We start from the raw sequence: 72089 nt of genomic DNA on the forward strand, positions 1-72089 counted from the left end.
TTTTGGAATACTGGCCAGCCGGTTCCGCCTTTTTGTAACGTCTATCCACATGGCGGAATATAAAATAAATCACATAGTGCTTGCCTGCTGTGTTCCGCACAATTTCTTAAAAAGACATTCAGCTAACTATGTGGTCTCAGTTGGCCAAGATGCAGACTTGCTTGAAAATGAGAACCTCATGGGCCTTGAAGCTGCTCGTCCTGGCTTGCCCCCCCAAAGCGCCCGTGAGGTCCGAACCCAATACATGGAGTACTTTGTGGGTAGGGGGGCCATTGATATGCCAGACAATGTCTGAGCGGCATTTTTGTAATACATTTTTCTTTGAAACTACAATAATCTTTGTTTTCATTTACTGCTTGGCTTGGTTTTAGGTGTCTCCTAGGTAAATTTTTGATTTTTGTTGTTGTGCCTTTTTCTACAACAGTACAAACCCAAGTTCTGAGCGAGATGAGGGGACAGTCTCTTCTTCAGTTAATCTTATTATGTTGTGGGTCTGCTACACACACACACCTTGCTTTTGTTAACTAATGTATGTAGTGCATTACTGACCAAAATCTTGCTCATTTTCAGCACCATGGCAGAAGTTACGTGGGGTCATGAAAATGGCATGATTGTGAAAATGAACACATCACTGTGGGTGTCATTTACTAAAGGCACATCCACTATGCACTACAAGTGCACTGCAAAAGTGCACCTGAAACTGCACTTGGAGTGCAAAGTGGAGTTGCCTTTAGTAAATAACACCCATTGTCACCGAAAACAACAATTTTACTCCAAATACTGCTTTTGCGCATTGAAAAAGGAAGCCACACATAGTTGATAATTTAACTTTTTAATCAAAGCACATTCACATGTGCGTTTAGAAAAGGGTTTTACAACAAACCAACATATTGGGTGTATCAAAAACATTATTTAAGGTAATTTTTGGGTAACTTGGTGTTTTTGTGTAAACAGGCATGTATCAAAGCGTAACATACAGAACACAAGAACTTACAAAGTTCAACTTTGAAAAGTGAAGAAAATATCAGACATGAGTATGTACAAACTGGGCTGATTCATCACATGGGGTGTCACCCCTGGAAAAGCCAAATTTGGAAGATGCACACAGTGTGTCAACATGTGCTATCTCCCATCATGGTGGATCAATGTAGATGTTTTGGGGCTTCAACTCAGCCACTTTCCACAAAACACGTACATTGATCCCCCATGATGGGAGATAGCGCATGTTGACATACTCTGTGCATCTTCCAAATTTGGCTTTTTGTAAAATACAAAAGTTGTTGTTTCAAAACAAAAAAGAAAACCCTAGCTAGTTTGGGGTGTTTCACACTCTCCCCAAAACATCAATGATGTTCTTCATTTTATTTTGAACATCATTGATGTTTTGCTGTATATTTTTTAAATCCCGATTGCACTCCATTATCTCCCCAATCAGGATCTGGGCACTTTCACTGGTAAAATGTGATTCTTCTTCCACATCACCTACAAAAAAAGCAAAAAAACACACCATGTATTATAAATATGCCGACACACATTGATGAGCTTACCGGAAGCTGTGGTGTCAAGGAAATAGGCGCAACCTCACGAGGTACGTTCGTGTTAACGCACGTCAGCGCACACGGAGGCGCAATGTAGTTCCAAGACGAACGCCCGATGCTACGTCTGATCAAGCGTGTGTACACGGTGATGATACGAACGCATAACGTACTCAACGTAGTCGTACGAACGCCTTGACGCGCTCACGACGTGACCTAGGCACCTTGCCTATTTAAACGTTCACCTGACAGTGCTGCAGCGCTGGATTATCGTCAGCTCTCCTGTGTACCTGTGTCCGTGATTCCTGCTGTCTGATCTCCTGTGTACGGATCCGGCTTGTTCGACCTGCTCCTGTTGTTCTCCTGGCTCTTACCTCTGGCTTGTACCTGACGTTCCTTGTCTGCTCCCTGCACCCGATCCCAGCTTGGCTTAGATTCCTGCTCTCCAGACTTCAGCTCAGGACCCGTTGCTCTGATCCTAGGACTGATCTTCTGTGCTTGAACCTCGGCTTGGCCTTGACTCTGCAGCCTCGCTCCTGATTGTGACAGTATAATCCAGCCATGCCGGAGGCCGACAGAGGTGACTCCCCAATGGAGGCCATTCTACAAGAAGTCATGGCCCTTACTCCAGCTATTCAGGAACTCCAAGAAAGATACCTCTAGCTGAAGGAACATCTGCAGCACTCTCCTGAGCCACCCATCTCCTCCGGTCAAGTTTCTGCTCCCGTAATTTCGACCTCTCCGGAACCACGAGTTCCAGCTCCAGAGCGCTTTTATGGGGACCGAAGAAAATTCAGATCCTTCAAGAACTCGTGTTATCTATACTTCTCCCTGCAACCTCAGACTTTTTCTTCTGAAGCGACCAAAGTGGGTTTCACCATTTCACTATTAAGGGACGATCCCCAGACGTGGGCCCATGGCCTGCTGGAGCAATGCAGCCCTTCTGTGAATACTTTGGATCAGTTATTCAAAGCTATGGCACGCCTATATGATGACCCCTTTCGGACAACAACAGCTGAAGCAACCTTGTACGCCCTGCGCCAGGGTGAGCGGCCTGCAGAGGACTATACAGTGGAATTCCGCACATGGTGTACTGATTCCGGCTGGAATGAAGCAGCACTAAGATATCAATATCGGGTGGGGTTGTCTGAAGCCCTCAAGGACGAGCTAGCCAGATTAGAGGTTCCCTCTACTCTTGAGGATCTTATCCAACTCACTATCCAGCTTGACAGGCGTCTACGGGAACGCCAGTCTGAACGCGTTCGGATTCCTTGTTCTATCCAGGCTCCACCTTCAGTTTGCCCAGCGGCAACTTCTGTTCCAGATGGCATGTTCCGTCCCACCTTAACCTCTGAAGAGAGACTTCGTCGCCGACAGGCACACCTTTGTTTCTATTGTGGGGAATCAGGACATTTCATAAACAACTGCCCCACAAGACCAAGTAAACCAATCCTCTGTACTCCATTTCACCTTCAGGTAACGAAGTCGGCTTCAGCCCATATCACCCTTCCTGTCACGTTGATGGTGGCAGGCAAAAGAGTTCTTCTACAGGCAATACTTGACTCCGGGGCCTGTAGCTGTTTTCTGGATTTAACCCTGGCTAAGAGTCTGGCTCTTCCACTCAATCTCAAGAAACAGAGATTGACTGTCCATCTGGCCGATGGCTCCTTACCTAGCTCTGGCCATGTCACCAGGGAAACAATACCCATCCTGACAATCACCGATTCAGGTCATCGGGAATTCCTTAAATTCGATGTTCTGAGTTCTCCGATGTTCCCCGTTATCCTAGGAATTCCATGGCAGCAGGCACACAACCCCCGGATTGATTGGCTCAAGAAGGAGATATCCTTCACATCTGCCTATTGCCAGCAACATTGTCTGGATTCCGAATCGAGAGACTTGTCCAGTTGTCTGACTGTACAACCCGTACCCAGTCCAGTTCCTCACATACCAGCAGTTTACCAGGAATTCAAGGATGTGTTCGACAAGAAGAAAGCCGATACCCTACCTCCACACCGCCCCTATGATTGCCCCATCGAGTTATTACCAGGGGCTCCCATTCCCTTTGGCCGGATATTTCCCCTTTCTGAGACTGAATATGAGGCCCTGAGACAATATATTGATGAGAACCTGGCCAAGGGATTCATTCGTCCCTCTTCATCCCCTGCCGGTGCAGGCATCTTTTTCGTGGAAAAAAAGGACAAGACTTTAAGACCATGTGTGGACTACAGGGAATTAAATAACATCACCCTTAAAAACCGTTACCCACTTCCGCTCATCCCCAAACTCTTCCAAAGATTCCACACCTCACGTATCTTCACCAAACTTGATCTACGTGGCGTTTACAACCTTGTCCGTATCCGGGAGGGGGACGAGTGGAAGACGGCATTCAGAACGAGATTCGGGCATTTCGAGTATCTAGTCATGCCATTCGGACTATGTAATGCCCCGGCAACCTTTCAGCATTTCATTAATGACATCTTCCGGGAGCATTTAGACCACTTTGTTGTCGCCTATCTTGACGACATTCTTATTTTTTCAACCTCTCTGGAACTTCACAGAGTGCATGTTAAGAAAGTACTATGTATCCTTAGAACACATGGATTATATGTTAAGGCCGAGAAGTGTGATTTCGAAAAGGAATCCATTCAATTCTTGGGACTCATCATCACCACAGGTGGAATTGCCATGGACCCCCAAAAGGTGAAGTCTATCCTGGACTGGCCCGCCCCTTCTGACAAAAAAGGTGTTCAGAGATTCATTGGGTTTGCAAACTTTTACCGAAGATTCATAAGGAACTTCTCCACCATTGTAGCACCCATTACTCAGACCACTCATCAACACACCTAATTTCATTGGTCCCCAACAGCGCAGTCTGCCTTTAACCAGCTCAAGACCCTCTTTACCACCGCGCCAATCCTGCAGCATCCAGATCCCGCCTTGCCCTACGTGCTGGAAGTTGACGCCTCAGAGGTGGCCACAGGGGCGATTCTATCCCAACGTCAAGGTTCCAAGGCATTACTGCATCCCGTAGCCTTTTTCTCACGAAAAATGAGTTCCCCAGAGAGGAACTACGATGTGGGGGATCGGGAACTTCTAGCGATTAAAACCGCTCTCGAAGAATGGAGGTATCTCTTGGAAGGTGCCGCTCACCCTATCCTAATTTTTACAGATCATAAAAACTTAGAGTACCTCCGCACGGCCAAACGTCTGAGACCCCGACAGGCCCGATGGGCTTTATTATTTTCAAGGTTTAATTTCCACATAACCTATCGCCCAGGATCTAAGAATAGCAAAGCAGATGCTTTGTCCCGTATGTTCCCTGATACCCCGGAAGGAGTTCCACCCAGTACAATTTTGTCCCCTCAAAATTTCTTACTGATTCAACTTGATCTAAGATCTTGAATCGAGCAGGCCTCTAGCCAGTGTACAGAAACTGAAGTTTCTTCCCTGAGAAGCCAAGGAGGGCTTCTATGGCATCGGGATAAGATTTGTGTTCCCCAGCAAGCCAGGTTACTTGTATTAAAAATTTTCCATGACCATCAACTAGCAGGCCACTCTGGAGTCCGGAAGACGATTGACCTGGTGCAGCGGTCCTTATGGTGGCCTACCTTAAGAGCAGACTGTAAAGAATACGTTGACTCCTGTACTACCTGCCAACGTAACAAGGGATCTAACGCCAGACCCTGGGGCCTGTTAAGGCCACTACCAGTCCCGGAAAAACCGTGGAAAGAAATTTCCATGGATTTTATTGTAGAATTACCTCTCTCAGAAGGGTTTTTTTTTGTTTAAATGTATATTTATTCAAATTTTTTTTCTGTAAACAGTACAAAAATGACATAAATATACGGTACAGTAGTCAGTAACATTGGGTGGACATAATATGGGCACCATATTGTAGGTTACAAACGGGTTAAGTGATAGGATACACCATGAAGCTGTATACAATGGTGATAACATAACTGAAAAAGAAGGATAGAACAAACTAAGACATTGTAAACCAGACGTATGGGTGTTCTTGGTCTGATACGGTATAATACAGTAAACAGAATATCAAAATATCAAATCCCCCTAAGGTCACTTAAGGAGGGGCCGGCAGAGGGGGTAGTCAAAGATTCTGGGTTGAATATGGAGGCATCCCATGGGTCCCATGTCTTGGAAAATTTGGGCAAGGAATCATGAGCTATTGCCGTCAAATGTTCCATCCTACGCATGTGAGCAATGGACGAGACTACATGTGCTTGTGTGGGGGGTATGGGAGATAGCCAATGAGCTGGAATTACTCTCTTGGCAGCCAGGAGTATGAAAGCCATTAGTTTCCTGGCATATTTAGGGAGATCTAGGATCGGAAGGCCTAACAGGTAGTGTGTCGGAGTCAGTGGGATATCTCTCTTCAATATTGATTGGAGAATGGATTGGACCATAGACCAAAAAGATGTGATACGTGGACAATCCCAAAAGATATGAAGTTGTGTGCCAATATCCTGTAGGCACCTCCAGCATAAACGAGACAGTGAGGGATCATATTTATGTAAAACTTCGGGGGTCCTATACCAAAACATTAGTACTTTATAAGCAGTTTCTTTCTGCTCAACACATCTCGAGACTTTGGAAATGGAAGTCCAGATCTCCTGCCATTGAGAGAGAGAAACCGCAACGGGTAGGATTTTGGCCCATTTCCGCATATAAAGGTGAGAGTCTAGAGTGGGGGGTAGTGAGTCATGTAGAATCCTGTAAATAGCGGATATGAGACCCTTCTGGTGTGAACCCTGGGTGCATAACATTTCAAAGGCGTTAGGTTTCTCTAGGCTCATGGCAGGAGATACGGAGCAAAAGTAGTGCTTAAATTGAAGGTAGGTGAAAATGGACCGTTGTGGAATGTCAAATTTATCCTGTAAGTCCGGAAAAGATAAAAGTTTGCGGGACACTGGGTGAACTAAGTGGCGGAGTTGGAAAATACCTGCTTGAGTCCACGGGGTCATAGCCATTGTGGACAAACTGTCAGGTATATCTGGGTTGTGAGTAACATTTAAAAGGGGTGGACAGGGGGAGGAAAGAGAGAACTTCTTGTGGCATTTTTTCCAAATATCCAAAGTAAATAGCATAGGAGCAAGGCAAATACGTCTGAGTTGAGATATAGAGGAGGAAAGGTCAGACCAGAGCATAGAACAAGGATGGACCGGGTCAGTGATACTCATTTCTATCTCCGCCCAACGACTCTTCGCAAAATAGGAGGACCAGGAGACCGTCGTAGATAGGTGGGTCGCGTAATAATATCGTATAATATCGGGAGCTCCCAGACCCCCATGTGAGCGCGGTGCAAAGACAACCGTATGGGCAATTCTATGTGCTTTGTCACCCCATATGAATTTAGTTAAGGCCCTTTGGATACTGCGGAGGTGGGACATGGGAAGGGCCACAGGTAAAGTTTCGAAGAGATACAAAAATTTAGGGAGTATTGCCATTTTAAGGACATTTATCCTACCTAAAAGGGACAAGGGACATTCCATCCATTTACGGAGTAGACTGTGCGTTTCTGAAATTAAAGAGAGAAAGTTAGCCTGGTATAGTGTGCGATAGGATGCTGTTAGATGAATGCCCAAGTATTTGAGCGAGTCAGAACGCCACTGGTAGGGAAAGGTGTTGCTCAAAGCGGCGAGAAGTAGGGGAGGGATATGAATGGGAAGCGCTTCAGTTTTAGCTGTATTAACTTTATATCCTGATATATTACCGAACGTTTCTAGGAGGGCATGGAGGTTGGGGAGTGAGGTGTGAGGTTTAGTTAAAGTAAGCAATATGTCGTCGGCAAACAAGGACAGCTTGTATTCCTAGAGACTCCCCTGATATCTGAGTCTTCCCGAATGCGGGCTGCCAGGGGTTCAAGGCATAATATAAATAACAAGGGGGAAAGGGGGCAACCCTGTCTAGTTCCATTGCTATGTGTAAACGTTGGGGATTTGAAGGATGCCAATTGAACTTGTGAGGTGGGATGGGAATAAAGGGTATGAAGAGCCGATACAAAGGAGCCTGAAAAACCGTAGCGTGCAAGTGTGGCAAACATGTAGGGCCAGCCAAGCCTATCAAAAGCCTTTTGGGCATCTAGGCTGAGAATAAGAGCAGAGCGAGAGGTTTTATCAAGCATGTCAATTAGATCAATGGTGCGTCTGGTGTTATCGCCCGCTCGTCTACCTAGAACAAAACCCACTTGATCGTTGTGAACAAGGGCAGGGATTATGGAAGAAAGTCTATTGGCTAAAATTTTTGTAAAGATTTTATAGTCTGAGTTCAGTAGGGCGATGGGCCTGTAATTATCTGGCAGGGATGGGGATTTGCCCGGTTTCGGAAGGACCGTGATATGGGCGTGTAGGAATTGCGAATGTGGAGTGACCCCTTTTTGTAAGGAGGAGTAAAGCTTTAATAAGTGAGGGCCAAGGATGGGAAGGAAAGTTTTATAATATTGATATGGTAGACCGTCAGGTCCAGGGGACTTATGTAAGGGCAGTTCTTTCACTACTGCTGCTAACTCTTCTGTCGAGATATCTGCATTAAGGGCAACTAGCTGTGACATTGTGAAATTTTAGGCAACTTTAAAGGGGAGCAGAAAGAATCAAAAGCCTCTTGAGTGAAGAGGTGTTTAGGGTCAGAAGCTAAACAGTTGTACAATTTGTCATAAAACGAGCCAAAAACTTTGGACATCGTCAAAGGACAATGGGTCGGGGAGCCGTCAGCCTGAAGGAGGAGGTCAGGATAGGATTGAAAGGGACGTGGTTTAAGCTTATTTACTAGCATCCTGTGGGGTTTGTTAGCAAACTCATAAAATTTCTGCTTTGCCCAAATTAGGGCCTTAGAACATTTTTGCATATCTAGCGACCTCAAACGCTCACAAAGGGTCGTGACTGTGCGCAGACGGGTTACCGTAGGGGAAGCCAGGAGCAGATCTTCAGCCTTACGGAGCTGTAAGAGGGTTTCTTGCCTCAGGGCCGCCGAGTCCCGCTTTAAGCGGGCGCCGGCAGAAATACATGCACCTCTAAAAAACGCCTTGTGGGCTTCCCATAGGGTAGACACCTCTGCCACTGAACCCTCATTCAGTTGAAAAAATTCTGATAAAGTTTGGGACAGTTGAGCTTCGACAATGGGGTTGCGGAGGAGAAAGTCATTGAGTCTCCAATGACAGGTTCTCGGCATGGAGCAGGCAAGGGCCAGGTCAAGCTGAACCGAGGCGTGATCTGACCACGTTATGGGGTTCAGTTCTGAGGCCACCGCCGATGTCAGTAGAGGTGTTGATATAAAAAGGTGGTCAAGTCTGGAGTACATCTTATGTGGGGGGGAGAAAAATGAAAATTGTCTGCTAGTGGGGTGTTTGATTCTCCATATGTCCAACAGGTTATGGGTTCTAATTAGTTTACGAAATGTGGTGGACTGACGTTCCACTCTAGATGAGGTAGTGTCTGTCTCTCCTTGGAGACATGACCATGTTGAAATCCCCCCCCCATGATCATGAAAGGTTGAGCATAGTTACCTAAGCTGTCCAGTAAGTCAGAAAGAAATTGGATTTGGCCCGAGTTAGGAGCATATACATTAATCACAGTAAGAGAGCGTGAGAGATATTCGCAGTCCAGGAGAATATATCTACCATGGGGATCTATAAATGAAGATTTCACCCTAATCGGGCAAGATTTCCTAATCAGGATTGCAACCCTTGCTTTGCCAGAGGGGTCAGAAGCCAGAAAAGAATTTGGAAAGTGTTTAGCAGCAAATTTGAGAGAACCCCCAGGGCGAAAATGAGTCTCCTGGACCAGGACTATGTCCGCAGCCGAAGATTTGAACTCTTTCAGAGCCAGCCAGCGCTTATGAATAGAGTTATATAAGATAATAATATATATTACATTATAAGTAAGAACCCTTAAAGCCATCTTTATGGATTGGCATTAATGCAATGTAGGCAGAACAAACATGTATTAACCAAAAATACCCGTAAAAATTAACTAGGCAGTATAAACCATGGTGTATCCTGTGGAATAAAAGCAGATGTACGCATACAACATCGACTGTAAGGAAAAAAGCAACACAATACCTTGAACAATGTAGGTCAAAAAGAACCAATAGGCCAAAAAAAAGGCCCATAACAAGAAAAAAAAAGAAAGAAAAAAACAGAGAAAAAGAGCCTGGGGGGTAAAAACCACCCAGGAGTCCACGGCCAAGGCCGCGGAACAATCGAAGGCACACAAGGGGTTCCATCTCATCGGGAGTGGCTCCCCTCGCCACCTTCCGACAGCGTCTAGAAATAGCAAAAAACAATGTAACTTAGCTTGACTCCAGTCCAAAGGAGCAAAGAAAGACCCATAATTACGGGTATGACCAACCCCATAACAGGGGAAACATGGTGACTTAGGGGCCGAAATCAATCCCAACCAGGGTTGGGGAAGGGGTCCATCTCAAGTAGGATGTCTGGCGAATGGCGAGCGTTGAGGAGTAGAAAAGTTCTTCTGCGACCTCTGCCGAGCGGGGGTCCAGAGTCGTCCTGGAATGGAAGTGGGTTTGGGTGTCACGGGAAGAGGAGTGGGGTCTTCATCTGGAATCGGTGGTAAACCAAGGCTACGGAGAAAAGCTTCACTTTCCTGTAAGTCTCTCATGGAGTATTGAATTCCGTCTTTTGAGGCAGACAGGCGAAAGGGGAAACCCCATCGGTATGGGAGTTGATGATTCTGTAGATGCGTAGTCACCGGGCGGAAGCTTCTGCGTTTGGCAAGGGTGATCGGAGATAAGTCACTGAAAATCTGTATCTTCGCCCCTTTAAACTCTAGGCGGGATTTGTTGCGGGTAGCCACTATTAAAGCCTCCTTACTGTCATAGTAATGAAAACGTACTATGATGTCCCTGGGGTTGGCACCCGCTGGGGGCTTGGGAGCCAGGGATCTGTGCGCCCTATCCAGTCTCCAGTCAATGTCCGGAATCCGAGGGGCCACCACATTGAACAAGCTGAGGAGATATGGTCTAATTTCTCCCTCGCTAACGTTCTCTGGCACGCCTCTGATACGTAAATTTTGACGGCGTTCCCTATTCTCCAAGTCTTCTTGCTGGGATTGAAGCTGGGAGATTGATTGTTTCAGGCCGACATTGTCTTCTTCCAATACGTGAACATATTGGATCAGATCATCAAACTTCGTTTCCAAGACATCGGTGCGTTCACCAATTTGAGCTATCTCTCCCCGTAGTTCGTGTGCAAGTTTTCCCATTTCTTTAGAGACGTTGCTAGTCAGGTCTTGCAGTAGGGCCTTAAGTTTGTCATCAAGAACTTCTACCGTGACAGGGGCGGCCATTGTTTCTGGTGAGGCGTCTGAGGAAAGCTGAGAAGCGTTGCGCGGCACCCCTTGAGAAGGCGTTTGTGTGGACAGGATGGCCGTCGAGGTTGGGGAAGGGGATGTAGGTCTGCTCAGAAAACGGTCAAGTGATTGTGAGGGTCGCAGGTCTGGAGATTGAGACTGGGTGGGATGTTTTGGCCCGTACTTCACCATGAGGCGTTTGGACTAGAAGTCAGACAGTTGTGCTGTCCCCCGTTGTAGAGATGCTGATTATGCGTTGTAGGGGGAGTAGGAAGGCGGCTTAGGGCGACATTTAATGGTTACATGGTGGTCATCCTATGGGACCAAACATGTGGCCCCCACTGCAGAGAATGAAGCACATGAGCTACAAGGACCACACGGGTATAAAGGGTATCGCGGGGACCCGAAATGAGAAAGAGAATTCCAAGGGGGGATATTGTGCTGGTGAGGTGGAAGGATCTGGGGAGAATGGAGGAGCTGTGCTCACTGAGAGTGACTTGAGAGTCCCAATATGGCCGCCAGGTAGGCCAGAGCCTCAGTGTTCAGCTAAGGGCAGTGGTAGGGGGAGATGCAGAAGTCTGATGCCCTGCTTGCGTGTGTACAGTGCAGAGCTAAGCCAGCAGGGGTAAGCACGTTAGTGGACTCCCAGGACTTCTCCTCACCTTAGGCCCGGGTGTACCAAGATGGCCGCCGGAGTTCCTCGGGAGCCTGAAGGATCGCTGCTGCTTCTGGAAACCTCCAGGAATGTCGCTGTGGGTGTTTCGCCGTCCTCGCGGTCACCCTCCGGTGCGTGCGGCGGTTTTACGGTGGGCAGGTGCGTCTACCTGCTCGGTGGAGTCCAGAGCCTGCAGGGCCCGTCAGAGGAAGTAGGCCGCAAGATGGCGGCGGGACACACACTGTGGCGCCGGCCGCGCACTAGGCCGCAGACAGTTATACTGTTGTGCCTATTTTACAAAAAAAGGGAGGGGGTATGTGGTATCCTCATCCTTATTATATTGACTACAAAAAGTTATTCAACGATAAAAAAGAAACCTCAGTGACTCATTGCTGAAACGGACCCGATGCCACCCACTGCTATGGGGGCCTATCAGGGCCGCCGGAGAGGCGCGTGCCCTGAGGTTTCCTCGGTGACCATCGCTGATGTGCGTCGCCACGTTGTTGGCGCACGCGCAGTAGGAGCGGCGGACCCGGCGACGTCATAGCCCGGCGCCTGCGCCGGATCTCTGACGCCGCCGGGTTGGAGGTTAAAAGAGCGCCATCATGGCGCTCTTCTACCGCGGACAAAACGGAGGACACAGAGCCTCTGACCGGAGGCTGCCCATTGGGGGGAGGCACTGTCAGGGAAATAGGCGCAACCTCACGAGGTACGTTCGTGTTAACGCGCGTCAGCGCACACGGAGGCGCAATATAGTTGCAAGACGGACGCCCGACGCTACGTCTGATCAAGCGTGCGTATGCGGTGATGATACGAACGCATAACGTACTCAACGTAGCCGTACGAACACCTTGATGCGCTCACGACGTGACCTAGGCACCTTGCCTATTTAAACGTTCGCCTGACAGTGCTGCAGCGCTGGATTATCGTCAGCTCTCCTGTGTACCTGTGTCCGTGATTCCTGCTGTCTGATCTCCTGTGTACCGACCCGGCTTGTTCGACCTGCTCCTGTTGTTCTCCTGGCTCTTACCTCTGGCTTGTACCCAACGTTCCTTGTCTGCTCCCTGCACCCGATCCCAGCTTGGCTTAGATTCCTGCTCTCCGGTCTTCAGCTCAGGACCCGTTGCTCTGATCCTAGGACTGATCTTCTGTGCTTGAACCTCGGCTTGGCCTTGACTCTGCTACTGGACTTCTGTTATCCCTCTCTTGGACTTCCTAGCACGGTTGCCCCCAGAGACTTGTTTACTCAGCCCCCGTCTTATGCTGCTGCTACCTGGCAACCTGTGCTACTGTGGGCACTGCATCCCTGTGTCATCTTCAGGGTTTTGCTGCACTCAGCCGCAAGGGGAGCCCTCTCAGCATCTCGGCCTCGCTCCTGATTGTGACATGTGGTCTCCAACACTTACCTGTTGTGGTGACAATTTGTCCAACTTCAACGATCTCTCCTTCTTCCTCCTCCTCCTGCTCCTCTACTTCCCGAGTCTTCTCTCCCCTATGAGAATGTTAAAAAGGAATACTTAGCACACAGAGGGCAGAAATAGGAATATGAAACATTGCTTGGAAGTGTGGTACAATTGTGTTTTTTGGCTTTTTTTGTGTTTTTTGTGTTCAAAGGTGAGAACATTATTGTGGACACTTTGTTAAACTGGAATACTTACCCGCAGAACGATGTTTCTTACGAACGATTGAACCCATGAACTTGAAAATGGCCATTTTAAACTGTACAACATGAAATCAAAGCACATGGAGCAGTATGCAAGCAAGAATAATCATATGAACACACGACAACTACTTACTTTTTTGAAGAACACGCTTGATCCTTCTGTACTGATCATGCTTCCTCAGTTTCAGGTCTGACCAGCGTATTCTCAGTTGATCCTTGGATGGTCGTACCCCAAAATTCCTCTGAAGACTCTTCACAACTTTAGTCATGATACTGGCCTTTCTGATATTTGGGTTTGGGTAAGGTCCATACTTCCCATCATAGTCGGTCCTCTTCAATATGTCCATCATCTCCAACATCTCTCCAAAAGACATATTTGAGGCCTTAAATCTTCTCTTCCAGGATCGGGACATTTCAGGCTCCGGGCTTTCCTCGCCCTCCTCCTCGTTAGTGGAACTCTGATTGTGCACCTGCGTTCTCTCTGCCATGTGCTCTCCCCACTGCGCCGAAAGAGAAGCGGCGGGGAATAGTCTAGAAAGAAAGTCAGGGGCGGGCGTAGTTTCACGCATGCGCACTGTATATAAAACGTACGTACGATCTGTGAACAGAGGGAGAAGCTGACGCGACGATCGTGCAAACGAAGGTAACATTTTGAACTTGGTACATCACTAGCCTATAATGCTTCTAGATTGAGGCCTGCATTAGTGGAATTTAGCTTGACATTAGAGTTTGTCTTGTGTTGTGTCTTGCAGAAATTATGGACGGTTTCAATGATCATAGTTTCCTCCCTCTGTTCATCGATAAATACAGGGAGCTGCCCTGCCTGTGGCAAACGACGCACTCTCATTACAGTAACAGACTAAAGAGGCAGGCAGCGATGGAGAAACTGGTTGAGTTTGTGAAGCCGGTGGTCCCCAGGGCAGACATCCACTATTTAAAAGTGAAAATCGGTGGCCTGAGGAGTACATATCTGAAGGAGAGGATGAAGGTGCTGAAGTCCATGCAATCTGGAGTTGCAGCAGATGACATTTATGTCCCCAGGCTGTGGTATTATGACAGGATGCATTTTCTGTCAGACCAGGCTGAGGTCAGAGAATCCCTCTCTGCTCTTTCTTCCACGCGTCCTATGCTACATTTCACACACACTGAGTCTTCCGACGCCCAACCTGGGCCTTCCACTCAGGAAGAACTGGGGGAGCCCAGCTTGAGCCAGGTATAGTATTGTTGTACATATTTTGGGAGTAAAAATAAATGATGTTAACTTGATTTGTGCTCACTAATTGCTGATTTTAGAAAGTGTTTCACATATCAATAGACAGTAGTGGCCAAAACCTTTGGGACAAGAAAGAAAAATGCTGGGCTCAGAATGAAAGTCTTTTCTATTGGTTAACAGTTTGCAATAGTCTTGATGTGAAAATTTTGAAAATTGTGTGTGTTTGATGAACCAAAAACTAAAACTATGTCCCTTTTTCATACACAGAAAGACATCAGCCAGGAGGAGGGTGTGGAATGCAGCAGCCAGGAGGTGACTGTGGAAAGTGGCAGCCAGGAGGAGGCGGGGGTAAGCAGCAGCCAGGCGGTGGGCAGGCGGAGGAGCCTGACAGAATGCCAGGTCCCTCCCCTCCACCTTCCACGCAAAAGGACGACAAAAGGGGGGGAATGTGGAGGAGTCGGCTCTGAGGCTGATCGGGGAGGCTTCTGCGGCCCTCCAAGCCACCCCCACCTATCAAGAGGTCTTTGCCGCCTTGGCTGCGCGCAAACTTGAGCAAATGGAGGAGGGGCAAAAGCTCTTGTGTGAGGAGATAATTATACACACCCTCAACAAGGGGCTGTTGGGCCAAATCACACAAGCAACACACTTGTGTGCTTTGGCCCATGCCCCTCCTCCTCCTCCTCCTTCTGCCACACCTCCAGCACCACAGCCACAGCCTGGAAGGAAGTGTGGAAGGAAGACCAGAGTGTGATTACCTGGGTTCAGTCTGGTCTGACAGAAGATGCAGCCTTTTGTAGTACCACAGCCTGGGAACATAGATGTCATCTGCTGCTGTTCCGGGTTTCTTGGACTTCAGGACCAGACTTCTCTCCCTCAGACATGTACTCCTCAGGTCACCAATTTTTGCATTTAAATAGTTGATGTGTGCCCTGGGGGCCAAAGGCTTCGCTAATCTCCCCAGTTTCTCCATCGCTGCCTCCCTCTTTATTTATTACTTATTACTGACACCTAAGTAAAGGTTTTTTTTGTTTGAAGAAATACTTTATGTGTTTTACTTCCAAAAGGCCAGTTTATTTGTGAGCAGGCAGGTACATTTCAAAAATACAAAGTGAAATGAATAACAAGGGACACCAACACTAAACAACCTCCTGTAGATTAAAAAAGAAAAACAAAATACAAAAAAGATAATAATGGTGTGGTAAGTTGACACACAAAACACACCCCAAAAAATGCAAAGATGAGCAAACTGTCAAAAAAGGAGATGATGAAAAAAACCAACCACAAAATTCCTCCCCCCAAAAAAACAAACACTAAAAAACAAAATGTGTAGATGTGACGATTTAAAATATTGTATTGCTGAAATGAGTAAAGAAGACTGAAGAAATATGTTCGGGAGAAGTGTGTGTGAATATGAGCATCACAAGAAGTTCATTCTTGCAGCATTGTAAAGAACAAGAGAATGCGCTTCATGAAAGAATTTTTAACATTGCAGCGTGACGAATGTGCTATATCGATTACGAGTAGTAGTTTTACCTGAGCCAGCGCTTCCGTGTCCAAATTTGATTGTGAGCATGCATGGCACCTTGTCCGTCTGAGTATTTTGTCGGAAAATTTTACCGGCAAGTTGGAAAAGTTGGTCCGTCGGATATTCCGACGGAAACAGTCCGATGCAGACCACACACAGTCGGAATATCCGACAAAACGGTCTGATAGGAAACATTCCGTCGGAATCTCCGACCGTGTGTACAAGGGCTTAGACATTAGTAGCACCCTCTGATCTACCAGGAAAAGGTCTATTCTTGTGTAGACTTGATGTGGCGAAAAGAAGAAAGTGAAAACCCTTTCAGTCGCATGAAGACAGCACCATGCATCATATAAATTATTGTTGTGGATTGATGGTTCTATTCCAATAGTATTCCGTTTGGAGGTCGAGGTCGAGTCACATGTCGGGTCTGGAGTGGCGTTAAAGTCTCCACATATTATTAACATACCTTTTTGGATCTTTTGGATCTTTTTCATAATTTTGTTAAAGTAGCGGACTTGGTGTACATTGGGGGAGTATACAGTGGCGATTGTGTAGGTGGTAGAGTTCACATCGCAGACAAGAATTAGAAATCTGCCCTTTGGATCGTTTACTTCCTGGTGTAACTTGAATGCCGCCGTATCTCTAATAGCGATAAGAACCCCATGTGTCTTGGATTCTACGTTGGCTGTAAAGACAAAGGGGTAGCTTCCATGTGAACATTTAGGGGGGGGCAGAAGAGCTAAAGTGTGTCTCCTGTGCACAAACAATGTCGCTGTTATGAAGTAAGGCTTCCCTCCACAAGGACTTCCGCTTCGCGGGGTGGTTAAGCCCTCTGGTGTTAATAGTGAGGATATTCAGTGTCATATGGTTAACCACTACAATACAGGGCACTTTCGCCCCCTTCCTTCCCAGCCCAATTTTCAGCTTTCATCGCTCTCGCACTTTCAATGACAATTGCGCGGTCATGCTACACTGTACCCAAATGAAATTTTTATAATTTTGTTCGCACAAATAGAGCTTTATTTTGGTGGTATTTATCCACGACTCTGTTTTTTATTTTTTGCGATATAAGCTCAAAAAAAGCGGAAATTTGGAAAAAAAACAATATTTTCTTTTTTCTATATTAAAAGAAATCCAATAAAATCTAATTTTGTCATAAATTTAAACCAAAATGTATTCTGCTACATGTTTTTGGTAAAAAAAATTCCGTTAAGTATATAATAATTGGTTTGTGTGATCACGGACATATGTACGCAAATGATCATGTACAGATGTGTGCAGGTGATCACGGACATATGTGTGCGGATAATCATTGGAACATGTGATTTTAGTGGGACATATGTGGGGGACATGTGTTTTTTTATTTGGGGACATGTCTTTTTATAATTTGGGGACATGTGTGTTTTGGGGACATGTGTGGTGACATGTGTATTGTGGTGACATGTGTGTTTACACTGTGTGGTGATGTGTGTTTACACTAGACTGGTGATCAGTAGGGATGAGCCGAACACCCCCCTGTTCGGTTCGCACCAGAACCTGCGAACAGACCTAAACTTCGTGTGAACTTTAGAACCCTATTAAAGTCTATGGGACTCGAACGTTCACAATCTAAAGTGCTCATTTTAAAGGGTAATATGCAAGTTACTGTCCTAAAAAGTGTTTGGGGACCTGGGTCCTGCCCCAGGGGACATGGATCAATGCAAAAAAAGTTTTAAAAACTGCCGTTTTTTCAGGAGCAGTGATTTTAATAATGATTAAAGTGAAACAATAAAAGTGTAATATTCCTTTAAATTTCCTAGCTGGGGGGTATCTATAGTATGCCTGTGAAGGGGCGCATGTTTCTGGTGCTTAGAACTGTCCCTGCACAAAGTGTCATTTGTGCAGGAAAAAAAGTCTTTTAAAATCACTTGCGGCTAAATTGTCGGCTCCCGTAATACAGAGAACACTCAATGAGTGTTCTCTGTATTAGCCGACAATTCATTCATTCATTGATAAAAAAAAAAAGCGTGGGGGTTCCCCTAAATTCAATTACCAGGCCCTTCAGATCTGACATGGATATTAAGGGGAACCCCGTGTCAAATTTAAAAAAAAATTGACGTGGGGGTCCCCCTAAATATCCATACCAGACCCTTCAGGTCTGATATGGATATTAAGGGGAACCCCGCATCAAATTAAAAAAAAAATTGATGTGGGGGTCCCCGTAAAAATCCATACCAGACCCTTTATCCGAGCACGCAACCTGGCAGGCCGCAGTAAAAGAGGGGGGGATGAGAGAGCGGCCCCCCCTCCCTCCTGAACCGTACCAGGCCACATACCCTCAACATTGGGAGGATGCTTTGGGGGTCTGTGACCCCTCAAAGCACCTCGTCCCCATGTTGATGAGGACAAGGGCCTCATCCTCACAACCCTGGCCGGTGGTTGTGAGGGTCTGCGGGCGGGGGGCTTATCAGAATCTGGAAGCCCCCTTTAACAAGGGGACCCCCAGATCCCGGCCCCCCCGTTTGAAATGGTAAGGGGGTACAAAAGTACCCCTACCATTTCACAAAGAAAGTGTCAAAATGGTTAAATAAGACAAACACACTTTTGAAAAATTCCTTTATTAAAGATAAAAAATAAAAAAAAGATTCCAGCGGTGCTAATCCACTCTTGCTATCCAGCGACGGATCTCCGGGGTCCAGCGATGGATGATCATATCCAGGGGGGATCTCTCAGTCCAGCGCTGTCCATACATCCTTCTTCTGTCTCCACTGCGGAGACTGCGGAGATCCCAGCTCTGACGTTTCTTATATTAGGAGGGCGGGGCCACTCGTCACCTGACCCCGCCCCCTCTGACGCTGGTGAAGGGAGCCAGGGGTTCCCCAGTGACGTATGGGTGACCCCGCCCCCTCTGATGTAACGGAAACCTGCGTTACATCAGAGGGGGCGGGGTCACTCACACGGCCAGGGTTGTGAGGATGAGGCCCTTGTCCTCATCAACATTGGGACAAGGTGCTTTGAGGGGTCACAGACCCCCAAAGCATCCTCCCAATGTTGAGGGTATGTGGCCTTGTACGGTTCAAGAGGGAGGGGGCCGCTCTCTCGTCCCCCCCTCTTTTCCTGCGGCCTGCCGTGCTCGGATAAAGGGTCTGGTATGGATTTTTAGGGGGACCCCCACGTCAATTTTTTTTTTATTTGATGCGGGGTTCCCCTTAATATCCATATCAGACCTGAAGGGTCTGGTATGGATATTTAGGGGGACCCCCACGTCAATTGTTTTTTAAATTTGACACGGGGTTCCCCTTAATATCCGTGTCAGACCTGAAGGGCCTGGTAATTGAATTTAGGGGAACCCCCAAGCTTTTTTTTTTTTTTTTTATCAATGAATGAATGAATTGTCGGCTAATACAGAGAACACTCATTGAGTGTTCTCTGTATTACGGGAGCCGACAATTTAGCCGCAAGTGATTTTAAAAGACTTTTTTTCCTGCACAAATGACACTTTGTGCAGGGACAGTTCTAAGCACCAGAAACATGCGCCCCTTCACAGGCATACTATAGATACCCCCCAGCTAGGAAATTTAAAGGAATATTACACTTTTATTGTTTCACTTTAATCATTATTAAAATCACTGCTCCTGAAAAAACTGACGTTTTTAAAACTTTTTTTTGCATTGATCCATGTCCCCTGGGGCAGGACCCGGGTCCTTAAACACTTTTTAGGACAGTAACCTGCATATTACCCTTTAAAATTAGCACTTTAGATTTCTCCCATAGACTTGTATAGGGTGTTCCGGCTTTTCGAATTTGCTGCGAACAGCCCAAATTGTTCACTGTTCGCTGAACAGGCGAACAGGCAATGTTCGAGTCGAACATGAGTTCGACTCGTACTCGAAGCTCATCCCTAGTGATCAGTTAGTAAAAAGCTGTAAAAACAGCTCATACTCACTGATCACCAGCCGGCTGCTGCGATCTGCTCTCCTCTCCTCAGCGATGACTTCTGTGTGAGGAGAGGAGGAGCCGATTGCCTAGCAACTGGCTGTTTGTTTACATCACATGATGGTTGTGATTGGACACGGTCGTCATGTGATCAGGAGGGCCAATCACAGAGCCCTCCTGCCGATCCGAGATGCGCCGTGTCCGGGTGACACGAGCACATCGGGATCGCGCTGCTGCATGGGCACGCGTGCGCGATCCCCCTCCTTCTGAAGGACGTTCCTGAACGTCCTATCAGAAGTAGACGGCTCCCACCCGGCCGTATATGTACATTGGCCAGGTGGGAAGTGGTTAAGGATCTACACGATGAAGAGATGCGATGATATAGACCTGAGATGATGATGTTGTCCACTGGGGGGAAGTGAGGGCGCAGTGGAGAGATGTGTCCCATGTCCAGTAAGATAAAAGGTGTACTCACATTGCCGATCAGAAAGACGGAGGATTCTTCTGGAAGTACGAAGTGGGGAGGATGCCAGTAGACCCGGGTCCTTGTCGTTTCTGTCCTATGAAGGAGTCTGAAAGTTTCTTTTTCAGGCGTTGTTGACCAGCTCGTGAAAAAAAGATGGAGCATAATAGTAAAAGGGAAATAAAATAAAATAAAAAGTTAAAGAAAAGCAATGCAACTGAGCAACAAAACAGGGTGCTCAACTTAAGGTAGTAAGAGTGAGCAGGTTTCCCGCGAACAGCAGGGGGCTGCTAATAGATCTGGGGGTTTAGTCTGACTGTACAAGTCTCGGCCCTGCACTTCAGGGATTTGTTGTACGTTGTGACCATCCGGTCTTGTTTACACATGAGAGCGAGCATTTCTGCCAGTGACTTCTTTCCATTCCCTGTCCACTTGTCTGGGAGTACTGGTGGTTGGGAGAGTGTCAGTATCCTCAGGAAGTATTTCCCAGTCTCGCAGGAGAGCTATACCCTCGTTCAAGGAAGAGATCACATATGTGGGATTCTCTCATGTCACTGCTTCGTGGGGTACCCCCATTTATATACTATCTTGTGGTTCCTGAGAACTTTGGTTACCGTATTTAGGTTCCTCCTTTTCTGTAAGGTATATTGTGACAAGTCGGCAAAGAATTGCAAGTTTTGATATTGTGGGGGATAGCATCCTGTCTTCTCATGTACAGCATGAGGTTTTCTTTAACATGAAAGAAGTGTAGACGGAGGAGTACATCCCTTGGTATATGGTCAGACAGGTGGGATGGCTTGGGCAGCCGGTGGATTCTATCAATGGTTATGTCGAGATCAGTGAGTTCAGGGATGAGGGCTTTAAAAAGCGTTGTGGCATAAGAATCAGAATCAGATTGTTGTACCGATTCGGGGATTCCCCTGATTTTCAAATTGTTTCTCCTCGACCTGTCTTCCAAGTCAGCTAACTTTGCCCTGACCCATGCAGCTTCACTGTCTTTCTCTTCATACGCATCAACTAGGTCGTTGATCGTGTCAGCGTATTCACCCATTTTCACCTCTATGTGATCCACTCTCTCTCCCATCTCATGTATATCCTGATTAAATTTGCGCATGCATGAGGCCATATCTGATTGTATGGTACTCCTGAGAGACATCAGCAGGTCCTTTAACACAGTGTCCATCACAGGCTGGTTCTGTGTAAGGAAATATTTGATCGATTCTGGCATATCTCTCGTGTCATCCCCTGATACTGGGGCTGGGCTGTCCATCTTTTTTTTTGCGTCAAATCTTTTTATTGTTTTTAAACAGTAAAATAGTACAAAGGATAATCAGAAATAAACAAAAGAAAATAAACAAAACAAAATACAGCTTGCTTGTGAGGAGATGATACAGAGAGGATGAGGAACACCATTGCTCGATTCAGCATACATAACAAGATATATATCATGAGTACAGAGTATAGTTACAAGACCTGAGTACATAGTAGTAGAAATAATCAATCAGTGCAGCAAACTCACTCCAGAAGTTCAGCGAGGATCTCTGAATGATCCAATGTTGTCCTAGATGACTGATGGTGATAAATAAAATCCACCTGTGTGTAATCAAGTCTCTGTATAAATGCACCTGCACTGTGATAGTCTCAGGGTTCTGTTGAAAGCGCAGAGAGCATCATGAAGACCAAGGAACACACCAGGCAGGTCCGTAATACTGTTGTGGAGAAGTTTAAAGCCGGATTTGGATACAAAAAGATTTCCCAAGCTTTAAACATCCCAAGGAGCACTGTGCAAGCGATCATTTTGAAATGGAAGGAGTATCAGACCATTGCAAATCTACCAAGACCTGACCTTCCCTCTAAACTTTCATTGCAATAGATTTTTATTGAGTTTAAACAAGAAAACATGTATATACTTATACATATTGAGATACAACAGGTCAGGTTACAACAACAAATAGCGGGTACAAAAGACCTTGTGTACAAAACATGAGGAAATATGCATGAAGAGATATGCATGAAGAAAAGTATCACACTACATCACACAACCAGGTCCGTGATCTCGGAGCCACGTGAACCGCCAGGGCGCCCAGCCAATTTCTCTTAATGGGGGGGGAGGCCCTCCCTCCGGCACCCCCAGTGGGTACTCGCTGTGCCTAGAGAGGGAAGACCCCCCACTCCCCCTGATTCTGCAAGCACTGGCTCCAAAAGCCAGGCGACACCAGCAGTCCCCCACGGCCCCTACACACAGCCCCTTAATCAAAATGAACCCTAGGGAGTAATGCATGTGCCTCCACCAGTAATATGCTGCCTCATGAAGTTTAAACAATAAATTTAAAATGATGAATTTAAGGCAATAAATTTGTAGCAGCTAGGTGTAATTCAGTACATAAACTACATCTACAATTGAGTAATATGCCGTGTATGCAACTTAAGGAAGAGTGAAGGCCGTTCAACTAGAGATAACCTTGATGAGCAATAAGTTAAAACTCATGAGAATATAAGAAGGAAGAGATAGTAAAAAGAAAATAATAAGCTGATAGAATGAAAATTAAAAGGAAAAATAAAAGGAAGAGAGAAATAAGCCAGAAATTTGGAGTCATAGCACAGTTTACTTCATGTCTGTCCACACGTCGTGAGTTTTATAAAGTACTTATCATTTCAGTTTAGTATTTTTAAACCAGTCAGTCCACGGTTTCCAATTTGCCCTAGCTGAGATAAGTTTGCCTTGTGTCGATGCGAACATGGTTTCATACATGGCATGGGCGTCAGTAGTTATGATAATTTCTTTTAACGTTGGTGCTCTATGATCTCTCCAGTGGCGTGTTAAAACCAGTTTGGTACTCAGCATAATGTGGGACACAATCACCCTAGTGGGCTTGGGAATCAGATCCATGTTCAGAGATAAGATGGCTAATGCCGGATCCGCGGGGATGTGGGTTTTCGCTATTTGTGAGCACACGTGGAATACTGTATTCCAAAGTGTACGTATCTCTGGACATTCCCAAAGGATATGGTACAAGGTACCAGGGTTGTTGCACCGCCTCCAACAGAGCGGAGAGGCACTGGGGGCAAATTTGGCTATCCTATATGGAGTAAGGTACCAACGACGCAATATTTTTTGCGTCAGTTCCCATAAGTTAATACATTTGGTGGAAGCATAAGATATTCACAGTGCCATTTGCCATTGGCTTTCCGTAAATGATTTACCTAGGTCTTTTTCCCACGCGCTAATGTTGGATGTTTTGCGGAAATTTAGTTTGTCGTTAAGCGAAGTATAGAATAGGGAGATTCCCCTCAAAGTAGTAGAGGGATTGGTAAGATATAAGACTATCTTCCATGGCAGTTGTATGTCTGATAGAGTGTTCGTTTGGAGAAGGTGTCTGATTTGGATATATCTATATTTGTCGGATTCTGTTAAACCAAACTCAATTTTCAACGTACGGAATGTCTTCATTGCTGGCCCTATTTTAAGGTCCTTGACATAATTGATACCCTTTTCCCGCCAATGAGAAAGTTGTAGATTAGGGATGAGTCCTGTAAGGCTGCCAATAGGAACTTTTAAGGTAGAAGTGGGGGTTCGAAAGGTTTGTGCAAGGAGAATTTTCCAAGCACGCAAGGAAGCCACTATGGAGGGTGCCATAGATGTGGTGCGGGAGTTGTTCGTGGTGTGCGTCAGTAAGTAATTAAATAGAGTAGTATTGGGGACTTGGCTTTCCTCAAGCTCCCTCCATCTCGTTGAGGGTGAATCAGGGAACCACATCTTCAGTTGCGCTAGAATGGAGGCTAAATAATAGTCCCGGATCTGAATGTTTCCCACCCCACCAGCACTCCTCGTCGTTAACGAGCTTTTAAATGCCCACCTAGCTTTTTTCCCCTTCCATAAAAAGTTGTTTATGATAGCTTGTACCCTGGTAAAGTAGTGGTTGGGGACAGGGATAGGGAGGGACCGAAATAAATAGATTAGTTGCGGTAAAATTATCATCTTTACTGCCGCTAGCCTACCGGACCAGATGAGTTCCGTTTTATCAATGGATTGTAACTTAGACGGGAGGGAGTTAAGAAAAGGAACATAATTGTTAGTGTATAGGTCGCTAGTGGTGGGGGTCAAGGTGATTCCCAAGTATCCTATGCCATTCTCACTCCATTTATAGGGAAACCGTGAACTGAGTTTCAACTGCATATTTCTGTCTACACCCATCCCTAGAATATAAGATTTACTCTCATTAACTTTATAGTAAGATACCGTATTAAACGCTCTCAGAGTATCGTGTACCGAAGCCAAGGAATTTTCGGGGTCCGTAAGCATTAGTATAATGTCGTCTGCGAACAGGCTAATTGTATGTTCAGAATTTTGGGCCCTAAACCCAGTTATATTGGGGTGAAATCTTATGCAGGTCGCTAGGGGTTCTAAAATTAAGTTAAATATAAGTGGGGAGAGTGGGCACCCCTGACGTGTCCCATTAGTTATGAGGAAAGTGTTAGAAAGAACTCCCGAGGAGTACACTTTGGCGGAAGGGTTCGAATATAAAGCCATGATAGCCGAAAGGATCATGCCAGAAAAACCGAATTTGGTCAGAACTGCTCTCATATACCCCCAGTGGACCCTATCGAAGGCCTTCTCTGCATCCAGCGCAAGGAGCAGAGAAGGCCCCCTCCCCGCACCAGCCAGGTGAATGATGTTCGTCAGCCTCCTAGTGGCATCTGAGGTTTGACGTCCCTTAATAAACCCAGTTTGATCAGGGTGTATCAGGCAGGGTAGGATATCCATCAACCGGTTTGCTAACAATTTGGCATAAACTTTTACGTCTGTGTTTAGTAAAGATATGGGGCGGAAATTAGCCGGTGTGTCAGGCGTTTTCCCAGGCTTCGGCAACGTCACTATAACAGCATTCAACATTTCCTGTGGGAAAGAGGAGGAGGCGGCAGCATCATTAAACACCTCAGTCAAATGAGGTAGCAGATGTAGTTTAAACATCTTGTAGTAATCCCCAGAAAAACCGTCAGGGCCAGGGGATTTTGACCCTGGGAGAGAGTCTATCACTTTAAGAGTTTCGTCTGGAGTAAAAGGAGCATTAAGTTGTTCTAGGTTATGTGGAGAAAGGGAGGGGAGAGATACATTTTGTAGGAAGTCATTGATTAGTGAGGGTGTGGGCTGAATAGTATCAGAGTCGTCTTTTAAGTTATACAGGGAACTATAGTAGTCACTAAATGCGTTAGCGATGTCCTGAGGGTGATACATTTTTTGCTTGTTTTCAGAATGAAGGATGTAGGGGATTTTTGATTTTAATCTATAGCCTTTGAGTTGGTGTGCAAGTAATTTCCCTGCCCTGTTACCCTGCGAATAGTATGTCATTTTTAAGCGTTTCGCCTGTTTCTCAAAAGACTCCAGTAGGAGGAGTCTCAGGTCATGTCTCAGTCTACTGAGCTGTTCAGTCAAAGTTGGGGATGTGGTCTGTTTGTTTGTCGATTCTAGGTCACGGATCTTTTCTGTAATTTCTCGTATCCTCCGCTGCCGCCGCCTCCTCGCCCCAGCCCCAAGTTTAATAAATATCCCTCGCATGTATGCCTTATGGGCATTCCAAAGTACAAATTTGTTAGGCATCGAGGGCCCATTGAGAGAGAAAAACTCTCCCAAGTGGTCCTCGATTCGTTTTCTGTATTCAGGTAGTTGCATAAGATAGGAGTTCGCCCTCCATAGAGGGATAGATTCAAAAGTAGAAGAGTCTTTCAATGATAGCGTGATTGACGCGTGGTCCGACCACGTAATAGAGTTGATAGATGCAGAGATTGCCCTAGACAGGGTGTGTTGATCGACCAAAAACAAGTCTATTCTGGAATACGAGTGGTGAGGGGCAGAAAAAAAAGTAAAGTCCCTTTCCGCGGCATGCAAGCATCTCCAGACATCGTATAGCTCCTCTCTGTGCAGCGTATTGCTCAGAGGAGCAGATATTCGCTTAGGGTGAGACGTTGTATCAATGGAGGGATCTGGAGCGACATTAAAGTCACCGCACAATACTAGGGATCCTCTTCTATACTTTCGGGTCTTTTTCAAAATCCTGTGGAAGAAGCGGATTTGCTGGGAATTAGGGGCGTAGACGTTCACAATGGTGTAAGACACCTGATTGATATCGCATACCAAGATCAGGTAGCGGCCTTGAGTGTCTGCAATTTCCTCATGTAGAGTGAAGGCAACCGAATCTTTAACCGCTATCATAACGCCCTTTTTTTTTGATGCAGCATTCGCAAAAAAGGTGTGGGGAAAATTCTTATGTTTGCAGACTGGTGCCGCATTTTGGCAAAAGTGAGTTTCTTGGGCACAGAGGACGTCCGCCCTGTTCAGTAATGCTTCTTTCCACATAGACTTCCTCTTCATGGGGTGATTAAGTCCTTTGGCATTTATAGATAAGAAATTAATGGCCATGGGGGGAGCTGGTAATGAAGATCATTTTAGAAGCGGCATACATGGGGTAAATCCCGAATCTCCCCTTTGAGAAATTCGTTGGGGTTGAGATGACTAGTTTGCAAAATAAGTACTCACAGTTGAGATGGGGTTGTAACCGACGAGTGGGCTGGTTCTGAAGATGCACGCGGTGATTACTATCCACACGTTGAACGTGCGTTCTTGTAGTGATTTGCTGATCATGTGAATCCTGGCAAGACTCCAAAAGAAGAAAGAATAGGTGAATAAAAAAAGGAAAAAAAACAAAGAAAGTCCAAGTCATATTAACACTGCTGAGAAACAGAAGACCCATTTTTGGTCTAAGACGCCCCTCAGAAGGATAGGGGTGGGTCAGGGGTGGGTCATATGCAACCAGGTGTTACTCAGAGAAATTGGGGTAAAAGTTCAGGCCTAGCGGTAGTCCCGCTTCCCCGGTGGAGAAACGAAGGGACCCCGTCAGCGCGTCGGTTGAAAACGAGAGCTGGTATTACGTGGCGACACCGAGTTCCTATTCGTTTCGGACATCCGAAGGTTGGAAGCGTCCGCATTGTTATCACTGGCATCAGGAAGGATCTGCCACTCCTTTAACAAGGCAATACCCTTTTCGAGCGAGTCTACCACAAACGATCGTTCTTGGTAATTGATCGTGATTTTGGTGGGGTAACCCCAGCGATAAGGTATTTGGTGGTTTCGTAAAACCTTCGTAATTGTGTTCAGGTTTCTCCGCTTTTGCAGGGTATGCTGTGATAAGTCAGCGTAGAACTGCAGATGTTGGTATTGGGGTGGAAGCGGCTCCTGTTTACGAACGCTTTGCATCAGTTGTTCTTTCGCATGGTAGAAATGCATACGAAGGATCACATCTCTAGGAATTTTTTCTGGGAGGTGGGACGGTTTTGGTAGCCGGTGTATCCGATCAATAGTCAGTTCAATGGCTGGGAGATTAGGCAGAAGGGAGGCAAATAAGTCAGTAGCGTAGGAGCGCAGGTCCAGGGGTTGGATGGACTCAGGGATGCCTCTGATCTTGAGGTTGTTCCTCCTAGATCTGTCTTCGATGTCTGCCATCTTGTCCCTCAGCCAAGTCAACTCCCCCTCCTGCGTCTCATGTGCGTCCACTAAATCATTTATGGTGGTAGCAAATTCCCCCATCTTGCCTTCCATGTGATCCACTCTATCTTTCACTATTTTTACAGCTCCACCGAGCCTGTTCATACAGCCCATCATGTCAGCCTGAAGTGTGCTCCTCAGTGAGACTAACATATCCTTCAATACAGTGTCCAATACTGGCTGATTGGAAGTGGGGTAATTTGTAATCGAATCATGGAGTTCCCTGGTGTCATCCTCAGAGTCTGCCTCCGGACTCAGCGTGCTCAGCGTGGGGCTGCATCCAGTGCCATCTAGCTTTAATTTTGTTTTAGCTGGGCTCCCGGAGGGAGAGGTCATTAAAGGGGAGGCCTGGTCACCATAAGAGTCCGGCATTTTGGGAGATGAAGTGCTGGTAAGCTGTTTCAGCCTTTGCTTAGCAGTCAGTGGGGGAGAGGGAACGGCGCCATTTTGCCTACCGTCATGTCGCGGCTGGAGGAAAAAGTCCGTCAGCCATTGGGGTTTAGAAGAGCCTTTACGCTTGCCCATCACGCTCCACGGGTGTGCCCCTCGTAAACCGCCAGGTGTGTGTGGAGAAAACGGGGTCCTGATAGCCGCTTATAGTCGCTGTGTCCACGGGGAAGCAGGAGCTCTGGAATCAAACGTCCATTCGGTTCCGCTGCAGGCCACGCCCCCTCCCCTCTAAACTTTCAGCTCAGACAAGGAGAAGACTGGTCAGAGATGCAGCCAAGAGGCCCATGATCATTCTGGATGAACTGCAGAGAACTACAGCTGAGGTGGGAGAGTCTGTCCATAGGACAACAATCAGTCGTACACTGCACAAGTCTGGCCTTTATTGAAGAGTGGCAAGAAGAAACCATTTCTCAAAGATATCCATAAAAAGTCTCGTCTAAAGTTTGCCACAAGCCACCTGGGAGACACACCAAACATGTGGAAGAAGGTGCTCTGGTCAGATGAAACCAAAATCGAACTTTTTGCCCACAATGCAAAACGATATGTTTGGCGTAAAAGCAACACAGCTCATCACCCTCAACACACCATCCCCACTGTCAAACATGGTGGTGGCAGCATCATGGTTTGGGCCTGCTTTTCTTCAGCATGGACAGGGAAGATGGTTAAAATTGAGGGGAAGATGGATGCAGCCAAATACAGGACCATTCTGGATGAAAACCTGTTGGAGTCTGCAAAAGACCTGAAACTGGGATGGAGATTTATCTTCCAACAAGACAATGATCCCAAACATACAGCAAAATCTACAAAGGAATGGTTCACAAATAAACGTATCCAGGTGTTATAATGGCCAAGTCAAAGTCCAGACCTGAATCCAATCGAGAATCTGTGGAAAGAGCTGAAAACTGCTGTTCACAAACGCTCTCCATCCAACCTCACTGAGCTCGAGCTGTTTTGCAAGGAAGAATGGGCAAGAATTTCAGTCTCTTGATGTGCAAAACTGATAGAGACATACCCCAAGCAACTTGCAGCTGTAATCGCAGCAAAAGGTGGCTCTACAAAGTATTAACACAAGGGGGCCGAATAATTTTGCACGCCCCACTTTTCATTTTTTTATTGGTTAAAAAAGTTACAAAAATCCAATAGATTTCACTTCACTTCAAATTTTCACTTCACAATTGTGTCCCACTTGTTGGTGATTCTTCACAAAAAATAAAAATTTTATATCATTATGTTTGAAGCCTGAAATGTGGCAAAAGGTTGAAAAGGTCCAGGGGGCCGAATACTTTCGCAAGGCACTGTAAGTAATAGTAGCAGTCGATCCCAGTGGGAATATTGGAACGCCCCAGACACCCCTTAGCGGGAACTCGCTGTGTCAGGAGAGTCCAACACCACCACTCAGGTCGCAACGTAGTTATCCCTGAACACTGCCACTACTGAAGGGCATAAACTTGGATCTATGAGTTATTATGATTATCTTTTAAAGTTTTCTTACCATTTGATCCATGGTGCCCATAGCTTCTGTTCTTTGCAATATTGAGTACCGTATATACTCGAGTATAGGCCGACCCGAATATAAGCCGAGGCCCCCAATTTACCCCCAAAAAACTGGAAAACTTATTGACTCGTGTATAAGCCGAGGGTGAGACATGGCTGTCCATCCCTGTGTGTCCGTCCATCCCTGTGTGTGTGTCCGTCCATCCATCCCTGTGTGTGTGTCCATCCATCCATCCATCCATCCCTGTGTGTGTGTCCGTCCATCCATCCCTGTGTGTGTATCCATCCATCCATCCATCCCTGTGTGTGTGTGTGTGTGTGTGTGTATTCATCCATCCATCCATCCCTGTGTGTGTGTGTGTGTGTGTGTGTGTGTGTATCCATCCATCCATCCATCCCTGTGTGTGTGTGTGTGTGTGTGTGTGTGTGTGTGTGTGTGTGTGTGTGTGTGTGTGTGTGTGTGTCCGTGCAGCCTTGTGTGTGTGTCCAGCCTACCTGTGTCCCAAGCCTCCGTCCCGAGCCGCCGTCGTCCCGAGCCTCCTCTGTCCCGTGCCTCCTCTGTCCCGTGCCTCCTCTGTCCCGTGCCTCCTCTGTCCCGTGCCTCCTCCGTCCCGTGCCTCCTCCGTCCCGTGTCGTGCCGATGGATCGCCGCTCCAGGATCGCCGCTCTTCTCGGCGGCCATTCTACAATTCAAAAGCCGCGCCTCCTTCTCCGCCTCCGCCTGTGATAGGCGGAACACTCAATTTCCCAGCAGCCTGTGTTCCGCCTATCACGGACATCCTCTCATACTCGTCCGTAGTATGAGAATGAACGGATGTCCGTGATAGGCGGAACACTGACTGCTGGGAAATTCAGTGTTCCGCCTATCACAGGCGGAGGCGGAGAAGGAGGCGCGGCTTTTGAATTTTAATGTCCGCCGTCTGTCTGCTCGATACGCTGATCGAGCAGTCAGACAGCGGTGACTCGAGTATAAGCCGAGGGGGCACTTTCAGCCTCAAAAAAGAGGCTGAAAATCTCGGCTTATACTCGAGTATATACGGTACTTGAGTTCGTAGTTATAAGTTCATATGAGTAATGGGTCTGAGTCAAAAGTATAACATCGTTTAAGGAAGGAGGAATGTCTGCTTTCCATTTCCTAGTGAGCGATAGTCTAGCTGCCAAGAGTATGTGTGTTACTATTTTATGATGTATAGATGGTATGGAATTAATGTCTAAATTGAGTAGAGCCAGTCCTGGGGTGGGATGAAGAGGAGTGCCTATGACTTCGGATATCAACCCAAAAACAGTTTTCCAGTAACCTATAATGGCAGGACAGTTCCAAAAGGTATGGAATAATGTTCCCGGTAGCCACATTTTCTCCAACAGGTAAGGGGGTTAGAGCTTCCAAATTTTGAAATAACCGACGGGGTTAAATATCTGCGTTGTGTTATTTTTTGCAATAATTCTATAAGTGTGGCACAGGCCATTGATTTGTATATAGAGTGGAATGCAGTCTTCCATTGAGATACTGTAAACTGTCGGCCTAGGTCTAATTCCCATTGGACAAGCGCTGATGTTATTTTAAATATAGTTTTTTCATGTAATATATTATATATAGTGGATATACCTTTCAAACTTAGGGTGGGGTTCGATAAATAAGTCCACATTTTAACGGGAATCTTAGCCCGGAGCTGGGGATTAGCATTGAGGCAATGTGCTATTTGAAGGTATGTAAATTGGGCAGATATACGAAGATTGAAATCTGTTTGGATTTGACTATATGGTTTTAGAGTCTCCTGATTGTATAGTGCATTAAGTTTAGTATCGGGAGGTATGTTCCATGATTTAATATTAATATTAGGGATTAATGAGGTTAGGATTGTTAAACGCGGGTTCAGTTTAGTGGTTGGAGTATCGCTCCACTGGTAAGTGAGGATGCGGTGCCAACTCAAAATACTTGCCTTGATTGTGGGAGGAAGATGGGTTGGTATTGGTTCTTTTACTCGGCAGCTGAGCAGCCAATAATAAAGAGAGGATTGGGGAATCAGTGCTAGTTCTATTTCCCCCCACAAGTAGTTGTGGGGAGAGCAGAACCATTCTCTAAGCTGGCTAAGAATAGTAGCATCGTAATAGTCGTTGAAGTCTGGGACTGCAGAGCCACCTATTGATTTGTGTTTTTCCCCCCCACAAGGAGTTGTGGGGAGAGCAGAACCATTCTCTAAGCTGGCTAAGAATAGTAGCATCGTAATAGTCGTTGAAGTCTGGGACTGCAGAGCCATCTATTGATTTGTGTTTAGTAAGAACTAGTCTTGATACTCGGGGTTTCTTTTGTTTCCATAAATAACAGCTTAGTAGGCCATGCAACGAGTTTAGGTCATTTCTAGGAATAAAGATAGGGAGGATTGTAAATAGGTATAATAGTTTGGGTAATACCATCATCTTAAAAGCTGCAAGTCGGCCTATCCAGGAAAATTCAAATTTACTAAGGGATTGCAAATCTGATTCAAATTGTTGTTTAAAAGGGTGGAAATTAGTCGAGAATAGTTTATTAGTAGATTTAGTCAAAGTCACCCCCAAATATGGGATTCCGTCAGTCGTCCATGTGTATGGAAAGGCGGCTGGAGAGGTCGAGTCTGGTTGCATCGTTTACTCCTAGATCTAGAATATGTGATTTGGTTTTGTTCACTTTATAATAGAATATAACTCCAAAATCTCTCAATATAGATTGTAGGGGCGGAAGGGATGCTCTAGGATTAGAAATTATAAGGATAATATCGTCTGCGAATAGACTTATACGATGATCTGTGGATCCTATGGTAATACCTGTGGTGACAGGATCTGAGCGAATTCGTTCTGCTAAAGGTTCGATAATCAAGTCAAAGATCAGGGGGGAGAGGGGACACCCTTGCCTCGTGCCATTCGAAATCGTAAATGGGAGGGATAACATCTCGTTCACAAAGACCCAGACTGAGGGCCGGCTATACAGGGCTAACATTGCTGAAAGGATGGGACCAGTGAACCCAAATTTAATGAGCACTTGTTGAAGGTATCCCCAGTGGACTCTATCGAACGCCTTCTCTGCATCCAAAGAAAGAAGCAGAGAAGGCGTTCGAGAGCGGTCCACATGATGGATAATATTAATCAGACGTCTAGTTGCATCAGAGGTTTGTCTACCCTTTATAAATCGTGTTTGATCCCTATGTATAAGTTGGGGCATATAAACAGTTGCTATTGTTTTTGCGTAGATCTTGAGGTCTGTGTTTAAAAGCGATATTGGCCTAAAGTTTTGTGGGACGTCAGGGGCCTTGCCCGGTTTTGGCAGTGTGACTACCAGGGCAGATAGCATTTCTTCTGGAAATGAGGAGGAGGAGGCAGCATCATTGTACAATTGACAAAGGTGAGGGGCTAAAGTATCTGTAAGTAGTTTGTAATATTCTGCAGTTAGGCCATCTGGACCAGGAGATTTCCCATTAGAAAGAGATGAAATAGATGCGGCAATTTCCTGTACAGTGAATGGAGCGTTAAGGGCCTCTCGTTGTGTATCAGTAAGAGATGGAAGATGGATTGTATCCAGAAATTGCCGTATTAATTCAGGCGTGGAGTGGAGGTGGTTTGAGCCCTTTTCTAAATTGTATAGGGTACTATAGTAGCAGCTAAAGGCATCTGCTATAGATTGGGGATCCTGTAATTTAATATTAGAAATGGGGTGATGCAAGTATGGAATCCTAGATTTGGTGTGGCGACCCTGGATAATTCTTGCTAAGGTCTTGCCAGCTTTATTGCTAGTGTGATAATATCTAGCTTTCAATTTATGAAACTGCTTTTCATAGGTGTCTAATAGAGCCACCCTAAGTTCTTGTCTTAAAATTAGAAGTTTTTGTTTTAGTTGAGGTGTTGGGTTTGATTGGTTCAGGGTATCCAGCCGTTTTATGTCAGCCGTGAGAGAGTCAATGTGCTGCGTCCTCCTCTTTTTAACTTGTGCATTAAGTTGAATAAGAATCCCTCTACAAAACGCCTTATGCGCCCCCCAAAGGGTGGCCAAGTCTGACACCGATCCCGTGTTTAATGTGAAGAATTCATCAATATGTGAAGTTAGAGTTTTAGCAATATCGGGCATTTTTAGAAGATGTGCATTTGCCCTCCATATCCTATGTTTAGGATATGGATTAGATATGTGTAGTGTAATGATAACAATGATTAAGGGCGCTCTGGAAAAAACATTATTATAAGCCACCAAACTGCAAAATATTTTCTAAACCACTCAATTAAAAAATAGCTGTGACAAAAATGCTTGAAACAATATGGTGATCACCAAAGTATAAATATGCACATATATAATGACAATAGTTGTACTGGAGAAACGGTGAACATCAGTGAACCACCATGCATAATAATAATAATTAGTAATGTAAAGTCCCAATGACGTGTCTCTACAAAGAATAAATTCTATCGATCCGTAATGTGGAAAACAAATAATAATCGTGATATCGCAGCGGTTAGCAACAAGTCGGGAAAAAGGCTTGCGACTCCCTCCACCATACACGTAGAATTACACCAGTAGTGAAGATACAAGTCCAAACTGCTTACCAGATCCGTTTGACCACTTTAATTAAAAAGTAAGTCAAACAACGCTTGTACAGGATAATGCCTGCTCATATGGATACCGATGCAAATGATGGTAGGTGGTGTGTCTCTCTTCAGACTCAAGTGGCATATGTGAAAAAATACAAAAAGATCCATAGCATAATAGTGACTTTAATAAAAAAATAAGTAAAAAACAAACAGCCAAAAGGCTCCTTACATGGTTATGTGCCCGACCTGGCACTGGGACTGCTCGCTCTGACCAAAGGAATCGCTCTCCGACTCAAGGAAAAATTCTTCTGCATTCGATATTGGCGTGCGTTCCAGGCCTGCAGACCGACGAACCAGAGGGCCAGAAATGGCATCAAATAGCGTGACCAAGTACCGCTCCGACGTACGTTTCGTTGTTAGCGCCTTCAGGAAGCGCACTGGGTCACTCGTAATTGTCGCTTATATCGGATCACTTATCGGATTATAACGAATAGGAAAACAGGTCGTACGCAGCCTCAGTACACCCAAGGCAAAGGAACCAACACTGATAATTAACATTTGTATCAAGTCGCTAGCGTATTATAACGAAAACAATTAGCAACCATATCAAATCGTTATCGGATTGTGACGGACATAATTGCCAGATTATATCCAAACACTAGCGAATTGTAACGAATGAAAAAAAAAAAAAAAAGTCGTGTGCAGCCGACACGGCAACACAACGAACGCTACTAGTTAACATTTATACCGAATCACACTCGAATAACAAAAACAATTGTCAAATATATCAAATCCTTATCGAATTATAACGGATACGATTGTCAATTGAATCGAATCATTAACGATTCGTAATAAATGAAGAAAAAGGTCGTGCGCAGCCCCAGTACCACCCAGGCAACACAACGAACAGATACAATTCATGTGTGTCATTACAGTGTGTAATTTGTAAAACAAAGCGTCAACAATACATTTTACTTTCAAAGGTATGCACAAAAAAAGGAAAGAAATAAATAATTACCTAATCATAAACTAATGACAAATGGGTTACTAATCTTTCACATGATTCCAACAGAGACAAAATCAATATAAGAAATTATAACAATAAAATTTTTTATTTTTTTACAAAAACTTATTATATAATATAAAGAATAAAAAAATATAAATATAAAAAATAAAAAATATATATGCAGATGTACAAATCAAGTCCCCCAAGTCATTAGGAGAAGACATGTACAAGACACAATACCAACCCTAAAATAAAACAAAATGCACAAGCGCCTATCCAATAGAAAAGCGCGTACAGGCCCCAAAAAGAGGCAGGAAAACCTATACAATAGCATCCGAGTGTAATCAAACCAAGATTGACACCTCGATTAAAAAAATAATTTTAAAAATATCATAGGAAATGGAGAGGGAAAGAAAGTGAGGTAACCCTGATCTCATGTACCTCTATAGGCAAGGGGACAGGGTAAAGAAATTTTTTTATATATATAAAATGTTTCCAATCATTTAATCATTGGATAAGAAGCAGTTTAGATCAAGTTCGATATTCATACCCAATGGCTGCAAAGTTTGTAATTTATGAATCCATCTGGTTTCATTTTTCGAAATTTCTCTTTTCATATGCGTTCCTCTCCATGTGTAGTGTAATACTAATAGGGGCATGGTCTGTCCAAGTTATGGGCGCAATGTCAGACTCCGCGAACCTTTGCAATAACCATTTATCAACAACAATATAATCAATACGAGTATAAGTATTGTGAACTGTTGAGTGAAAGGAATACTCTCGTTCCGTCGGGTGGTGGCATCTCCAGGTATCATACAAGTCGTGGCTGTGTAGAAGAGGGCCCAAGATAGAATGACGTTTCGATTTAGGGTTGGAGGAGTCCAGATCAGGAACTGTATTAAAGTCACCAGTAAGAATTAAGGAACCTTTTTGCACCTTACGGATCCTCCTCAGTACGTTGTTCAGAAAAGATAATTGTTTGCGGTTCGGGGTAAAGATCGAAGCTAAAGTGATGGGAGTATTGTCAATCAGACAAGTGAGAATTATGTACCTTCCATTAATGTCTGGAAAAGACTCAATCAGCTGGAAGTTTACTGACCGGTGGATAGCTATAAGTACACCTTTGGTTTTTTGAGGTCCAGATGAACAGAAAATAAGGGGAAAGTCTGGGTGAACGCATTTAGGTTCTTTACCATGTTGAAAGTGTGTTTCCTGCACACAAAGAATTTGACAGGCTTGAGAGTTGGCAGTACGCCACAAGGAGCTTCGTTTGGCTGGGTGATTAAGCCCATTAACATTTAAAAATAGCAGTTTTGTACTCATAATGTAATAAGGGAGCTGCTACTTAGCTCTGTAGTCACAAGTTCCAATAGACGATATCTGAGAGATTGGTTGCTGGATAGTTGCAAAGGTGGTAGATGGTCGATGTAGTGGTGGTCTTCCATGCCACAAGTGGGATGTTGCATTCCTCTGATCCTCTAAGCTTTAAAATTGCTGTAAACGAACAGTAGCACAGAAAAAAAAAGAAAAAAGAACAAATAATACGAACAAAAGTGAAAAATAACAAAAGGTACAGCAGTAAGAAATATGCACTGTGATGCATCATATTGGGGGTGAAAAGTTCAAGAACCAGCTAGTATGGATAACCATAGGAAGGCATCGGGGAGTCTGGTAGTATGCTGCAGGTGAACTTGCACCTGGCTGTGGTTAAATTGGACCGAACTGGAGTCGGGGAGGCTTTTATTGCCATTGATGCGCAAGTTTCTCTAGGTTTTTCTTTGTCCCTAAGGAGGGTGCAGGTTCCGGAATAACACCCCACTCATGCAACAATGCTAGGCCTTTTTCAAGAGTGGAGACCAAGCTTCCACTTGTATTCTATTTTGTGGTTGCGGAGAGCTTTTGTTATGGTTGACAATTGCCGTCTCATATCCAGTGTATGTTTGGACAGGTCTGCAAAAACTTGAAGTGCAGTGTATGGTTGAGGTAGTTGCCCCATAGCCCTGACTTTATATAGAACTTGTTCTTTGGTATGGTAAAAATGAACTCTCATAAGCACGTCACGGGGAACTTGCGGAGATAGGAATGAGGGTTTCGGGATACGATGGATCCGGTCAATAGTGAGCTCAATGGCCGGTGCGTCTGGCAGTAGTGTTGAGATGAAATCAGTAGCATATTTTTTAAGCTCAGATGGTTGAACAGTCTCTGGGATGCCTCTGATTTTGAGGTTGTTTCTCCTCGAACGGTCTTCGAGGTCGGCCATTTTGGCCTTAACCCATGCTCTGTCCTCTAAATTATCATCATGGGCGTCCACTAGCTCATTCACTGTGGTCGTCATGGCTCCCATTGATTGCTCAATGTTACCGACTCTGTCTCCTAGAGATTGGAATTCTCTGGTAAATTCTTTAGAAAACTGTTTAGTCAAGGCACATAAGTCGTTGTGGAGGGAGTTATGGAGAGTCAGCAGCATCTCTTTTAGTTGTGTATCCAAAATGGGTTGATTAGCGGTCGGGAAGGCCACAATAGGGGACATTCCAGCTTTGTCGGGGCCCAGGGGGTTCGTAGGTATCAGGCTTACCTCAGTGTCGGTGAGGTCTAATTTTTGACGCGACTTCGCCGGGCTGCAGCACGATGGACTTGGAGACTCTTCTTCTGAAGATAAGGTCTGGCTCCCCGCTCTGTCTATAGGTAGTGGCACTGCATCTGGCATATCCGTGTACGGAGAGTTGGTGCTGCGCGCTTCCGTGGCTGAGGATAGACCGGCGCCATCTTGGCCTACTCCACGTGGTGGTGGAGGGAAAAACTCTGTGAGTTTCTTCGGTCTCCGATCCTCTTTGCGCTTCCTTGTCATACTGCTTATGTCGCAGGAGTATTCCGCTGACCAGGTGGACTGATCAGCGTGGATTTGCTGTCCGGTGTCGCTAGAGATTCCACCGATGCTACTGAGCTCTCTTCCTATGCGTCCATACAGCACGTGTGCTGGCCAAGCCCCCCTGGGCTGTCCATCTTATGCAATCCATTGCCATCCAGCCTGGGCCTGGACTTAACTGGGCTTTGGGTTGCTGGGGATGACGGAGAAGAGTGCTGGAAATCGGGCGAGTATGTTATTTTAGGCTGATTCCCTTTTTTAGTATGATGTTTCGCCGCTGGGGCTGCCAAGGTAGAGTAGGCCTCTGCGCCATCTTGCTTACCCTCCATGGCCTTCATGTGAAAGAAGTCCATTAATCGTTGCGGGCGTCTTGCATTACGCTGTTTGCCAGGCATGTTTCCGTCGGTTGCCTGGACTCTATCGCCATTTCTCGGAGCAAATTCGGAGCTCGGATGGTCCACTAATAGCCGCTGATTCCCTGAAGTGACGGAGCTCTGGATCTATGCGACCATCTGGCTCCACTGCAGGCCACGCCCCCAATAGCATTTCCTTCTTCATTTATGTTGAATAGTTGTTCCAGTATCTGGCTCTTCACTTTTTGTGTATGGTTCAGTATAGACTTTTTTTTTAAGTGTAGCAATATGGTTACATTTAATGAAGGTACAAAATTTAGCAACACACATGGCTAATGATTAAAACAGGCACATCCAAACACGTAGTCACCCGGGGCAAAGCCTCCCACACAGACCACCCCCCGCACCACCATCAATGTTATCCCTTCCACGCTGCGCTTTTAGATCGCTCTACCAGTCACAATTTCACACTGACAGTGGTGCGAGCCCCTGCAGTGCAGAGGACGGTCCATGCGGATAAAAATCGCAGATCGCCTCCATTACTAATAAAATAATAACAATGCCATAAATCTATCCCCTATTTTGTAGATGCTATAACTTTTGCGCAAACCAATTCTAATTCTAATCTATGCTTATTGTGATTTTTTTTTTTTTTTACCAAAAACACATAGAAGAATACATATTGACCTAAACTGAGGAAGAAATTATTATTTTTTTATATTTTTTTGATATTTATTGTAGCAAAATGTAAAAAATATATATATATATATTTTTTGAAAATTGTCCGTCTTTTTTTGTTTATAGAGAAAAAAATAAAAACCGCAGAGGTGATCAAATACCACCAAAAGAAAGCTCTATTTGTGGGGGAAAAAAAATACATCAATTTTGTTTGGGTGCAACGTCGCACGACTGCGCTTATGTCAGTTAAAGTGATGCAGGGCCGTAGTGCAAAAAAGTGCAAAAAAGTGGTTAAAAGCTGCCAGCCTGCCCAGCCATGATAATTCAGTTTGAGCAAGTTTGTTCAATTTGGCCCCTAATGAGTTTAGGAAAGGTGTGTAATTGACTGAAATAAGATCTTCAAGTTTAGGAGTTAGCGTGATGCCCAAGTATTTAATGCCCTTTCCATATGTATGGAAATTGTTGCGCTAGTTTTTGTTTGGACCCTTTCCAGATACTCGGTTTTAAAATGTAGGATTTGGTCTTGTTTACTTTGCAATACCAGGTTAACTGAAGCCAAGGAAGTGTCCGCATTTGTAAGCATCAGTATGATGTCATCAGAGAATAGACTGATGGTATGTTGTCTCCTACCCAACTGTATACCCGTTATGTGAGGATGTGAGCATAAGTAGGAGGACAGGGGCTCCATCAACAAATTCAAAATTAGTGGGGAAAGAGGGCAGCCCTTTCTTTTCCCATTAGTTATTTCAGATGGGGTAGATAATGCCCCTAAGATGTAAACTTGGGCCGATGGTTAGATGTAGAGTGTCATTATGGCTGAGTAGATGGAGCCCCTAAAACCAAACACCTGTGCTGCCAGAACTGCTAGTGTATCCTATCAAATGCCTTCTCTGCATCCAACACTAGGAGCAGAGAAGGAGTTTTGTGTTTACTGGCCAGATGAATCACATTTATTAAACGTCGGGTAGCATCAGCTGTCTGGTGCCCGTTAGTAAATCCAGACTGATTCACCTCTATAAGAGAAGGTAGGATGTCTACCATTCTCATTGCCAATAGTTTTGCATTCATTATTAAGTAACGATTTGGGACGAACATTTTGTGGAGAATCTGGATCTTTCCCCAGCTTTGGCAGAGCCACTATTATGGCCTTAAACATCTCTGGGGGGAATGAGGAGGAGGCAGCAGCAGAACCAAAGATCTCAACTAGATGCAGAGTCAAAATATCTTGAAAGGATTTATAATACTCTCCTGTAAAGCCATCTGGGCCAGGGGATTTGTTGTTTGGGAGAGATTGTATTATCTGAAATATAGGGGCGAGCCGAACACCCCCCCCCCCCCCCGGTTCGGTTCGCAGCAGAAAATGCGAACATGCAAAAAATTTGTGCGAACACCATTAAAGTCTATGGGACAAGAACATGAAAAATCAAAAGTGCTAATTTTAAAGGCTTATATGCATAGAAAGTGTTTGGGGACACGGGTCCTGCCCCAGGGGACATGTATCAATACAATTTTTTTTATTTTTTAATGACCATTTTTTGGGGAGCAGTGATTTTAATAATGCTTAAAGTGAAACAATAAAAGTGAAATATTCTTCTAAATTTTGTAGCTGGGGGGGTGTCTATAGTATGCATGTTTCCCATGCTTAGAACAAACAGAGCAAAATTATATTTCTAAAGTAAAAGTCATTTAAAAGTACTCACGGCTATAATGAATTGTTGGTCCCAGCAATACACATAAAAGTAATTCAAATAAAACGCCATGGGATTCCCAAAAAATTAGTAGGGGCCCCCCCAAATTCCATACCAGGCCCTTCAGGTCTGGTATACATATTAAGGGGAACCCCGTGTCAAAATGTAAAAAAAAGTGTGAAGTCCCCCTAAAAATCAATACCAGACCCTTATCTGAGCACACAACCTGGCAGGCCACAGGAAAAGAGGGGGGATGATAGAGCACTCCCCCTCCTGCACTGTATCAGGCCACATGCCCTCAACATGGGGAGGGAGCTTTGGGGTAGCCCCTAAAGCACTTTGTCCCCATGTTGATGAGGAGACGGGCCTCATCACCACAACCCTTGCACGGTGGTTGTGGGGGTCTGTGGGCGGGGGTCTTATCGGAACCTGGAAGTGTCCCACGAAGTCCATTCATCTTCTTCCCTCAATCCGACGAACTAAAAAAAAAATGCACGCCCAGTTACGTAACCGGGTGACCCGGCCCCCTCTGACGCTACAGTAAAGCCATAGGGATGTCCCCATGCATCAGAGGGGGGGCGGGGTCACCCAGCAACATTATCGCGTGGCCCCGCCCTCAGTTATAAAAGAGCTGTCACCTGAGAGGCTGTCATTATGGTGGGTACCTCCCATGGCAGATCTGTGTCGGCGTGCAGATTTTTTTTTTTTTTGTCCGTCGGAGCGAGAGAAGAAGAATGGACTTCGTGGGACACTTTAATTTTTTATTTTTTAATAAAGGTGTGCCAAGCCGTGTCTTGTGTTTTTTTACCATTTTCACAATTTTTTTTGTAAAATGGTAGGGGTACAAATTGTTATGACTGATTTCTGATTGGGACTCTAAAACAAAGTTAATACTGCAGCTGCAGGAACAGATTCACACGACTCAATCACTGTGTTTAAAATGTCCGTTCAGTGTCAAAATTTATTATTACATGTTATTTTATACATAGATAAGAAAGGGGTGGTGTGAGATGTTATTAAAAACTAACAAATGGGGGGCGTGACCGGAAGTGCTCGGCGGAGGACGCTTTCTGAGGGAGCTCCGTGTACTCCGAGCTCCATCCATCGCCATCCTCGCTTAACCAGCACCGACTAGTGCCCGAAACTACGGCCGACTACTCCCTGGAGTGCCCTGCAGCGACTGGTGGCCATATTTGGAGTGCATACCCCTCCACTCGGCCGTGGGACGGTCGACACCGGGAGCTCGCGGCGGCCATCTTGCCGCTCCGGAGGCCTGACGGATTTTCGAGATTTCGGCTGCATCGGGCGGTAGGGGACTATCATCCACCCTCCAACCCTTCTGATCTTCCCCCCTGTGCGCTCCGGTGGCTCGTTCGGGCCTCGGGGGTGAGCGAGGAGGCCGTGGCTGGGTCCGGCCTAGTGCGGCCTAGTAAGGCCTGTGGATCCCCGGCCTTTCCTACGGCGGACACCCGCGGAGGAGCATCGCGCCCGGACTACTATCCAGCGAAAATCGGGAGAGAGTTCCTCTGACTGCAGGGTCCCCCCCTGGACAGCAACTACCTCCCAAACCCCCACACTGCATATTTCATCAGGCCTGGCCCTGATCCAGGCCTGTGCTGACTGAGGTCAGCCATCTTGCTACACCCAACGGCCTACTACTCCTCATTTCACACTCTGCTGGTGTGGTGGGGGAGAGGAGTCTCCTACAATCTTCTAGCCCTGTCTCCAGAGGGCGCATGCGCGGCAGCTCCGAAGATGGCCGCATAGACATAGACCTGGAGCTCCGTCCCGCCCTGACGGATCAGGACTGATAACGGCGCCCAGAGAACCAACGCTCGCTCCACAACACGTCCGCTGAGTAGCAGATACATCAGGGATCTCCCCAATGTACTCCGGGGCTGTCAGGAGAAACCTCAAGCCGACTTTCGAGACGACCCGTTCTTCCCAGACAGAGGCGAAAATGGCGGCCGGGCCTCACCGCTCGGACGCGGCTTACACGACCGGGGCACAGCTGGCAGTCTCTCCCTCTTCTGCCCTGCAACGACAGTCAGGTACCGATCGTCCTGAAATGGCTTCCCCAGCCTCCACAGTGTCCCTTCTGGAGCAATCATTCCCAGACATGGATTTCCCACCCTTGGGAGCTAACCTCCCTCAGCCCCAACTTTTAACACAGCCTGGGGATCTGGGCCTACTGCAGCCGATCAATGTGACTGAACTCTTTGCTAAATTTGCAGAACTCCTGGACAGGGGCTTACAAAATACGGCTACCAAAATCACAAATGACATTAAAGCAGACCTCCAGAACATTGGATCTCGCATTGAAACTATTGAATCCAACCTGGATGTGACGATTTCCAGAACAAATCAAAACTCTGCTTGCTTACAAGTTTTACAAGAGCAACTGGATACTGCCAATGCCAAAATAGAAATAGGAGGTGCAACTTTAGAGTCAGGGGACTCCCTGAATCCTACAAGGACGTTCCTGAGACAATACAGGCCTTCATTAAAGATCTGCTCCCTGACAACCCACAACACCATCTAGAGCTTGATAGGGCTCACAGGGCCCTCAGGCCCCCCAGGGATGATGGCCTGCCTTGAGATATTGTAGTAAAGCCTCACCACTATACAGTGAAAGAAGCAGTCATGAAGAAATCCAGATCCCTGTCCAAGATCGTCTTTCAGGGACACCAATTACAAGTCTTTGCTGATATATCTCCCTCCACCATTCAAAAGAGACGCACCTTGAAACCGCTACTTAAAATTTTAATGAATAAGGACATTAAATATTGGTGGCTCTTTCCATTTCAACTGAAGATGTTATTCAATGGCAAACCCTACACCTTTAGTTCACTTGCAGAAGGGGAACAGCTTTTCCTATGACTCGGCCTCATCTCTCACGACCCAATCGCTATGCAACAGGAGCCCTCTCCTCACTCGGCCAAAAGGCAACTTCCCTCCAGTCCATCCAGTCCACTGAACTCGATGTGGAAACCTGCAAGATACAAGAAATTGAAGGACAACGTCCCTCCCTGACTCACTATGAACTGCCTGCAGTACAAGTTTTGGGACTTTGGGGGGATACTAGTCCCCTCTCGGGGACCTTGATCGGGGATATCGCCTAGAATATACCTCACCATATAGGTGGGAGCGGCACTCAAGGTCTCCCTCTGTGTTGGGGGGAACTAGCTAACCCTTTTTTACCAATTTTATGTTGCCACACTCAAGTATTTTTCCTCTCCTGATTTGTTATTCTTTATTCTCTCCTGGTCTTTGGGGAGATTCAAACGATTTCTAATGTTAACGTTGGTTCTGGGGCCTTTTTGACAGTTACATTTTGTTTAAATTCTTAGATGGTCCTTCCTGCTAGGGCGGTGCTCATGCACCCCATCCTGCCTAGTGAACTCGGTATTGACCCTTCACTGGTCAGGATTACTCTCTATCTTTATCCCCTTTGGGATTGAGATTGGGGAGGTTTTTGAATTTTTTTTTTGCAGGTGGTATTTTATTCCGCCCGCATCGGGGGTCATGTTTGTCCCCCTTCTTCTCTTTTCTGTTCCTCTCTATCCCCTTTTCTTGCTCATTCTCTACTCTTTCTTTCCCCTAGAAGTCGTCTGGAGAATGAGGGCACGGTCTTCATCCATGCTAGCTGAAGTCACACACCGGTCTGATATTGTCCTGGTCTATGAATCTACTAAGGGTAAGTGCCTTTGTGTATCGGGGTATTCCCACTCCTCTGCTCGAAGGCGGTAACTGACCCAGACAAAATTCCCCTTAAGCTAATCACTCACAATGCCCAAGGCCTAACCTCCTCCGGCTAAACGTCGGAAAATGTTTCAACATTTTCACTCCCAAAAAGTTGATGTAGCACTTCTACAAGAAACCCATTTCCCTAAACGCTTCCATCATTCTTTATCCATTCCAAATTCTCTAATTTCTCACTGGCTAATGCAGATGATAAAACAAAGGGGGTGGGTATTTTTATTTCCAACAGATGTACATTCTCTCTCAAGTCAGAACTTAAAGATCCAGAAGGCAGATTTCTCCTATTGATTGGAGAGCTAGATGGTCATCTCTACTCATTCATTTCATATTACGCCCCCAACAGAGGTCAATATGCCTTCTTTAAGAATCTACTAGACACCGTGTCACCTTTATTGGAGGGGACTGTAGTTTTTGGGGGTGACTCGAATACAGCCTTTGACGCGGGTATGGACAAGGCACGTCCTCCGGGTAAACGCCTTGTTCGACCCACTAAACAAAGTCTGCGCATAGCCAAACTAATCTCTCAACATGGGCTGATTGATATCTGGAGGGAAATGAATCCATCCCTGAGGGATTTTACCCATTTCTCCAGTCCCCACCAATCTTTCTCGAGAATAGATCACATATGGGTTACCTCCCATACCATTCCATTAACAAACAGAGCTTTCATTAAAGATGTAGTCTGGTCGGACCACTCTATGGTGGTGATAGCCTTCCGACGCCCTGGAGTGGCTCGACCCGGTAGGAGATGGCACCTCAATGAATCTATTTTGAGCGACCCGGGCAGGAAGGCGGAGATTGATACCAAAATTAAAACTTATTTTCAAGTCAACGATACCCCGGAGGTTGGACCCTCATGCCTTTGGGCTGCTCATAAGGCGGTTCTCAGAGGACACCTTATCCAAATTGCTTCTCAAATTAACAAAGTACAAAAATCTGATATTGTCAGATTGGAGCAGGAATTTGCGGCCCTATCTAAAAGGCACAAGGCTCGCCCCTCCGAGGTTCCCATCTCGGACCTGGATGCAGCTCGTGCTTCTTTAAATTTAGCACTCACTACTGGAGCTGAAAAATGGATCCGCTGGAGTCAATCCCGTTTTTACTGCCAGGGAGATCGGATAGGCACACTTTTAGCACGTAGACTTTCTCCAAAAATCAAACACACTGCTCTCCCTAAAATCAAAATAAATGGTAGTACCCTCTCCCAAAATCCGCAACGCATAATGGAACAATTTCATTCCTTCTTCCAATCCCTCTATAGTAATAAAGACTGCCCGACGCAAGCGCAGGTTGATCAGTTCCTCGACACGGTACAAAACCCAATTTTGAAATCTTCACATCGCCAAATCTTAGATGCCCCTATCTCACAGGACGAAGTCTGTGCTGTGATCAAAAAATTAAAACCCCACTCTGCTCCTGGCCCGGACGGTTTCTCTATACCTTACTACAAATCCTTTTCCACCACTCTAGCCCCATACCTTGCTCGTTTTTTCAATGAGCTTCGGAGAGGGTGTCCCTTAGAAGCTTCTGCTAATATGGCATATGTAACGGTTATTCCTAAACCAGACAAGGACCCTAGTGCTGTTTCCAACTATAGACCAATTTCCCTCATCAACAATGATCTAAAGATTCTGACTAAGATCCTTGCAGACCGCCTGGCCTCTTTCATTAGTCTGTATATCCATAAGGACCAGGTAGGCTTTATACCAGGCCGAGAAGGCTCTGACCAGACGCGTAGAGCCATTGACCTGATTTCTATCCTAAACTCCAACTGGGACAAAGGAGCTCCTAGACAAGGCTGTTTGCTTTCCTTGGACCTGCAAAAGGCATTTGATTCTATTAACTGGTCGTTCATCTTTTCAACTTTACAACGTTGGGGTTTTGGTGAGCATTTTCTCAATGTTCTGAGGGCTCTCTACTCAACCCCTTCGGCCCAGGTACGTCTGCAGGGATTTTACTCTGAATCTTTCCCTATCTTACGGGGGATGAGACAAGGATGTCCTCTATCCCCTCTTATCTTCGCTATTGCGATTGAATCTTTAGCGATTTCTATTAGGAACAACCCTAATATCAAAGGCATATCTTGTGGCTCCCAAACTCACAAATGCGCAATGTTTGCGGATGACATCCTACTTTTTGTATCCTCTCCCCTTACAACGCTCCCTAACTTATGCCGCCTCCTAGATGACTTTGGCTTGGTATCTGGCCTCAAGGTCAACTACAACAAATCTCAAGCACTTAACATTAATCTTGCAGACTCACTCATCTCTAGGCTTCGAGATAGCTTTAGACTCTCATGGACCAACTCATTTATTACATATCTGGGAATAAAACTGACACCAAGGATAGATCTCCTCTACCAAGCTAATTACCCGCCGCTGTACAAAAAATTAGAGAGAGATCTCCTAAAGTGGTCGGGACTTCCCATGACATGGCTAGGTAGGATCAATGCCATCAAAATGACATTGCTCCCGCGTATCCTTTACTATTTTAGAACCCTTCCGATACCAATAAACAAAAACCACCTTGGGCTCTTCCAAGCCAAAGTCATCAAATTTATTTGGGGGAAGAGTGGACGCAGACTGGCTAAGTTGGTCCTATATAGATCGAGGACAGAGGGGGGACTGGGCCTACCAAACTTGCTTTGGTATTTCCAAGCAGCACAACTTTCACAGCTCTCCAGAATCTACTCCCGATGGGAACACCCTGACTGGATACACATTGAAAGACTGGCAGTCCCGCTTCATACCCTTGATTTCCTTCTATGGAGCCCCAAAAAATCCAGACCCCCGATTATGTCGCCGACGCTGTCCCACTCATTCACTTTATGGGACTCCCTCAGGGGTAACACACACCTAATTTCCTCTTTAGAACCCCTGAAACACTTATTTCACAACCCAGACTTCTACCCGGGCCTAGACATCAAAGCGTTCCAGTGGTGGCTAGACAAAGGGCTCTACAGAATCGGTCACTTTCTCAGACCTTTAGGCCCCCTAACGAAGGCCTATTGTGTAAGTAAACTGGACATGCCCAGATCTGAATTCTTCAGATTTACACAGATATCCGCTTTTCTTCACAAAAAATGCAGATCCTTCCCAGATGGACCACAAATTACCCCTTATGAACAATGGTGTGGGCAAGGCATCGAGCAGAGGGGTGGGATCTCACTGGTTTACAAGGCACTCTCGGGTAAACAGTCCAAAACCTCTTACATGTTGGCTTGGGAAGATGACTTAGCCCAATCTTGGAACCTGGAGACTTGGCAAATGAATTTCTCCTACTCATACAAGGGCATCATGAATACCGGTCTCATAAAAGCGAGCATTAAAGTGCTTACCAGGTGGTACTTAGTACCCACAAGACTTGCCCACATCTTAACGTCCGCATCTCCTCTATGTTTCAGAGGCTGTAACCTTAGAGGTGACATGCTTCATGTTTGGTGGTCCTGTCCCAGGGTGCGACATTTCTGGCGTAAAATTTTCTCCTGGATAAGCATAATTACCTCACAGCCTATCTTACCATCCCCCCTCATTGCACTTCTCAACTTCCCAGTCACGGGAGCGCCCAAGATTACACAACGCCTCATCCACTTTATTTTACTGGGTGCCAAACTTACCCTGGCAAAAGCCTGGAAGACGCCTACTGTATCACCCAGAGTAGCAAAGAAAAAAATTTCTTGGATCATGAATCAAGAAAAAATGGCCGGTGTAATCTTGGATCGCTCTGAGAAATTTTATCACACTTGGGAACCTTGGGCATCTTTTGTTGGGATCACCCTCCCACATTGAAATAGCTGTACTACTGGTTGTCGCTCACTTCTCCAGACGACCTTCTACACCTCCCTTTATCTCCTTTTACACTCTTCTGCGCTAATTGCCTTTTTCCTCTACTTTCCCTGCTCTTATTTTCTTTGTCTATCCCCTTTTCCTCCTATACTTCCTTCTCCCCTCCCTGTAGGGGATGCTCCCTTTGGTTGCAAATATTCTTTGTGATTAGTTAACATTTCACTTATTGGATTTCTTAATCTATACGCTGCAAAGAAATCTTCATTTGTTCTACTGTGTTCTTTTGCTCTCCCTCCCAGATATTGAGTATATATCACGTATGCCACATTCAGTTGCATAACTCATAGTTCTCACTTGCTATATTTCGAATGCATAACCAATGTAGTTGGTTGACTTGTCCCTTTTGCTGGGGGGTGGGGGGGGCCCTGGGGAGTTGCCCGGTCGCAGTGTGTTCTCATTTGGGGCGGCTGGGCGATCTTCCCTGGGCCCGTCTCGGCCCCGGGTGGAAGGTGTTAAGGGGGGATCTCCGGGTCCCCACGACTCAGGAGGGGGCCTCGTTGACCCCTTGTTCTCGAATGTACTATTGCTATCACGCGCTCTCATTCTCGGACTGGTCAAGGTTTATTCTCTTACCTTCTATATTGCAACCATGGTCTGGGGAGGGATATGTTTTTCTTACTTGTTTTCTCATTATATGCTTTACCAGTATGATGCATTTGTCTTTTAGGGGGCATCTCGTCCTACTGCCACTTATTATTGACATGTTTTGTAAACTGTTGTTATAATTAACAATAAAAATCTATTGCAACTAAAAACTAACAAATAGAAATATGTTATTAAAAGCTAACAAATAGAAATATATTATTAAAAGCTAGTGAATAGAACAATTGCAAAAGTAAAACTTTGAGAAGGGAGGGGGGAGTAGAGAGTGTTTAGTAGGAGATGTTTCTGTGTGTTAGGTGAAGGTTACAGAACACATTTCAGCATGTCATTTCCCTCCTTTTGTTTATTTGACACCATTCTTCTCCGCGTTTCATTCAGACGATTGCTGGTAACTCCTGTTACATTGGCGCAGAGAGACGGCGTCCTGTTCAGCTCTCTCCTAACTTTCTCACAATAATGGGTTCATCAGGGCTGGTGGACCATTTGTCGGTACAGCGGGTAGTCACACAGAGGCACAGCCTGATGAGGAAGTAAATAACAAATATGAGAAATAGGAACATCACAATGTAAGCGCCTAGTTTCTGTAACCATGTTGCTATGCCATATAAAAAGTCACCAAAACCTCCTAAAGCCTTAAAGGGGTTCCATCCATCTTTAGCAATATCTCTGGCCTTATTCTGTAATTCTCTTATCTTAGCAAGATGTCCTTTAATAATGTCCTCATTATCAGAAATGTATATACAACAGTCAGTGCGAAATAACTTACACATCCCACCTTGAGCTGCAGTGAGAAAATTTAGTGTTAATCTGTGCTCTAATACTACTTTTTTAATCTGAGCCATTTCTTCACTTAATAAACCTATATCAGTGGTAGTAAGGTTAATATTCTCATCTACAATTCTAGTGTAACTATTTATTCTTTTCATTGCTTCAATTCCCCATCCTGTCCAGGAAGGGAACCATGACCATGCCATGTCGCCTTCAGTGAACAGTTCTCTTTTGAACACTAAAGGGTATTCCGGACTTTGATCTGCTCGCACTGTATCTTTGCGAACAGCCAAAGCAGGTGCTAACTTCACAATAAAACATGTACCTGTAACATTAGTAGGAAGCCAGGCGTAAGCTTTATTTCCACATATATAATATAACCCTCTACGTATGGACGGTATGCCTGCGCCTAAAAAACTGGAAGCAACATGGAATCTCAGGTAACCGATATTTTTACATATTGGGAACTGTGAGCAATTTGTACTATAAAGGGTTCTATTTAGTTCTGTATCTGGGATATAATAATATTGACCATGGTTTCCTCCATAAACTGTAATCTTTGCCCCGGTGCAATCTGAATTGCCCAACCGTGTACATTTAGTGTTAAACGGGCATGTAATGTTTAAACAAATCTGTGGAGTGTCTATCTGTTTTGAAACCGTCAAAATTACTGATCTGTGCTCATTAGCTGTGGAGACGATGTATGAGCCATTTATTCTGGTCCTGTTTAGATCAGTGAATTTGAGAGGCATTGCTATCATGGGTATTGTTCCTGTTTGGGGATGTAAGTAAGAACACACCCAGCAGTCACTAGCGTTGCTATGGGTTGCATACAATTTTAACATTTGGATGAAAGGGTTATGTTTCCATGTCTCAGTTCTCATAAACAACAAAAAGAAAAGGAACAACATCATAATTTGTTTCAAAGGATATCATCACTGCCGTGAATCCAGGAGGGCTTTCCTTCCAACTTGACTGCAGAACCGGTTGTCAAAAGCACCAAATGTGGTCCATCAAGTTTTGGTTCTAGCGGCTTTCTGACGTGTCGCTTGACCACCACCCAGTCACCTGGTTGGGTTCTGTGAATACCTGAAACAGAATCTGGATCGGGGATAGATTTATAAACACCTTCATGTATTTTATTCAAAGTTCTTTGAAAAATCTGAATATATTCTAACAGACTAGAGTGAGAAGCCTGCAACTGTTGGGGAAAATATAGCCCTGTTTTGGCTGGCCCTCCAAATAAAATCTCATAGGGGGACAGCCCATGTGGTTGTTTAGGGGTAGTTCATACAGAATATAGGGCTAATGGCAAAGCTTCCACCCATCCTTTTCCTGTATCTGCTTTCATTTTTGCACATCTGTTTTTCAAAATTCCATTAAGTCTCTCAACTTTACCATTACTTTGTGGATGATAAGGTGTATGGAAAGCTTGCTGTATGTGAAGGGCTCCCATTACCTCTTTCATTACTTCCCCAGTAAAATGGGTTCCTCTGTCACTCTCAATAGTTTCAGGAACTCCATATCTACAAACGATTTCATTCAAAATTTTCTTTGCTGTTGTTTTTGCATTTGCTTTGGCTACTGGCCAGCACTCTGGCCAGCTTGAGAACATGTCAATACAAACTAAAGTGAACTCATAGGTGCCTATTCTGGGCATCTGAATGTAGTCTATTTGAATTCTTTCGAAAGGGAAATCTGGCTTAGGAGAATGCTTTTGGGGAACATGGACAGGCCTCTGCATTGTACAGAGCACAAGTGAGACATGAAGCACAAAACCTGGCTGCAAATGCACTAAATCCAGGTGCTATCCAATAGCAGTCAATAAGTGCCACCATCGCGCCCTTAGCAAGATGACTGACGCCATGTGCCAGTTGTGCTAAAACTGGGTCCAAACTCCTGGGTAGACACCACCTGTTGTCAGCGCTCCACAGGCCCTGCTGATTTTGGGTAGCATTACATTTGCTTCACTTATCCTTCTCTTCATCAGGGGCCTGGTTCTGCAACTGAATTAGATTTTCTACATCCCACTGCTCTTGATGAGGGGAATCTGTCCCCACTACCTGGGCAACTCCTGCAGTGGGTGTGACTCCAAATGCCATAAGGGCAGCATCCTTTGCCGTTTGGTCCGCTAAAGCGTTCCCTCTGGCTGTCATGTCATTTCCCCTTGCATGCCCTTTTACCTTCAAGATGGCAAATTCTGCTGGTTTCTGAAAGGCCTCAAATATCCGTTCTATGAGCTTTGCATGTCTCACTGGCTTCCCTGCACTAGTCAGGAAATTCCGTGCTTTCCAAAAATCGTGAGCGATTCCAAACGCATATCTGCTGTCAGTGTAAATGTTTCCCCTTTGATTCTCTAGGAGATTACATTCTTTGACTACAGCACACAACTCCGCTTCCTGTGCTGACATCTGGGGTGCCAATGCCTCCTGGTGTAAAATGGTGTCTGTAGTGGTTACAGCAAAACCTGTGTGTGGCTGACCATCATCGGTGTAAAATATGGAACCATCTACAAATAAGTGTGTGTCACAATTTGATAAAGGCTCATCTTTTGCTGGTGTGACAGAGGCCCTTTCTACCTCCATCAGAGCCATACAATCATGAGAAAAACTCTCTGATTCTACATCAGTACCATTTGTTGCATGTTCCTCATCAATTATAGGAAGAAGAGTAGCTGGATTTAAAGTAACACACCGTTTGATTGTTAAATTTGATGGAGCAAAAAGAGCAGACTGGTACTTGTCAAATCTACTTGCAGACACATGTCTGGTATTTACTTGATTCATGATTTCCTGTACTGCATGTGGCACATACAGGATCAGAGCAGAATCTAGTACAAGCTCAGTTACTTTGTCTAGCAGCAAAATGCAGGCTGCTATGGCTCGCATACAACTGGGGGAGCTTTTGATGACAGGGTCTAATGAGGCTGATACATACATCACAGGCCTCTGTTTGTCTCCATGTAGCTGGGTGGGTACACCTGCAGCAAATCCATTGACTTCATGACAGAACAACGAGAAAGTCTTAGTATAGTTAGGAAGTCCAATGGCGGGAGCTTCAGACAAAATTTTAATAAGCTCCTTCATCTGCAATTCATTGTCCCATGTGATGTTGAAAGGGTTTCTAGTGGTAGCCTCATATAGAGGAGCCATAAGTTCTAATGCATTTGGAATCCAGTCCCTACAATATCCCACTAACCCCAAGAAGGCACGTAGTTGCCGTATATTTCTTGGCTTTTCAAATTTTTGTAGAGTGTTAACTCTATCTGGGGTTAGGTGACAGATTCCATGTAAAATGCAGTGACCCAGGAAGATCACTTTCTCTTGGCAGTATTGTAGCTTGTCTTTGCTAACTTTGTTGTTACTGTTATAGAGAAACATGAGAAGGCTTATTGTTTCTCTGCTACAAATGTCTTTTGTATCAGAACAAATAAGCAAATCATCTATGTACTGAAGCAAGACTGTGTTTGGGTGTGAGGGGGGCCATTGGTCCAATACTTGCTTTAACGCAGTATTATATTCAGAGGGGCTACTCACACAGCCTTGGGGCAGTCTTGTCCATGCTAATGTTTGGGCATCATTGGTAAAAGAAAAAAGGTGCCAGCAATCTGGGTGCAGGGGCACCGAAAAGAAAGCATTTGCAAGATCAATCACTGTAAAGCAGGTGCTGGAGGCAGGTATTCCACTTAGTAAAGTGTGGGGATTGGGCACGATTGGGGTATCTGCCTCAATTATATTGTTAATGGCTCTCAAATCATGTACCATGCGGTATGTCACCTGCCCACCCTTCTCGTCTGGCTTCTTTGCAATTGGGAACAGGGGTGTATTAAATTGGGACTTAATTGGTACAAAAACCCCTGCTGCTTTCAGCTGAGTTATTTGATCCTTTATCCCCTCAATCTGAGCAATACTCAGTGGGGACTGTTTAATCTGTGGGAGATGGGCTCCTGGTTTAATTTTTATCATGACTGGGGTGCAATCCAGCAGACCTACATCATATTTGCTGGTGGCCCATAATTCAGCAGGAATCACTTTCAATTCTGGTGGAAATGGCGGAGTGGATTCTTGAATTAAAAATACTCCACACGCAGTATTTAAAACTTGTCCTGACAGACTACTGACTACTTGGACTCCTGTAGGAGTGCAGTCTATGTTTGCTAAAATTTGGTTCAAAATGTCAGCTCCCAAAAGATTGGTAGGAACTGTCTGAAACTAACACTTTAGTGACAATTTCTGTTTGCTGTCCTAGCCTGAGTTTAAGTGGCTTGGACTCAACCATATCAGTAGATGTCCCGGTTAGGCCAACACCAGAGATAACATTTGTAGATAATAATCCTGGTGGTAAGTCCTCTATATTAAAAACACTTCGGCTTGCACCAGTATCTATTAAACAGGTTCATTCTGTTTCTCCTCCAGGATAGGGGAGTTCTTTTACTCTGGCCTCGGGACCATTGTCTCCCCTATTTAACATGATTGATACTGGCATGCCATTTTCCTATGCCTGATCCACTGCTTTTGCCAGAAAACTGGGATCAGCATGAGGTGCCTCTAAGCTCTTTTCCAGTCTATGGTCAGGAAGATGGCAGAATTTGGCTATGTGTCCTTCCCCATCACAATTGTAGCATATGATTGGTCCCCGATTGCCATGATTTCTGAAATTGCCTTTGCCTCTTCCTCTACCTCTCTGCTTCCCCACATACATAACCTTGGATTTGCTGTCTTTTTGGTTAATCCTGTTTTCTATGGATAACAGGATAGGCAGCACATCTCGAATAGACATATTGCCTGCCTCAGGCCTTGCTGTGAACAACTTTTCTTTCAACTGGGGTATTAAACCATCAAGAAACCTTTGTTTCACCAGTTGTGCAGATGGACTTGCAGTTTTTCCCACCTTCTCTTCCTCTATTTTAATGCCTGCTTCCTCAGCCATATCACTTAACCTCCTCCAATAAGCCCCTGATGCCTCCTCTTTCCCTTGCTTAGCATTCATAAATTCAGCATGTCTGGTTTGTCCATATATTTGGGGCAATTTTTTCTTCAATTTCTCACAAACCTCCCATCCACTAACCATCTTCCCTACATTTTTGATGTCTACACCACATTCTTTAAGTATATAACCAGACATGTTGCTTCCCACTGCTTTAATAAGAAGCTGATGAATGTCAGTAGCAGAAGCCTTATATGCTTCCTGTGCAGCGCTAAGTTTGTTTGCAAACCCAATTGGATTCTTTCTAGGATCTCCCAATCCCTCTAATGTGGATCTCATATCTTGGGGACTAAAAGGTACATGCCATTTAATTTGAGTCTTACTGTCAACAGCATTACCTTCAAAAACTAATTGGGTTCTGACAGGATAAACTGCAACAGATTGCTCTGTGATCGGGGCAGAAGGGGTGGTATCTCCCTTCTTTCTCTCTTTAACTTGCTGCCACAATTTGGAAATTATGGTTTGCTCCAGAAGTTCAGACTCTATCTCTCTTTCTCTGGCCAAAGCCTTAAGTTCAGAGAGATCTAGTTTTGCATATGTGCATTTGAATTTATGCCAATCATCTGTTTCTAGGATACGAGCCAAATCCCTCTTTGTAGGTTGATATAGGGCTGTTAAACCTCTGCTCTCTACTATATTGCCCAGCTCATCTTTTGTGTGTTCCATGTAGTCTAATTATTTTGCTTTTGTGTGTGGACCCCTTAAAGCCAAACTGGCAGCCACATAAGGTGGGGGGTCCTCCTCTATAGAGTCTTCTGGCCAAACGTAATAAATTTGTGCAGTACTTTTATTAAACATCTCCATCAAGCCAGTTTGATTTGCTACTTTAGCTTCTGTCTCCCATGTGCAAGCTATTCTCCACGTTCCTTCACTGCACAGTAGTGGGCCATAATTGTGCAGAAAAGTTTGCCATACTTGTAAATCAAAAGTCCCTTCAGATTTTAAAGGTTTAGCTGTTCCCTTTGTCCATTCTACCCATTTATCTAGGGGCTCAGTATAGGCGGAACCGTACCTTCGGTTCATATATTCTCTTGCGCTGGACATTTTCTGAAGGCCTCTCTCCCTTCATTCCCTTACTTAATTTAATGCCCATAATGACTGGCCAGTCTTCTCTACTTGTGCCTATACACTCTTGCCTCTAAAACAAATAGTACAGCAAATCTGTAGAGAATCTGTATAGAAGGGGCTTATGACAATAGACAAAACACTCATTAAGAGACCCTCCTCGTCTCTTCTCTTCTCTGTGAGTTTTATCTGACCCTACCATGCGCCTCTGACCCAGGTCGCCCACAAGGAGTAAACGCAGGGAACTGCAGAGGATTCTCCCTATCCACAAACAGTCCAAACCCGTGAAAGGGGACACAAACACATTCACACACACACGTTACCCAACCATAAAGGTCCGAGAGTGGTCTGGTTTCCTTGAGAACCGACAGATAGGATACATAGGAAAGGCAGAAATATAGCAAGCTTAAAGACAGCTTACCTAGCCGGCATTTAGATGTCTGCGTTCCGATGATCCCGATTAAAGCGCGGTTCCTTCTGGAAACTCCTGTCTGGCTCGCCAAATTGTTATGACTGATTTCTGATTGGGACTCTAAAACAAAGTTAATACTGCAGCTGCAGGAACAGATTCACATGACTCAATCACTGTGTTTAAAATGTCCGTTCAGTGTCAAAATGTATTATTACATGTTATTTTATACATAGATAAGAAAGGGGTGGTGTGAGATGTTATTAAAAACTAACAAATAGAAATATGTTATTAAAAGCTAACAAATAGAAATATATTATTAAAAGCTAGCGAATAGAACAATTGCAAAAGTAAAACTTTGAGAAGGGAGGGGGGAGTAGAGAGTGTTTAGTAGATGTTTCTGTGTGTTAGGTGAAGGTTACAGAACACATTTCAGCAGCGAAGACAAAATGGAGTCTCTTGTGCTTAAATGAATAGTGAATGTCCATGTCAATTTGTACCCCATCACCATTTCACATGGGGGGCAGGATCTGGGAGCCCCCTTGTTAAAGGGGGCTTCCAGATTCCGATAAGCCCCCCGCCCATAGACCCCCACAACCACCAGGCACCGAGCAAGGGTTGTGGGGATGAGGCCATTGATTTCTGGCCACCCCCTCGCGATCGCTCCTGGTGAAGTAGAAGTGCCCCCTACCTATGAACTGTAAACATAGGCAGGAGGATGTGATGTTACTCTCCTCGTGGCGGTCTTTTTTGACCGGAACGGCGAGGAGAGAAGACATCTAAGTAAGTGCACAAACAGTACACGGACACATAGGTACACATAGGCACACAAATCACCCCCCGATCACCCCCCAGATCATCCCATGCCCCCCAGTCATAGTGTCACTGATTGCAGTGGTCATTTATTTACTGATCACTGCTTTAGGCCCCTTTAGGTCCAGGGTAGCCCACTACCCCCCAATAAAGGTTTAACCCCTTCATTGCCCCCATGTAACCCTTTCACCCCCTTTTTCTAGTATCACTAAGTGATCATTTTTCTGATTGCTGCATTAATGCCGCTGGTGCTGCTAGGTAGCCAGTTATTTTTTTAGGATCACCGCCAGGTTTTTATAGTGTAAGGTACCCCCATATACAACCTCATAAAGGTTATCCCCCTGATTGCCCATTAAGTTAACTCTTTCACCAGTGATCACCGTATAAGTGTCACCGCTGATGCTGGTTAGCCAGTTAGTTATTTCGTTATTTAGGTTCCCCGTCAGGTATTTATATAGCGTCAGGTACCTCCATACATTACCTAATAAAGGTTTTAACCCCCTGATTGCCCCTAGTTAACCCTTTTACCAGTGATCACCATATAAGTGTTACGGCTGACGCTGGTTAATTTAATTTAATTTTTATAGCATCAGGGCACCTGCCATTTATTACCTAATAAAGGTTTAACCCCCTGATCGCCCGGCTGGTGATATCAATTAGGTTTTAGGGTCAGATAGGATCTGCGTCACCTCAGGCAGCTTCAAGTTAGTGCCAGTACCGCTAACATCCACGCGCAAAGCATACACCACCCTTAGTGGTATAGTATCTGAACAGATCAATATCTGATCTGATCAGATCTATACTAGTGTCCCCAACAGTTTAGGGTTCCAAAAAACGCATTGTTAGCGGGATCAGCCCAGATACCTGCTATCACCTGCGTTTTGCCCCTCCACTCAGCCCACCCAAGTGCAGTATCGATCGATCACTGTCACTTACAAAACACAACAAACATAACTGCAGCGTTCGCAGAGTCAGGCCTGATCCCTGCGATCACTAACAGTTTTTTTTGTTAGCGTTTTATTCAGTTGCTGACAGTCTAGGTGCTTTTTTACCTGTGAATCTCACTAGTTGTACCAGTAAATTTAGAGCCCAAACTGGTAAAAAGGTACACTAGTGAAGAGGCCTACACGTTTCTGAGCATGACAGATAGTGAAGAGGAGGTCATTCATATGTCAGATTCAGGCTCAGAATACGATCCTATAGATGACAGCGGCTCCATGACAGATAGCTCTGGCAACAAAGATGAGGTCCTTGCTAAGTTCAGGCATACCCGATCTTCTGATGTTGTTGAGGTGCAAGAACTGCAGGTCCCTCGTATGGAGCAGAGAGCCAGTACTAGCGCTGCTATTCCTTCTGGTGAACTGGAAAGCACCAGTGGCCTAGTACACCCTGGACATACATCCAGCACTGCAGTAACACTTGGTGACCCAAAAGGCGAGGTGGCAAGCACAAGTAGTGTCCCGCTGCCACCAAGAAGAAGACAAAGGCAGGCCCGTTGTTCCCATACTGTCCTTCCTGCAGAATTGGCCAATCCTGATTGGGTGCCCACCACTTCTGCAGAACCCGTACTTCCCCCATTCACTGGCCAACTCGGTATTCAGGTGGAAACAGCTTATTTTACGCCACTTGATTTTTATTCGCTGTTTTTCACAGAAGATCTCTATAGATCTATGGTAGACCAAACTAATTTATATGCTGGTCAACACATCGCCGCTAATCCCCAGTTGCCGTCCCTTGCCAGAGATTGGAAACCAATTATGGTTTCCGAATTTAAGACCTTTCTGGGCCTTTCCTTCAACATGGGCATACATAAATTCACGAAGTTGCGGACGTATTGGTCCACGCGCACAATTGACCATATGCCCATGTTCTCTGCCTCCATGTCCATGAAACGATACGAGCAGATCTTGCAGTTCATGCACTTCAACAACAATGAACTTTGTCGTCCTCTTGGAGACCCTGAATACGATCGGCTCTACAAAATTCGGTCCCTCATAAACCACTTCAAGCTACGTTTTGGAGCCTTGTTTACTCCCGATCAAGTTTTCTGCGTTGATGAGTTCCTGATTAAATTTTCTGGCCGCTTGACTTTCAAACAGTACCTTCCCAGCAAGCGTGCCAGATACGGGGTCAAGCTCGATAAGTTCTGTGACAGGGCAACAGGCTATACATGGAGCTTTATGGTCTATGAGGGAAAAGATAGTTACGTAGAGCCGGAGAACTGCCCAGATTACATAGGGAGTGCTGGCAAGATAGTGTGGAACTTGGTGTCACCCTTATTCGGAAAGGGGTACAATGTGTACGTGGACAATTATTACACAATCGTGCCACTGTTTAGTCATTTGTTTGATCAGCTGATTGGAGCATGTGGCAGCGTGTGACCTAATCACCAGGGCTTTCCCCAGCGGGTTGTAGATTCTCATCTTAGGCTGGGGGAGAGAGCCTGCTTGCAGTGTAATAACTTGCTCGCTATGAAGTGAAGGGATAATAAAAATGTTTTCGTTCTTACCTCCCTTCGTGCAGACACGACAGTCCAAATTACTACGGGGACTGGTGTTGTGGAAAACCCCTCTGTGTCCAAGAATATAACCAAAATATGGGAGGGGTGGTCCTCAACAACCAGTTGCCTGTAAGGCCAGACGCTGATACAAAAAAGTGTCTGTTTACTTATTTCAATTGGCTTCGCTGAGCGCTCATGTGCTATACAGAGCTTCAGGCGGAACTTTATCCTTCCTTACATTCCAGGAAGAGATTGTCACAGACCTTTTGTATCCAGACGGTTCTGCACCTCACCATTCCCAACCAAATGCAGTAATCCGGCTGCATGAGAGGCAATTTCCATATGTCCTCCAGAGTACCCCTACCCAACGAGCCCCCCAAAGAAGATTTTGTGTCTGTACCAAGCGCGGATATAGGCATGACATCTTTATTATCGTCCACGCTGTCCTGACAATCCTGGTCTTTACATTGGTGAATGTTTTGAACGCTACAACACACTAGTGAAATTTTAGCGTAGGCTACAGCATTCCACAGACTAGGAAACACTTACACAGGGTCTCCCAAGATGCCATTGCATTTTGGGAGACCCGAACCATTACAGTTGTTACAATTACAGTTACAAAAAATAGTATTTTTAAAACAGCTTACCTGTAAAATCCTTTTCTTTGATGTACATCAGGGGACACAGCGTCTTAGTAATAACTATGTGGGTTATATCAGACCATCAGGTGCTGGACACTGTCACGCCCCTTAAGGCGTGAACTTCCCCCATATAACCCCTCCCATTACTGGGAGTCCTCAGTTTTGTAGCCAAGCAATCAAAGTTTATAAGAAGAAGAAGGGAGGGACCTCTGTGTCCCCTGATGTACATCAAAGAAAAGGATTTTACAGGTAAGCTGTTTTAAAAATACTATTTTCTTTTCTTACATCAGGGGACACAGCGCAATAGTAATAACTATGTGGGATGTCCCATAGCAATGGCAACTGAAGGGGGGGAGACAGAATCAAGGAAACAGGAGGCCAGAGGACTCATACTGCAGCCTGCAGTGTATGCTGTGCCCACAGGCAATATCCTCATGACCTTTAATATCGATTTGAAAAAAATTGGATAAACGTCTGAACCAAAGACCAATGTTGCGGTCTTACAGATCTGAGCCATAGAGGCCTGATGATGCACCACCCGAGACGCACTAATCGCCCTGGATGAGTGTGCTCCTAATATGAGAAGGAAGAATCTTCTTCTTTAAGCTGAAGCTTGATCAACCACCTGACAAATCCATTTGGAAAATAGTGGATCTTGACGCTGCCTGTCCATATCTTGAACCCTCTGGCAGTACAAACAACACCTGTGTTTTGCGAACCTGAGCGGTCACCCTTAAATAGATTCTGATCGCTCTTACTACATCAAGAGACTTTAGTGCTTTCTCTTCCCCAGATTAAAGCTTCTGGGGAGAAAGAAGGAAGAATAATATCTTGGTTTAAATGATAACCTATTACCAATTTTGGTAAGAATTCAGGATAAGGACATCAAATCACCTCGTCCTTATACATGATGAAATATGGCTCTTACAAGACAGAGCTGTTAGTTCCAATACTCTTCTAGCAGAAGAAATGGCAAGCAAAAAGATTATCTTTCATGTCAAAGAACCAAGAGAATTTCTCGTAAGGTTCAAGCGGCTGATTTAACAAAGCTGACAAGACCAACCTTAAATCCTAAGGATTTAGAGGTGCCTTGATAGGGGTAATAAACCCTGTTACCCCCTGAATAAGCTACGCACCAAGAGTGAGAAGCAAGAGGCCGCAGGAAAAGACATTGACATTGGCCTGGATCTGGCTCTTGATAAAAGTCAAGGCCAGCTTCATTTCAGATCCTATATGCAGGAATCCTGCCTATTGACATAACTCCTGGGGTGCCAACCCCTGGATCCATACCAAGAAACCAATGCCTTCCTGATTCTATAGTAAGTGATTCTGGAAGCCAGCTTCCTGGCATTAGTCAAAGTAGACACTACTGAAGGAGATCACCCACAATCTTTTATAGAGTGGGATTCAACAGTCAAACCTGTTAAACTCCTTGTCCGTAAAGTAGGATGAAATACCAGACCCTGTGCAAGAAGGTCTGGCTATAATGGCAGAGTCCAAAGGACTTCAACTGCCCTCCTTATGATCTCGATAAATTCAGATCTTCTGGGACCCGCTGGGGCCACCAGAATCACCTCCTTCTGTTCCTGCTTAATCCTGCAGAGAAGGCGTGGAAGTAGCAGAGCTGGAGTAAATGCATAGATCAGTGAGAACTGATCCCCTGGGAAGACTAATGCGTCTGTTCCGCCTGCTAGCAGACCCCTTGTTTGACATAAAGTTGTTGACCTTACTAATGAATGTGGACGCGAATAGGTCCATGTCCGGAGTACCCCATCTGACATCAGGGGCGGGCTGGGCTGGGGGGCAGGGATGCAATTGCCCCCTGGGCTGCTCTGATTCCCTATAAAAAGGCTGATGTGCTGCCAGCTTAGCTATGCAGCAACATGTGCAGTTCCACAGTTGGCCACATGTTACTGCTCGGTCCAGAGGGAGGCTGACAGGGCTGCAAAACAGCCCAGAAGCGTGCAGGAACATTTGTGCTGTGAGCAGACATCTGTCCTGTCACAGTGCTGTTCCCTTCTCCAGCCCCCTCTCTCACTGTGCCTGCCCACACTCTGTGCTGCGTCTGAATAGGATGTGTGGGTGGGAACATTTAAACAGAGCAGACAGTGTTTTGTATGGGACGCTGTGGAAGCTGTGATGACTGAGCTTCGTGCTGGGTCCTTCCTTCAAAGTAAGTGAGCTGTGACCAGCCCCCCCCTCTCCCAAATCCCCCCCCCCTCTGCAGATAAGGAAGTTTCTTTCAGCAGCATGTGCAGTACCTGGTCCTATGATGTGGGCTCACACTGGTGTGCTGCAGTGTTGCTGATCTCACTGTCTTCCTGCATGTTCCCCCCAGTCAAATGCAGCCACACTGTGCCCACCAAATGTAACCTCACTGTGCCCACCAAATGTAAACTCACTGTGCCCACCAAATGCAACCTCACTGTGCCCACCAAATGCAACCGCACTGTGCCCACCAAATGCAACCTCACTGTGCCCACCAAATTCCCATATTTAATTATTCACAAAGACAGGGTGATGTTGCGTCCTCACCCGACCTTTTTACCTTAGGTGGTTTCAGGATTTCATCTGAATCACGATGTGGTCCTACCGTCCTTTTTCCAGATCAGCAGCCCACAGAAGAAGAGTTATTACACTCTCTAGATGTTGTAAGAGCAGTCAGTATCTATCTGCGGGCAACTGCTCAGATACAAAAGACTGATTGTTTATTTATCCTGCTGGAAGGCCCCAAGGAAGGCCAGGCAGCATCAAAATCTACTATTTCTAGATGAATTTGACAAGTTATTTTTCAGGAATATGGTGTAAAGGGGAAGACTCCTCCTTTTCAGATTAAAGCGCACTCAACTAGGGCTGTTAGTGCGTCTTGGGCAATGCATCACCAGGCCTCCATGGCTCAGATCTGCAAGGCTGCAACAGGGTCTTCAGTCCATACATTCACTAGATTTTATCAGGTGGATGTAAAAGGGCAGGAGGATGCCACCTTCAGGAGCAGTGTACTGCAGGCTACAGTATAGTTCCTCTAGTCCATTTACGGTCTATGTTTTTCTGATCTGTGTCTTCCTCCCCTCAATTTGGGCATTGCTCTGGGACATCCCACTAAGTACACAGAGCTCCCGCCCCTCTACGGGTTTTATATGGATACTTATTGCTTTACTACAAAACTGAGGTGGTGCCCATATGGGATGGGTTATATAGGGGAGAAATTCTCCTTAACTGGGGTTAACCAGTGTCCAATCACCTGAAGGTGACTATCTAACCCACTAAGTAATTAAGGCTCTGTGTCCCGTGATGTACTCTCAAGAAAAGGAATTTACAGGTAAGCAGTATTAAAAAATTCTATTTTCTCCCATGTTATATATTAGTTGCCTGGTACATTACACAGCTACACAGAAAAATACATATCCTTTTCTTGATACTAGAGTACTCCTACTGAGAGAGATCCAATTAAACAATGCTCTATTAAATAGTGACAGAGTATTATAAGCTAAGATTGTTGAGCAAGATATCAAGAGACTATCAAACTATTCAAAATAGCTTACCTGTAAAAGAAGAAGTTAAATGCCTTTCCCACTGCCCTTGCCAACACTACTCCAATGATGCAAAACTATCCATTAAAATATTCTGGTAAACCTACACTTCTAGAAGTAGTACTCTCCTGGGTACCCCGCAGCACTCTTCCAGCTGACCTCCATGTCACTACTGTGTTCAGTTTCCAGCATACTTTGGGGACAATTTTGCAGCACTGGAATGGTGTTTAGTGGTATGGGAAGCAGGTAAGTTAAGTATTTACCATCTTCATTTACCGGTATTGCTTCGTGGGTGATTTGAATAGCACAGGGTTGCTTTTAAGATGCTTTTTGTTATGTTAATGTTTGAGCAGATGCCTTAATTTAGTTTTTCAAAGCATTTTGACTCTTTAAAGGGAAACTATATTAGTCTGGATCAACCTTATTTTGGTTCATTTACTAGTGTCTAGTGTCTGACACTTCAACAGAGGTCACCAAAACTGGGAATTGCAGGCCGGCCAACTCTCTGGTCTCTCATTCTATCTCTCAAAGGAATGATCGCCTCACCAAAGGTACTTTTTAAATCTCGTTTTATCCTGATCAGTTTATTTTAAAAATTCAATATGGCAATGATGAGTAGTGAATCACAACTAGTATAAAATGTTTTATCCTCACTAATTATCTTGGAAGGTTATAATCAGAAGCTATATCAGAAAAAATAAAATGGGTGCTGTGAGGTTTCTTTGTTTGTGACCTTGAAATAGGTTAGATTGTATTCTGCACACCCACTTATGTCCTTATATATGCATGCTCTTAGAACAAAGTCAGTCATTCTTTGATATGGTTCTTGTTTATTAACGTCCTTGAAATGAACTCTGTAAAGAGGAATCTTTGCTTCTCTATTTGTTACATCTACTACTTGTTCATCCGGTGGGCTTTGTTTCCTAAGAAGTGTGCTTGCTAGAAGCAATAAGTGACCAGGGTTTCTTCATCCACATGTCCTTGGTAATAAAATGTCAACAACTACATTATGATTATGTCTGATATATAATGTCAAATGTATGTATGCTAATAATGTATGTTGTGTTTTCTACAGATGTATACTGTTTAAACTTTTCCCATAAAATATCTCCGACAATTACTGTTGCATCACAAATATTTTATGTTTGCTCGTTTTTTGTTTTGTTTTGTTTTTTGTAGTAAACATTATAATGGAGCACATTTAAACCCAGATTAAAATAAAATGGTATGGTATGTATACTGTATGTAAATTGAAGAAAGACTGCGTCTGGCACATACTGTCATTTATACAGTTACCAACATAGAGGGTATATGTGAGTGTATATTATTATTATTATACAGGATTTATATAGCGCTAACAGTTTGCACAATGCTTTACAATATAAAGGGAGACAATACAGCAACAATAAAATTCAATACAAGAGGGTTTGGAGGGCCTGCTCCTATGAGCTTTCAATCTAATAGGGAGGGGCTGATGAAACAAAAAGTAGTAACTATGAGGGATGAACTGATGAGGGAAGTAAAAGATTTGGTTGTTAGCTGAATGCAGGATAGGCCTTCCTCAAGAGATTAGTTTTCAGGGATCGCCTAAAAGTGGATAGAACAGGAGATAACCAGACAGATTGGGCTAGTGAGTTCCAGAGGATGGGAGAGTCTCTGGAGAAGTCGTAGAGATGGAATGGTACCATTAGCAGTAATCAGCATGGGTTCATGAAGAATCTTTCTTGCCAAAGAAATCTATTAACCTTTTACGAGCAAGTGAGTTGCCATCTAGATAAAGGAAGGCCCGCAGATGTTGCGTATCTGGATTTTGCAAAAGCATTTGACATAATTCCCCATAAACATTTACTGTACTAAATAAGATCAGTTGGCATGGACCATAGGGTGAGTACATGGATTGAAAACTGGCTACAAGGGCGAGTTCAGAGGGTGGTGATGAATGGGGAGTACTCAGAATGGTCAGAGGTGGGTAGTGGGGTGCCCCAGGGTTCTGTGCTGGGACCAATCCTATTTATTTTGTTCATAAATTACCTGGAGGATGGGGTAAATAGTTCAATCTCTGTAATTGTGGAAGATACTAAGCTAAGCAGTGCAATAACTTCTCTGCAGGACGTGGAAACCTTGCAAAAAGATCTGAACAAATGAATGGGGTGGGCAACTACATGGCAAATGAGGTTTAATGTAGAAAAATGTAAAATAATGCATTTGGGTGGCAAAAATATGAATGCAATCTATACACTGGGGGGAAAACCTCTGGGGAAATCTAGGGTAGAAAAGGACCTTGTGGTCCTAGTAGATGATAGGCTCAGCAATGGAATGCAATGTGAAGCTGCTGCTAACAAAGCAAACTAAATATTGGCATGCATTAAAAAGGGGATCAACTCCATAGATAAAATAATAATTCTCTCACTCTACAAGACTCTGGTTCGGCCACATCTGGAGTATGGTGTCCAGTTCTGGGCACCAGTCCTCAGGAAGTATGTACTGGAAATGGAGCGAGTACACAGAAAGAGCAACTAAGCTAATAAAGGGTCTGGAGGATATTGGTTATGAGGAAAGGTTTCAAGCACCGAACGTATTCAATCCGGAGAAGAGACGCTTGAGAGGTGATATGATTTCAATTCATAAATACCATACTGGTGACCCCACAATAGGGATAAAACTTTTTTTGCAGAAGGGAGTTTAACAAGACACGTGGCCACTATTAAAATTGGAAGAAAAGAGATTTAACCTTAAACTACGTAGAGGGTTACATAGTTACATAGTTAGTTAGGTTGAAAAAAAGACACAAGTCTATCCAGTTCAACCTTAAAAAAAAGAAATAAAAAATATTGTACAATCCAATATACCCAATTTTATACCCACAGTTGATCCAGAGGAAGGCAAAAAAAAAAAAACAGCAGAACAGGCTTCAATTTGCTACAGCAGGGGGAAAAGTTCCTCCCTGATCCCCCAAGAGTCAATTGGATTTTCCCTGGAACAACTTTACCTATAAATGTTAGTACCCAGTTATATTATATACATTTAAGAAAGTATCCAGGCCTTTCTTAAAGCAATCTACTGAGCTGGCCAGAACCACCTCTGGCGGGAGTCTATTCCACATTTTCACAGCTCTTACTGTGAAGAAACGTTTCCGTATTTGGAGATTAAATCTCTTTTCCTCTAGACGTATAGAGTGCCCCGTGTCCTCTGTGTTGACTGTAAAGAGAATAGCTCAACACCATATATATGTATAATGTACATATTTGAACATGTTGATCATATCCCCCCTCCCCTCTCTAATCTTTCCTGATAGCTGAGCTCATCCATGCCTCTTATCAGTTTAGTTGCCCTTCTCTGCACTTTCTCCAGTTCCCTGATATCCTTTTTGAGAACTGGTGCCCAAAACTGAACTGCATATTCCAGATGAAGTCTTACTAATGATTACAATTATATCTCTCTCTCTGGAGTCCATACCTCTCTCGCTTTGGAAACAGCAGCTTGGCATTGCATGCTATTATTGAGCTTATGATCTAACAAAACCCCCAGATCCTTCTCCACTGGATTTCTCCAGTTGTACTCCCCCTAGCATGTATGATGCATGCATATTCTCAGGTTCCCAAGTGCATAACTTTACATTTCTCAACATTAATCCTGATCTACCACATTGTCACCAAAATAGACAGTGCATCGAGGTCGGCTTGTAAATTGGAGACATTCTGTAAATACGTTATTCCACTGCACAGCTTGGTGTCATCTGCAAAGACAGAAATTTTACTTTTGATTCCAGACCCAATATCATTTATAAAGATATTAAAAAGTAAGGGTCCCAGCACTGAACCTTGGGTACACCACTGATAACCTTAGACCATTCAGAGTAAGAATCATTAACCACTACTCTCTGAATTCTGTCGTTTAGCCAGTTTTCTATCCATTTGCAAAGTGATATTTCCAAGCTTGTAGACTTTAACTTACACATGAGCCTCATGTGGGGAACTGTGTCAAACGCTTTCGCAAAATCCAAATATACCACGTCCACAGCCACCTCTCTGTCCAAAGTTTTACTTACCTCTTCATAAAAAGAAATCAGGTTTGTCTGACAACTTCTGTCTTTCATGAATCCATGATGTCTGTTGCGTAAAATGTTTTTTTCCAGCAAGAACTCGTCTATGTGGTTGTCAGGTCACCTTGAGGCGAGGTGACAGATGCACACCGTAGGAATCAGGAGTGCATCTGCAAGGTTGTGGACCCTATGGCTGACTGCTGCGGACAGGAGACAGGTCCCACCGGGGTTAGAGCGTAAGATTCCCTGGGGCGCGGAGTCTAAGAGCCAGCAGGTGTTCACCAGAGCCTCAAGTGGTGAGGATGGACTTGGCTGCAACTGGCTCCAGGTCGCGACCCCCAGGGTCCCCCAGCTCACACCCACAGTAGGCAACAGGAGGATAGGGATGGTGAGGGACAAAGCCAAGGTCGGGGCCACAAGCAGACAGAATAATCAGGGACACGCCAAAAGGTCAGGATCACAGGCAAACAGGGATAGTCAAAGACACGCCAAAGTCAGTAACGGAACAACAGAAGAGCACACGACAGGTAACAGGAAGCCAAACACACAAAGGAATACACAATGGTTGATCAGCACTGATGGCCTGCAGTGCACAGGCTTATATAGGGCTCCCTGATAGGGCCTGGGGTGGAGCCTTGCTTAGAGGAGAGGTTATAAAAACCACCAGGTGGAAGTGGCTGGCCTCTTAGTCTGAACACATGAGGGGAGGTAAGCAAACACAGGAAGATCACTGCATAACCATGACAGTACCCTCCCTCTTACGAGGCCTACCCATCCCCCGCTTGGGTCCAGGCTTAAAGGGAAACTCCAGATGGAACCTCCTTAACAGACAGGGAGCAAGGACCTCAGATGCAGTGATCCAAGACCTCTCCTCAGGACCCAACCCTTTCCAAAGTACGAGGTACTGAAGAATGCCATTACGGAGCCGGGAATCCAAAACTTGACTAACCTCGTATTTTAGATTATCCTCAGAGAGGTAGGGAGAGGACGAGAGGACTTGAGGACTAAAGGCTTTTTAGGAATGGGTAAGGGCATGAGAAGATCAGGAGTCTGAGCAAGGTCCCCCACACCCTTAAAGATGAGCTGGGCATCCATAACAGGACCACCAGACTGGGCAGAGGTCAGTGGATCCCTGAGGTCAGGTTGGTTAGAAAGTGACATGTCACAAGAGTCAAGCTGAATAGCTGCAACACAAACAGAATGCAGAGAACCCTGAGAAAAAGATTGAAAACCCCACCTGGCCGAATGAGGTATTCTATCCAAGGGATGGATTGAGCCTCTTAAATGGGTTTGAATGGACATAGTAGCAGTAGGGTGAGGCCAGGTCACCGAAGGTGCTGAACAAGAAGCAGGAAGCTCATTGGGCATGGGCTGGACTGACATAACTGGTGAAGAGGTTGACTGAATAGTATTGTCAGGTGTAGCGACCATCTCAATCGCATCACAGGGCATAGCAACTGTGGAACTTGCAGACAAGTTAGCCTGGCTGTGCGTCCAAGGGAGATTAGGGACAAACAAAGGTAAATGGTTATGCGAACTTAAGTGAATGATCGACTCAGGTTCATAGGTGGGCCCCTCATCCAGAGTACCACATGACCTAGAGAGTGCATCAGTCCGACTATTGCAGGACGCATCCCAGAGATCGCTATATACAGCGGGAAGAGCAGAAGATACTGGGATGGTGGTAACAGGAAGTTTCTCCTTTGGGGTACCCTTGAGTAGGCAGGAAGAGGAACCCCAAGCCAGGATCTGTCCAGCAGACCAGTCAACATGTGGAGAATGGAGCCGTAACCAAGGAAGACCTAATATGATAGGAGATGAAGCCTTAGGTAAGACAAGGAAGGATATCCACTCCTGGTTGAGTTTCCCTACTGACATCTTAACAGGAAGAGTCTGAAAGCGGATAGGGCCCCCTGGGAGAACCGTGCCATCAATTGCCAAGACCACCAATGGCGTTGTAAGGGGCAAAAGGGTAAGTCTCATGGAGGATGCAGTTTCCCAATCCATGAAATTGGCAGCGGCTCCGGAATCTAGATGTGCTGAGACCGATCGAGAGGAAGCACCGACATGAAGCAACACAGAAAGGTGAAGACGAGAAGGTGAAGGTGATATTTCCACCTTCCAGATGTATTAGCCCTGAGTGTTTTTCCGGACGAAGAGAACAAGTGTCAAGGAAATTACCGTTGGCCCCACAATAGAGGCATAGGCCCAGAGTTCTGCGCCTAGCACGTTCTTCGGGAGATAATTTAGTCCAGCCCAACTGCATAGGTTCCTCAGTAGGCAGGGGGTGTTCCTCGGATCGAAGAGAAGGGACTGGGGGCTCATGCTGCCTAAAGGACTGGGAGTGCTGGCGTTTTTTTTCCAGGGCCCTCTCCTGAAAGCGAATATCGATCTGGTTACACAAGGTGATGACACTGTCCAGATCAGCAGGAAGGGATCTTCCTGCTAATTCATCCTTCACTCTATCAGAGAGGCCATGTAAAAAGGTTGCAACTAGGGCCTCATTATTCCAGCTCAATTCAGCTGTGAGGATACGGAACTGAAGAGCATACTGTCCCACAGACGCAGACTCTTGATGGAGACGTAAAAGTGCGCTAGCCGCTGAGGAGACACGACCCGGTTCCTCGAAGATATTCCGAAAAAGTTTCAAGAAATCAGACAGGCTGGAAACCACTGGATCATTCAATTCCCACAGAGGGGTGGCCCAAGCTAACGCCTCGCCGGACAGGAGGGATATGATATATGCGACTTTTGCTCGATCGGACAGGAAGTTTTGGGGCTGAAGTTAAAAATGAAGTGTGCACTGGCTAAGGAACCCCCTGCAAGCCTTGGAGTCCCCAGAGAAAAGGACCGGAGCTGGTAGTTGTAATGAATGTGTGGCTGCGACTGATGCGATAGGTGCAGCGGCAGATAGCGGTTGAGGTTGTTGAACTGGGGGTCCCAATGAGGCCTGAACCTGTTCAACATGCGATGCCAAATCCTGAAGGAATCGCATCACCTGGGTCTGATGCGATTCTTGGGTCTCAAGTCTGCGAACTAAGCTCTGCAATGGATCATCTGCAGGAAGTGGCACGTCAGCCGGGTCCATGGCTGATCAAACTGTCAGGTCACCTTGAGGCGAGGTGACAGATGCACACCGTAGGAATCAGGAGTGCACCGCAAGGTTGTGGACCCTACGGCTGACTGCTGCGGACAGGAGACAGGTCCCACCGGGGTTAGAGCGTAAGATTCCCTGGGGCGCAGAGTCTAAGGCCGCGTACACACGGGCGGACTGTATGGCCTACTTAGTCCGTCATACAATCCGACGGACAGTCCGTCATACTTTCGAATGAACGGACTTGACCACACACGGATGCACAAACAGTCCGTCGAAAGCTTGCGCGATGACGTGTACAGCACGTACGACGGGACTAGAAATAGGAAGTCCAATATACAGCAATGCAACCTTCCGCCATGTAAATCCTTTCTGAGCATGCGCCATTCTTAGTCCATCGAACTAGCCTACTGACGAGCGGATTGTCCGCTGAAACCAAAGTATGACGGACAGAATTTCGAAAAATCCGAAATACTTAGTACGCCAGACTGCACGCTGAAAAAGTCAGCTGAAGCCCACACACAAGCGGACTGTCCGCTGAAATGTGTTTCGACGGACTAAGTAGGCCATACAGTCCGCCCGTGTGTACGCGGCCTAAGAGCCAGCAGGTGTTCACCAGAGCCTCGAGTGGTGAGGATGGACTTGGCTGCAACTGGCTCCAGGTCACGACCCCCAGGGTCCCCCAGCTCACACCCACAGTAGGCAACAGGAGGATAGGGATGGTGAGGGACAAAGCCAAGGTTGGGGCCATAAGCAGACAGAATAGTCAGGGACACGCCAAAAGGTCAGGATCACATGCAAACAGGGATAGTCAAAGACACGCCAAAGTCGGTAACGGAACAACAGAAGAGAACACGGCAGGTAACAGGAAGCCAAACACACAAAGGAATACACAATGGTTGATCAGCCCTGGTGGCCTGCAGTGCACAGATTAATATAGGGCTTCCTGATAGGGCCTGGGGTGGAGCCATGCTTAGAGAAGAGGTTATAAAAACCACCAGGTGGAAGTGGCTGGCCTCTTAGTCTGAACACATGAGGGGAGGTAAGCAAACACAGGAAGATACTGGAGCATTTAATAAAAGACCCTTGTCATGGTTATGCAGTGATCTTCCT

The sequence above is a fragment of the Lithobates pipiens genome, unplaced genomic scaffold (assembly GCF_037356315.1).
Source record: "Lithobates pipiens isolate NorthernLeopardFrog02 unplaced genomic scaffold, aLitPip1_a1.2 Scaffold_10, whole genome shotgun sequence".
Taxonomy (NCBI): domain Eukaryota; kingdom Metazoa; phylum Chordata; class Amphibia; order Anura; family Ranidae; genus Lithobates; species Lithobates pipiens.